We start from the raw sequence: 72,089 nt of genomic DNA on the forward strand, positions 1-72,089 counted from the left end.
CAGTCAAGTATCCCTGTCTATGATGCTATATGTGTTATATTACAAAGTCAGTGGGAGTCTATGCGTTGACTTCAAAGGGCTTTGGATCAGGCTAGAGCTGACTGAAAAATTGTAAGTATTTTCCATGAAACAAAAGAGAAAATTTCCATATAATTTTTGGGTTTTTTGATAAAAAAATTAAAATGAAAAAACCCTCAACATTCATTTTTTGGAGTGGTCTTTACTTCAACACCCTTTTCCTTCATTCCTTTTGGCAACTGGAAATGGAACAGGAAATTAGAAAAAAAAGAGAAAAATGTGAGAAGGGGAGAAAGAGGAAATATTAATACTAAAAATTGTTGGTTTCCTTTTTTCATTACAAAACTGAAGAAATCAATAAAAACAATGTTTTGTCAAAAATCTGTTGTAAAGAAAACATATTGATAAGCTCTGGATCAGCCCCTTAGACCCTGATCCTTCAACATCCTTCATCTGGGTAGACCCCTCATGCTTGCAGGGAGCATTAACTTAGGACTCAACCGAGGCACAGAGATCCAGCTACACAGAGCACCAGTGTGGCCTCCTATGAGCTTGACATTGCTACCTGACTTGAAAACTCAGAGGTTTTTAATTTACTTCCATAACTAAGACATGATTTTGAGTACAAAATAGAATAATAAAATTGGTAAATGAGGGAAAATAGAATGCACAGTGTTAAAGGATGAGGATTTTAAAAGCATCCACTATGTTCAAAATGCTTTACAAAACAGACACACAACACTCATAAGAGGCAGGATATAGGTGTTATTGTCATTGTACCCATTTTAGAGATCCAGAAACTGAGGGTGTCTTCATTACCCGCCGGATCGGCGGGCAGCAATGGGTCCAGCAGGGATCGATTTATCACGTCTAGTCTAGATGTGATAAATCAACCCCCGAGCACTCTCCTGTCGATTCCTGTACTCCTGCACCACGAGGGGCGCAGGCAGAGTTGACGGGGGAGCGGCAGCAGTTGACTCACTGTGGTGGAGACACCACAGTGAGCCGATCTAAGTATGTCATCTTCAGCTACGTTATTCATGTAGCTGAAGTTGCGTAACTTAGATTGATCCCCCCACCCACAGCGTAGACTAGGGCTAAGACAAAGTGAATTGCCCAAAACCATTCAAGAAGTTAATAGTACCTGATCCCCTGACTCCTACTCCAATGTACTAGATAATACAGCCACTCAACTATAATTAGGGCACTACCAAATTCACTGGCATGAAAAAGTGTCACAGACCATGAAATCTGGTCTCCTCCTGTGAAATCTGGTCTTGTGTGTGCTTTTACCCTATACACGAGGGAGGCCAGCATTTCTCAAATTGGTGGATCCTGACCCAAAAGGGAGTTTTGGGGGGGGGATCCACAAGATAATTTTAGGGGGCTTGCAGTATTGCCTCCCTTACTTCTGCGCTGCCTTCAGAGCTGAGCGGCCAGAGAGCAGTGGCCGTTGGCTGGGTGCCTAGCTCTGCAGGCAGCAGCGCAGAAGTAAGGGTGGCAATACTATACCATGTCACCCTTACTTCTGCGCTGCTGCCTTCAGAACTGGGCGGCCAGAGAGTGGCAGCTGCTGACTGAGGGCCCAACTCTGCAGGTAGCAGTGCAGAAGTAAGGGTGGCAATACCCTCCTTACTTCTGCACTGATGCTGGCAGCGGCTCTGCCTTCGGAGCTGGGCTCCCGGCCAGCAGCAATTGCTCTCTAGCTGCCCAGCTCTGAAGGCAGCGCCGCCATCAGCAGCAGTGCAGAAGTAAGGGCAGCAGTACTGCAACACCTCCTACAATAACCTTGGGACCCCCCTACAACTCCTTTTACGGTCAGGACCCCGACAATTACAACACTATGAAATTTCAGATGTTAAGACCTGAAATCATGAAATTTACTATTTTTAACATCCTATGACTGTGAAGTTGACCAAAATGGACTGTGAATTTGGTAGAGCCCTAACTATAATATAATATAATCTATAAGACTATATTTTGTATTTGTGTACATTATATATCAAAATAAACAATGCATGCATCTTACTAGAAATACATTTTCTCTGTCAACCGTAGACAAGCTTATTATTTTTATAAATGTCACAATAATATTTAAGACTCTAATTCTGCAATCACTTATACACATTTAAGTTTCAGCACGACACTCCCATTGAACCACTCACACTAGTTGCATTCTTAAAGGTAAGCACATCCATAACCAAAGCACTTCATCTTTAAAATCCAAGGGCTAGATTCTCTGTTGGTGTAAGTCAGTGTAGCTCCTTTGACTTCAGCAGAGTGATACAGACTAACACTAGCTGAGGATCTGGCCCTAAAATGCATCTATTATCTTCCTGAAATATGTACAATTATTAATTAACATGAGGACCTAATTGCAGTAATGTTCCGTTGCTTGTGTTTTCCATACCTCAGAAGGACCACAGGTTTTCCACCCTACCATAAATAGTCAGTCCTACAAGTATAGATTGTTTAAATAAAAAGGTCAATGAAACAGAAATAGCTCTCTAAGTAGGGTTATAATATTGTCATGAAAGGCTTGATCAAGTGTAGTCACAGCAAGAAGGAAAAACGCAGAAATATTATTTATGTATGTATTTATTTTTAAGTCATAAGCATTGATTTGTATCCAAAAGACCGTTATAATTTTCTGTAGTAGTTGTGAAAAGAACAATGCACAGGCTGTGAGAACAGTTAATGCTTTGGACATGGGGGTTGCCATATTGTAGCCTCTATAAACTCAATTAACCCAGCTCTCCAAATATTTATAAAGACCTTGTAGTCTACGTATGAGGAAGGGGAAAGAGGAGGAAAACACATAAAAGGCCTTGAGGAGTGAAATTCTATCTGGCCTGGTCCTTCACTTTGCGAGTGCTAATAGCACTCAGTATCCATATACCGCAGCACTTTTCATGTTCAAAACACTTAATCTTCACAACATCTCTGTGACTTTGGTAAATTAGCGGTGTTGTCAGATTCCATGTCACTACATTTAGATCAATAATTACACATAGAATGACCCACTTCTACCATTTGACAAATGGGGAAACTGTCAGAGAGGTAAAGTGACTTGGCCAAGGCAATGGAAGGAAATCAGTATCAGAGGTAGGACTAGAACTCAGGAGTTTCTGGTTCCATCTGTTCTTTTTTCTCAGAGTAGCAGCCATGTTAGTCTGTATTCGCAAAAAGAAAAGGAGTACTTGTGGTACCTTAGAGACTAACAAATTTATTTGAGCATAAGCTTTCGTGAGCTACAGCTCATTTCATCTGTAGCTCATGAAAGCTTATGCTCAAATAAATTTGTTAGTCTCTAAGGTGCCACAAGTACTCCTTATCTTTTGTTCTTGTTATTCTCACCATGCTCCTTATCTCTATTTCCTTTTAGTGCACTTTTTGGCAGCTTTCAAAGCATCCCAGTTTCTACCTTAACTGCAATAATACTTAGGACCCGATTGTGCAACCCTTACTCATATGAGCAGCCCTTACTCAAGCAAGTGGCCCTACTGAGTATAGGAGGACTACTTGCATGCATTGCTCTAAATTGTCACAGCACCAATGAAGTCAACCTTTCATGTAATTTTGCTTGAAAAAAGATCCCAACAATAACATGTGTTTAAGTTATGGGGAAAGTGACCATGAACCCCACCAAGTAGTTTGAAGACTTTATGCAAAACTTCTAATTCCATGAGGTTCATGGATATCTAATTTATATTAAGAAGCATGACTATCTTGTGGCTCTACACTTTCTTATAATGTCAGAATCACAGCATTTTCTGTACTGCACAACTCAGAGCTTCTGTTCTATTGTCAAAGAAGGGGTCATAATGTACTGTGAATGGGCCACGGAACTCTTTAAATACTTCAAAAAGGAAAGGAGGACTTGTGGCACCTTAGAGACTAACCAATTTATTTGAGCATGAGCTTTCGTGAGCTACAGCTCACTTCATCGGATGCATACCGTGGAAACTTCAGCAGACTTTATATACACAGAGAGATCATGAAACAATTTGTTTCATGATCTCTCTGTGTATATAAAGTCTGCTGAAGTTTCCACGGTATGCATCCGATGAAGTGAGCTGTAGCTCACGAAAGCTCATGCTCAAATAAATTGGTTAGTCTCTAAGGTGCCACAAGTACTTCTTTTCTTTTTGCGAATACAGACTAACACAGCTGTTACTCTGAAACCTGTCATTTATTTGAGCATAAGCTTTCGTGAGCTACAGCTCACTTCATCGGATGCATTTCCACTGAACGCATCCGACGAAGTGAGCTGTAGCTCACGAAAGCTTATGCTCAAATAAATTGGTTAGTCTCTAAGGTGCCACAAGTCCTCCTTTTTGCAGATACAGACTAACATAGCTGCTACTCTGAAACCTTTAAATACTTCAGTGTATCCATTTCAGTAAAACTGACCTATTTCTGTAAATGAAGAGTGCTCGTTTTCTCCCGGATAGATGTGCAAGAATGCCTCACTAACAATTACTGAGGGTCATGGGCAAATATTTCCTACACCTACTGTACATAATAATTGTCATGAGAAATTATCTTCATATCCTTCTATGCCTCCCATTTGCAAACAATAGTCTGTATGATGATAATATCTTTATAGTTTCCAATGCATACATATTAGTCTGGTATATACACAGATTTCCAAATGAAGTCAGCATTGATAATCAAAAGTTTATTCCATGCTTTTTAAAATCAGTGCTGACTTCATTTGGAAATCTGTCTATACCAGACTAATATAAAATTGTTTCCAATGCCTCTGGCTGTATATTATTCCTGGCTAAAAGTACATGGTAAAAACCTCCTACATTACAGCATAAGGCCTTCTTGTATACTTAAAAAAAAGAAATTAAATAGTCACAAGCATTAATAGTCTCTGTAGTGCTAAACTGAGATGATTTTGGAGTGTGATATCACATAATATGGTTGCTTTAAGAGATGCTTCTTTGCAAACCAGAATTTTACATTGAGAATTATAAACAATTTTATTCCCATTTCTCTGAATCCTAAAATATGACAGATGTGCACCCTGTCATGCTGTTTTCTATAAAGAGTGTGTGTGTGTGTGTGTGTGTTGGTAAGTGTACATGCTTCTTGTATATAAACACCTGTACTGTTTGCCAAACTACTTCTCTTTATAGCTAATATATAGAAAAATAAATAAAATTTAAAATGCATCCCATTTTGTTTTCTGGTACCTAAGAAAGCAAACTTAATTGTGCTTTATATGAAACACTTAAAAACATATTGCATTATTAAAAAACACACCAGAAAGGCAAAGTAGTTATTTCACTTCCTTTGAGTATCCCACAGTCCTTTAATGCTTAAGGCTAAAATGCTAAAATACTGAAAACAGGTGTATCTTGACCCTTTCAAGATCTGATAGGATCTGACTGGATCAAAGGCCAAGGTCACTTGAGTCATAAGATTGGCTGAGTGATATTATTTTTGTCATGGTTCCAAATTGTTGAGTGGTAGGACTCTGAATCTGGCACATGAGAATCAAATGATATGATAGTCTAGTTATTAAATATGACAGATAGAAAAAGCTCTATGTTGCACAGCTACTCTGTGATTAGTACCCTATATTTTACAATGTCACTGTTCTGAATGTTGTAATACTTCCAAGACTCTTTCAAGAACTGATGGGTTTGAATTTAAAAGAAATAATAAAAGAAAATATAGATGAAATATAGCAACATCCCTGTTAGACTTTACAGCTTATTTTCCTAAACAGCACTGTAGTTCAATAATTCAACTGCAAAGCCAGTTCTCTTCCTCCAGGTTTTCTGAGGGATTAAAAAAAGAGAGAGAAAGTAAAGATTAACTGAATTTATGGATAAACTAGTATGAAGTACTAAGGGAAAAACCAAAAAAAGGTTTGATGTATCATCTAATTTTCACTGCCATGTTTAAAGCCTGTCTCCATTTCCCTAAAGGAAACCTATATTAAAACTGAATATTCAAAGGTGGATGAAGCCACCCCTCCCCCCAAAAAGAACAGCCATTTCACCCCAACTCCCCCTAATTTTTATATGTAAACAATTTCAGGGTAGTTTAGTGGTTAGTGTGGAGTAACGGCAAGTCACATAGCATATCGGTTTATGCATCTGTAAAGTGGATATAAAATCACCTTCCTCCCAGGTGTGCTGTGGAGCTTCATAAGTCAATGTGTATAAAGTGCTTTGAGGTCCCTTGATGAAAGATATTATGGCAGCATGAAGTATTCTAAATAGGCAATAAGAATGTCCATTTTTGCTCTCAAAATATGGCTTTTGGTCCCCCTCTTTGAAAGTAGGCTCAAACTCCTAGCCAGAATCAGAAACAACCAAACCTACAGAGCACAACTCAATTATCGGCATTAGATAACAGTACACAAATACCAAACCCATTGAGTAGCCATGCAAAAAATTAGAATGCAATCAGGTATGGTTGCAATGAGTGGAGAAATAGGAAAAGTCTGTGACCATAGTATGTTAGCATAGTTTTAATTTCTAATATGTAGCTGATGCATACAGAAAGCTAAGAAAATTATATTAGAAAAGAATGGAGATATGTTCACAACTTAGTGCTTTGGGTTGTTTCTTTTTAAAAGAAAGAAGAATGGTTTTCACAGAAAACCATAATCATAAAAGGACATGTCTGGACGGGCAATAGCAGCTACTGTACTTCAGACAAGAGCTGGAAGGAATGACGGTTTCTGTTATGAGTAGAAATGGGCCCCCTGGTCTCAAAGAATGTGTGCATGATGTATAATAGATACCTGTCTGATATAATTAATTATATTTTTCCTAAATTTAACATTGCCTGAAGGGTGAAATCATTTTGCTTGGTGAAATCCCTCATGCCACACAAAGTGTGTGAGCAAGCCAGATTTAATTGCTGTGATAAAACCACAAGACCGACCAGGTTTGCATTAAATCTATAACCACATCTAGTGAAGAATAGCTTTAATCACCTTGGAAATGGTGACCACAAGATAATTAAAGGGAAAGTGTTCTCATTAGTAATTATCCTGGAATATCAAATCTCAGTTTATCGTGAAGTCCAATTTAAAATGTCTTGGCATGGTCTTAAACTTTTCCTCTATTTTTGAGGTTATGCATCTACTAGAACTTTTTACAGAAGGCTGGGAAAACTTGTGCAACTTCACAATCTACTATCGTGTTTACCTAGACAAGGGGGTCATTTACTGGGCCATTGACAATATGATCAAAGAAATGCAAGTAGCAACATTTACACTTTGGTTTCTGTTCATTTTAGGACACAATGAAAGCCACTGTCTTTCAGTCCCAGGCTTCCTTCACCAGGAAGAGTAAATGTGATAATACTTTGTTTTAATACACATTATTTCCCCTACTCCCAACACCACTATCTCATTATGACACCAGCATCAGCCTTCTGCCAAGTGGTAGCAGATGTCTGGGGTCTTGCAGGTTGGCTTCCCAGTACAGGAGAAATCATTGATGCAGAGCCTGAATATATTCTAAGCACAGCTTAGAATTTCAACATATACACCAGCTCTGGAACAGAGGTGGTCAAACAGCAGGCAGTGCACTCTCTTCCCTCAGGAATCTCAGTCCAGCACTAAAGCCCAGTTTCCAAGTGGCAACTTTGATTCAATTCTTAAGGCAAAGACCAAGGCAGAGAGCAAATTTTCCTGCTGCTCACATAGCTCCCTCTGCACGGAACCTTGTATAACAAAGCTAACAATATACAGCATGTCTTCCAAGACTTCGCATTTTCTTGCATGTTGAGAATATGAATTTGGAAGATAATGTATACAGTACCAAGTGGTGATTGACAACTGCCATAACAATACATGTGCAATCCTGTAAGATTATTTCCTTTTGCAGCAACCCTCACCCCTCAAACAACTTGGCTAACAGTCTAGAAGGAAAGATTTTACCCTCATGTAAACTGATGCCTTTGAAAATTCAGATGGAGCTGGGGGGGGGGGGGTTAGCTTGGCAAAGTTTGGTGGAGTGGGTAGTCAATATCAGGCTTATAATGAAAGTCTTGTTGAAACCTTATCTACAGTAAATGGTAGCTATCAGCATCACTCAGTAATAAAATAAAAATTGCAGAAGGCTGTTTTTTTTCTTTAAATGCAATTTAGTTTTCTTTTCCTCCCAGTCTCATTGTGGGTTTACTTAACTATGCTCCCCTTCAGGCAGAAATGGAAACCAGAGGAGTTGCATTCTTTCAGTCCATTTCTGACAGCGAGTGTGGCTGCATCAAGCTAAGTAGTTAAAGTTTTGCCCATTACTCTTCGATGCAGCTGTGCAGAACTTAGCTGTTTGGGATCATGGTGGTTAATACAGACCTGGGATAGACAACCTATGGCACGTGTGCCAAAGGCAGCACGCGAGCGGATTTTCAGTGGCACTTAAACTGCTCGGGTCCTGGCCCCGGGTTAGGGGGGCCTCTGCATTTTAATTTAATTTTAAATGAAGCTTCTTAAACATTTTTAAAACCTTATTTACTTTACATACAACAATAGTTTAGTTATATATTATAGACATAGAAAGAGACCTTCTAAAAACGTTAAAATGTATTATTGGCACGCAAAACCTTAGAGTAAATAAATGAAGACTCGGCACACCACTTCTGAAAGGTTGCCGACCCCCGATATAGACCTTTTCCTGCAATTTCAGGGCACACTCACTAGATCTGTAGCTACTGAATTTCCCGCTAAATGTACTACTCACTCAAAAGCACTGTTTCTTCTGGTTGTATGATACTATGCCGTTTGCATGATATATGAGGAAAGGTTCATCCAAAATTGGGCCAAGTTCACTTTGAAATGTTTGTAAACCATAGCAAAACTTTCAACTGATTTAAGATGAGATTTAAGTTCATAAAGACACCAGGCCATTTTACCTCAGTTCAGGTTTTATAATGCATGCCTCTTATAGCTGCAGTCTCAAGGGAACATATTCCCTTCTCCAGATGGGATTTACCTACTCCCCATACAATCAAGCAACTTATCTTTTTTATATTGCCATAAACCCTGGAGCTTTATGTTATGTCCAGGGGAAGGACAATCAGCTCATTAAGGACCAATTCCTTCCCCCTGCACAGGCATGTTAGGGCCCAAGAGGCAGCAGAATGATTGTTCCTTCAGAGGGTATGTAGCAGAGCAGGAGGCACCTGCACCCCTCATCATAGCACGGAGTGGGCTCAGTCCATGCCACTGCATAGGGGATTGAGCAAGGGCACAATGGCCACACAGAGAGCACTGGAGGAAGAAACCATTCCAGAATCCTGTCCCTAGCAGACAGTGGTTGGCACCAGATTTCAGATAGTCGGCAAGGAGACCAAGGATTGACTGACATTGAGCTACTGTTTTATTCCTAGATATGGTCCCTTCAATTCAAGGTTGAAGCACATTAGCAGAATATAGGCACGGCTGTATTTCATTCATTTTAAAGATCTACAAAAAAACCTTCTGCTTCTAGACTCAGATGCCTTTCATACCACTAAAAAACAAACAGCATAAAAATCAGAGAAGTGCACAGTACCTACATTTGACTGCAACTCTGAGCACCCAGATAGGACCGAGAGAGACTTGTATGGGTTTGGTTTCCAGGAACTTTAATGTTGTGATGAAAGGGTATCATGAGTCACATTAGCAACTGAGTTGCCCTTCCAGTTCTGTTCTGATAATTAAATACTGTAATAATACTTTGTGCTTACATAATACCTCCTATTTGGGGAGGGCAGAATGGTTTACAAAAGGTAAGTATTGTCCTCATTTTATGCACAGGAAAACAAACAGAAGTTCCATAATTTGCCCAAGGTTACCCAGAAAATCTCTGGCAGTTGAGAACAGAAACCAGGTTCCCCCACCTTCTCTAGCCGCTAGACCACACTGCATCCTCCAGTTCTCTGTTATCTGTGCACTTCCCTCGTGGACTAAGCTTTCCTTTTGTTTAAGCCTACACTCTATACTCTAGTTCTCCTTCTATCCTTTCAGTCTCTCCTGACCACACAATGGCCTCCTAAAGGGAGAAATACTCTGTAACAGACAAGATGGACTTTCAACGCTTTTGTAACAACTTTCATTCTAAAAAGAAAAGTAGATATAAAAAATAGCCTAATTTAAGATCTAAGGATAAATTCAACAAGTCTCCTTCAGCTACAGCCCTCATAAAGGGACAGCTTGTTTCTACCACAGCTAACTGTTGCTTACGTCACACAAATAACAAACACTGGGAGATCCCTTTAGTTCTCATTTGATCTCTAACCCTTTACCCAATTTCCTTCCTCTCTGACTCTCCCTGCCAAACTGAGCTGCCCCTAATTACACCCCTTTTATACTGTGTGCAGGGGTATGAGTAGGAATTAATTAACTCTCCGCAGCTGGCCCAGCTAATCCCTACAGGCTGTGTAAACCTCTAGTCAGAGAGTAAGGGTTAACCCATTCCCTCCCAGTGCCTAGGTGGGGCCTATACACCTTCTCACATATACATGTATTTATATCAATTTACATATTTCAGCTTTCTGGACCCATAAAATCTTTCAAGCAACAATCTCAAGTGCCACATCAAAAAGACACAGGGATATATGATTTAAAATTAGACATAAATATCTGCAACAACATTAAAAACCAAAGTTTGTGTTTATGACCATTGTTGTAGATCCAGTCCATGCAAAACTGATCTTGTCCTGCAGAAATTACCCAAAGAGAGATCGGAAGGAAAGCAGGGCTGGTGCTTTTCATCATACAGTAAGTTTTGTGTCATTCATGCTTGTACTTTGCAATGAAAATGTTATTGAATGCTAATAGTAATAATAATACACGGCATTTATATAGCACCTTTCATCTGAGGATCTCAGCACTTTGCAAACAGCTACAAACATCAGAGATGCTAACAACATGGTCTAGGTTCTTTTCAGGTTAAACTTTCAAAACTTTACATACCATATGAGCATGTTAAAACTAGGAAATGAACGTGCCTGTGACCCCACAGAATTCAACATGCATTCAGTTTTAAAATCTGGTGCAAATATGTGGCCACACTGTGCAAGTATGGCCTTGGAGCGTCTGGAATTAGAATATTATTGTTACAAGAAAGAGAGTTTGACCAGGGCAGTCAGGAGAATCCCTGAATCACCCTTAATGCAGCCTGCACCATCAGTGCTCATGTTGAGCCCTGCCACACACTAAACCTAGATTCAGAGCTAAATTTCCTCCTACAGTGTTGTTTGTGGATGCACCCCTTGTAAATAGTACTGCACATGTATGCACAATTAGTGACTGTGAGGAGTGATTGCTGAATGATAAGGGGATTTAAAAAAACCCAGTGGATTGAATCCATCTGCTTGGCAGACATATGAAACACTGTGTGGTCATTATATATTGGATTGGGGAATACAACATAATAAAATCCTGGCCAGATCTTTAGCACTCAGTTAAATGAGCCAGACAAAGACCTGCCCACCAATTTCACATACAGAATGAAAATGTTCATGTGTACACACTAGCTAGTGGAAGGTGGTGTTGTCTAGTGGGTAGGGCATTAGGCCAGGAGTCAGGACACCTGAGTTCTGTGCTCTACATGGGTACTGATCTGATGTATGACCTTCATCAAGTCACTTCACCTCTCTGTTTGTTTTTCTATTTAGATTGTATAGCTCTTTCCATCACTGGAAATTGTTAAATCAAGATTGGATTTTTTTTCCCCTAAAGATATGCTCTAGTTCAAACAGAAATTAATTCATGGAAGTTCTTTGGCTTGTGTTATGCAGGAGGTCAGATTAGATGATCACAATGGGCCATTCCAGCCTTACAATCTATGAATCTCTTTGGGGCAGAAACTGTCTCCTAATATGTGTTTGTATAAGGCTGACACTATGGGACTGCAACCTCATCTTGAGCCTCTAGGCATTAGGCATGTAGTAGAAATAATATTAGGAGTAGTTTAGGCTCAGATCCACAAAGGGACTTAGGAGTTACCATGCTAAGTAACCAGTGGACTCTGGGATATTCTGAGGTAGGGCTCTCTCAATCTCTTTTGTTGAAGCTGCCCCACTTGGTATCAATAATTAATACGCATTGACTCAGAAAGAGAGTGAGAATGCCTACATAACCCAGGCTATACACTTACCTGAAGGATGGGAAACACCTGTTCAAATCCCTTCTCCTCATCAGGTAGAGAGGTCCCCCACATCCCAGATGTGTCCCTAACCACTGGGCTAAATGTTACAAGGGAGACCTGCAGCTGGCTACTTGGGGTGGAGTTAGGCAGGCCCAGAGCACACCTACTGGATCAGGGCCTGCAAGATAAACAGGCGTTGCCGACCTGATTTGGAGATTGCACTGGGGTTTAGATGTGCAATAGGGATCTGGGGCCCTGCCTTTGTGCATACCCAGAGGCAGAAAATTAGGTGCCTAAGGAACTTTACTGTGAAAGTTTAGATGTTGAGTGAGTTTAATCACCTATAGAGTAAGGCAGCAGCCCAGCAGGGGGTTTGTGGATTGCAGTAGCACCTAAATCTGGGATTAAGAAACCTAAATCTGTGGTTTAAGGGCCTAAATCCCTATGTGGATCTGGAACCTAGTGTCAATATGATATCAGACAAGGGAGTATAAAGAGCCTGTTAATCAGCCTTTTTAATTCTGGGGTCCAAATGCCTAACTCAACACAATGCTCTTTCTTGTACAAAAGAAGACATAAAATAATTTTGAATATTCACTTTGCCTGATCTCGCCTTCTGTCCCCCTCATATGCGCCTTCCCTCCCTCTGCCTGATTCACCATCTCCCACCTCAAAGATGACTAGTTCATGTTTATAAAAGTCAGGTCACCCAGTCAGGAAATAAAAATGAAACCATGTGACCTAGGTAATGGGTCACACACAAGGAATAATTTCTAACAAGTAACCATAGCATGTGAATTACAAATCATTCATAGGGTGTCATTTGTTCACAAAAATCATTCAAACAATTACAAATAATGAACGAATTTGGAGAAAATCGCAAACAGTTCAGAGACAATTCATTTACAGAAGAATTGAATCTGTCAGATGAATTATTTGCTAAGAATAGTTTCACCAGCTCTACTCATAAAGCAACTAAATCCAGCGAGCACACAGTGAAAACCACTATAGGACAAAAGTATTTACATAATATCCATGTGTGAAAGCCAGAGAGATTGCAAATCTAAAAAGTCATACTAATCATTCCTGGAAAATCATAATGTAAAATTAACATGCAAGAGATTCATAGATTCATAGATATTAAGGTCAGAAGGAACCATTATGATCATCTAGTCCGACCCCCCGCACAACGTAGGCCACAGAATCTCACCCACCCACTCCTGCGAAAAACCTCTCACCTATGTCTGAGCTATTGAAGTCCTCAGATCGTGGTTTAAAGACTTCAAGGAGCAGAGAATCCTCCAGTAAGTGACCCTGCCCCATGCTACAGAGGAAGATGTAAGATAGCAAGCAAATAAATCCAGGCATCAAATTCAGCCAGAATTGTCCAGATTGGTGTTTTGCTTCCTTGTTGATCATGTTTTATCTCATGGATCTGAGAATGTAATTTTTGCAATGCACAGACCAGAGCTCAGAATTCCCTTCAAATACATGCACATCCAAGCTGTAGAGACGGGCTGAGGAGGTGATATGCACGTGTGGGATATGTTTAGGCTAGAATGAGGGGGTTGAATTTTGAAATTAGGATTGGTGTTTGGGATTGATGGTACCAAAAACTTGTGAGGTGTTCTCACAAGACTTTTGGCCCAAATTAGCAGAAATCTTTTAAGATCAGCTGTGCTCATGAGCTCAAACATACAGGAGTTCCTTTTCAGTTTTGGATCTATCCCAGAATCAAACCCGTAAGTGCACGTTCAGATCCAAACACACACAAATCAGATTCAACATTTTGCTCTAGGCCAATTTCCAGCCGTCATAGCTAGGTCACTTTTTTAAAAAAAAACAGTTAAAATCCATTTCTGGTAACTATTGACAAGCAAAGTACCCACCTGTGCCTCAGTATTTCTGTTTTCACTATAGCCATTCACTATGTGAGTGCAGGTTGGGATCATATTTGGAGCCTTCTTAGGAATCTATTTTTTCTTAATTTAATCAGAGAGTTGTTCTTTTCTACTTCCTTTATTTGAAAACAGCTCTGCCATTTTGTCTTCATTTTCAGCCAAGAGTTAGTTCTGACCATGTTTCAGGCCAGGAGGATATTTATTAGATGGAACAGTGGTTCTCAAACATGTTTATATTGGTGAACAGGTTTAAATAGGGAGTCCTTCATGAACCACCTTCACTCTCAACTTCCCAATCCCAATCCCTCACCTTTCTGTCATTGCCAGGGGGTGGGGGGGGAGGGGAGTATTATTAGGACAGTATTAGGGGCAGGAGATTAAAATGCACCTACTTTACTGTGAAGGGTATAGATGCTAGGCCATGCCTCCTATTTTTTACCTGCCCTCTTTTATTTCCTCTTCCTGGGACAAATCCTGAAGTCAGAGAGAATAGGAGCGGGCTTCAAGTAGTCACAAGCATCGCTGTTTGAAGACTGATGGCCGCCTACCACCTCTGACTGAAAAGCCTCCATGGACCAACCCTAAGTGTGCCTTGGACCACAGTTTGACATTGGGTGAGATAGGATAACTCACTCATTTAAAACCTGATGCCTGCTCTTCATTCTCAGGAGCTTTCTTTAAAGGGAGATGATGATAACTGACAACACAATTGCTTTAGGCAATGCAATATTTCCTTTTAATGTATAATCCAGTTTGCTTGGCTGAAACTTCTGTCCTCCTCATTTCCACTGTACTGGGAGCCACCTCGTTGCCACTTTCTACTCTAGAGGCAGCTGCTTTTCAGTGGTGCTTTGAAGGTGTATGTTGCAAAGTGCTTTGGGATTTTCAGGATGGAAGACACTATAGAAATGTGAGATATTGTATTGTGTCCCTGATTAAGATTATTATTAAACCTTCACTTTGTATTAGCCAGTTCTTCTTTTCATGACTCTTAACAATCACTTTACTACTGAAGTCAGCAAAATGTCATCAGTCCTTTCAAATTAGAGATAGGGCCCAACCAGATTCATTTAAACATCATTATCCAACCCTGGGAGATTTTAATGAATGGGACCTGCAACTTACTCATCCCTAAAGTTGTAAAACAAAACTGATTTGACTTTGCAAACCCAAAAATCCCCTTAAAATTGCCTATTTCTATATGCGGGATGGGTTAAAACCAGAACCATTTAACTGAATCACTGCCTTCCCTCAAAATTGTGGGGGTTCAAATACATCCAAATCACCAATGAACTTAGTTTTGTCCATCTGTACTTCAAATCCCAACTTTAGTGTAGCTCTAGAATATGGCATATTGTGAATAAAAAAGGCAGTCTCTTTTACTGTTCAGATCATCTGAAACAAAAACAGTAATTAGAACACACACACACACACACACACAAAGAAAACCTTTATCAGCCTAAGTTAGTCCAAATGGTCCAGTAAGGAAACAAAAAAGAAGGAACAAATGCATTGTGTGAGCAGCCTAGTCATTAACAGCTCTACACAGAGACGGGAGCTTAACTAAAACATTATTGTTGAAATGAAGAAATAAAAAAAAGCAACCCACAATTATAACATTCAATTATTCTATTAAGTGAAATTAACTATTCTTCTTGTTCTTTAAAAAGAGCAAGATAAAGCACAGGAACCAAATAATTAGGTCAGCTGCAATGAATTCTGAAGAAAGGCTGTCTAGACTCCTATTTTCAAATTCAAGTGGTTGGGTTTTGTGTGTGTTCGCGCGTGTTTTTGCTCCTTTGAATTCTCAGGGTGGTCACATTAATAAATTTGCCCCGGCAGGTAGAGCCAAGTCTGAATCAAGGTGTAGCATTCTCGCTTTGATGTCGGCTGTCACACTTGAATGCCTCTGGATCTCTTTGGCTGCCGTCAAGTCTGTTGTCGTGGGAGACCAGGTAAACCAGAGCTGTTCTGCTCTTTGGCACAAGTCAAAGGAGAATTGGTTCAGACTTCTTTGAAGCTGTGAGGTATTCTGGTCTTTACCAACCGTATACATAAAATGAACATATCCAGTAGCAAACTTTCAAATAAAAACACACTGCTTCTCACTGGGCTCTTACCAATTATCAAGCATCTATTTGAAAAAGGTCCTCTAATTAGGAACCACACAATGGACCAAGATAAATAGTGTATTGCAATATGTTTAGCAAACTAAAATGCAAAACACAGAAAAACATATAGAGGAGGAGAGGTGGCGGAATACCTTCTCTGGCTGGGAAGTTGTTGGACATTTAGAGACAGAGAGAATTTCCCAGCTTTTCCTCGTCTACAAACAGTCAAACAAACATAAAGAAATACACAAACAATGCAACACCCAACGGTGGTTATTACTATTAAGGTTTCAGAATAACAGCCATGTTAGTCTGTATTCGCAAAAAGAAAAGGAGTACTTGTGGCACCTTAGAGACTAACCAATTTATTTGAGCATAAGCTTTGTACTCCTTTTCTTATTACTATTAAGGACCTTCTTTTCTGTCCGTAAATCAGCATTCTAAAATGAATAGGCAATGTAAAAATAAGAATCCAACATTGGCTTTTTCTTGGGCATAAGGAGGCTCATTTAAAAGAGGGACTCACTAGATAAAGCCTGTTATTTGTTAGTGTGATGTATGTTAGGAACTCCCATGGATCACATCTCTGTTTAGCTCAATGGCTCACAGCATGAAAACTTTCATACACATTGTTCTAAAATGTCTAAAATGTTTCCATTTTTAAAAAGAGGGCGAAACCATGGTTGAATGTTCTTAGAAACTGGATCATTGCACTATAGTCTAAGGATGATATTGTGGAGTAAACTACAAACTTCTCCCTGGAGCACTAAACCCTGAAGGTGCAGGCATTTTAATAGAAGTCTTCAGTCTTTTGTATGTTAGAGACCCTATCCTCCAACCCATACTCACATAAGTACTCCTTGCTCATGCAAGCAGACACACTGAAGTCACCAGGAAGTTTTGAGTGAGCATTGAATAAAAACTGGGTAAGGGCCTCAAGATTTTCCCAATTTAAGATTAAATGAAATATGGAGTATGCAAGTACAAAAACAGCTATTAATACTTTTAACCTCATTTTTTAAAATCCAACACAAGTGCATAATTTACTGATTTATTCCACTCCCTCATACTTGCCATCTCAATACCAGACCAAAACTAGGGCTAGAAAAATTCTTCCAAAGCCACCTTAAGCTGAACTAGCATAATAGTAAGGTCTATTTAACTTGGGGGTGAGAGGAGGAGGTCATGGAGAAATTTGAGCAAGCATATAAAATCCAATCAAGCCCAATTGCTGGAATTCACCTTGTTACACAGGTCTCCTGACAGAATACTGAGCAATATAGACATAACTACAATATACCACACACTTTGAAATAAAAAAATAAGGTAGAAAACACTACAGGTAAGAGTGTACTTATTTATATCTTCTGGAGCTAAAAAGTGATAAACCGCAGTTGCTATGGGAAAACAGATAGTAAATTATTTCTCAAGGAATTTCTAAAGAAGCCTCCAAAGATATTGAGTGTAGCTTGCATCTAAAAAGCATCTTATGTCAGGAATAGCCTTATGACCATTTCCAATTAGACTTAAATTTACAGAGGATTAATGTCTAAACTGTACTTGGAGGCACTAAAGTGGATCCTGATTTGGGAACTACGTTGCAGTCCAACAACAAAAGCTTGTGGAAAATGATCCAGGCCATTTCATCCTGTGACAAAGAGGCATCACACAGCATTATACAACACCAGCCTAGTCATTTGGAGGACATCCTGTTGTCTGATGCATTATAGTAGACTGACAGAAATTCTTGGGCCAGTTTAGCTTTGACATCTGTGGAGCTATTGCTCTGGTCAACTCAGTTACTTGAGTGTACAAGTTGTCACATTTTCTCTTTATTTGGATTTTTCTGCATGATGTAAATGTTCAGTATCATGTTATTATTTATTATTATTAATTAGCAGTAGTATTACTTTAGTGCCTAAGGGCCCTAGTCATGGACCAGGACCCCATTGTGCTTGGTGCTGTACAAATAACGAATTACTATTATGTCACTGTTAACAATTGTTGGGCACCTAAATAGCTTTAATGATCTAGGTCTAAGTGATTTAGGAGCATAAGACCAATTGGCTTTGGGATTTAGGATTTTAAGTCAATTAGATGTTTGAAAATTTTATCCTATATTTTCATGCTACACTATTAAAATTTACTAATCAATCATTTAGAAAGGAAAGAGTAAGAACAAAATGATCCTCAAAAGTACAAAGTTTATAGCATGATATACAGACAGTTCTGCTCACTCCTCTCACAGATCGCCCAACTATAATTCCCTAATTTAATTCATTAGTTAAAGCCTATGCTAACTGGAAGGATAAATCCAGACAAAAGTCCCTTTTTAGAGCCATACCCAGATTTAAAAAAAAAAAAAACACATCCAAACAGCAAACAAAATTCATGCACACATCGTAGTATCACTGAAAGACAGAAGATGCATTTGGGGTCATTCAGTCTCCCTGCCAATACAGAAGTGTTCCTTGCTGTACATTCAACTCCATCGTAAATGCCCCAAATAACTGGGCTTCCATTGCTTGGCTTTCAAATCTGTTCCCTAGCCCTATACATCTCACTGTCAGCAAGTTTGTTCCAGAGTTTCAGCTTAAAATGTTCCCTTTCTTTATTTCATCCCCTTCACTCCAATTTTTACCTCCTGGTACTATCTTAAATAATTCCTCTCCCTCCTTGCAAAGTCCAAGCCAAATGGACAATAAGCATAAAGGTCTTAAAAAGCATCTCAACAGAGCAGAATTTGTTTGTGTTTCACTGTAGTTCCTTTTTTCCGGACTGCTGACATCTCTGCAGGTAGCGCTTTTGCCTCTGGGCAATAGGATCATAGGTTCATACTACAATAAAGAGGAAAAGGCTGAGGAAACTTCCTTTTCTCCTAGCCTAGCTCTGCATGTGTGCTATGCACTGTATTCCTCCACTGCTTCCATCTGCTACATAAACATTTAATATCCCATGACTGTGTTGAAGAGCTGATAAATTCTGACACTTTGGCCCATTTTCTCTCATAAACCTACAGTAAGTAGTAGTATATCTGGGATGGACTGTTTGGCAGGAGAATGTATTCAGGGTGTGTATGCATTTCTTCAATGCATTTTCAGTATAAACAATTTAAAATTCTGAAGTGAATATCTTTCAGCAATTATTGACCTCACTGTCCTGATAAAATAGAAATCAGTCCATCCCTCCCCCCGTCCCCCATCCCCCCAAGCAGCATGGGAATTATTGAGGTGAATATTTCTGCCTATTTACAGTGGATCAGAATTAGTAAAAGAGATAAAATGGAGGTTTTGTATTGTCAATTTAACATTAATTACCTAAATCTCTTTGAGGACATGTAACAAAAAACCCCGACATTTGTGTCACAAAGATTATGAGAACATATTGCCAAATCATAGTATTGCTGTGCTCTTAGACAGAATTCAAATTCAAATCCAGACTAAAGATGCTACATCTGTCACCCTTGCCCAGCAAAGCCCTCTTAGGTTCAAAAGTTAGCCGTCCTCCTGCCTTCCTGCACCAAATCTTTTCCTCATCCCTAGAGATTACTAATCCGGATTTCTCTGCACACAGTTGACAGGGAGAATAAAGCTATTGTGCCTTCCTAATAAGTCAGACTAATCACACATTTATAAAGAGAAAATTAGGAACACTCTAGTTCAGCCATTGATAGTGAACAGTAAATAAAGAAATGGCTGGAACAGTTTTAAAATGTGTTTATATTTTAAAGCACCATTATAAAATAATTTGTAAATAACTACATTTTGGACTGGCCTGGTTGTCCAGTAATCCTCTCCACTGCCACACAGGAAACCCAAAAAGGAGGCTTAATGGAGACTTTCATTTTGGACACATCTATACAACCAGGAATACCAGATAAAATCGTGACAGGGCCAGCTTAATTGTTCTTCCTTCAGAAGTAGAAGGCAGAATTCAATATCCATTTGATTACTGGGAAATGTAGGTAATGCAATTATCTTCTTTGAAATTGAGCAAATATAATTTTTATTATTTTATTGTAGTAGTGCCCAGCAACCCAGTCATGGACCAGAACCCCACTGTGATAGGTGCTGTACAAATACAGAACAAAAAAGACGGGCTCCTGTCCCAAACAGTTTACAGTCTAAATAAGGACCTGTTTTAAAACTGTGCCCGGGATCTCTAAGAATCACAGGTAGCGAGGGCTTCAGGTTTATGTCTCACCCAAAGCACAGTACAGTCAGCACCATAACAACATGCGGGGACACAGGTTTAGTGTGGGTCCAGGAAAAAGAGTGGTATTGGATCACCAGCACCACTTTCTGTGACATGAGGTGTTCCTTAGCAGTCTCCTACCCAAGTATTGACTTGCTTCTAACCTTTGCAGGCTCCCATTTACTGAAGTCAATGAGAACTGAGGGTGCTCAGCACTGTGCAAGAGATGATCAGCACCTCGGAGGACCTGGCCCTTAATATGTGAGATCTTATAGGAGCTACAGGACTACAGATATAGCCATAGATTAGCAGAAAAATCAGGTGTGGATTCCATCTTCATGTTGTATTATGCACTATTACAAGCAACTTAAAACTGTTCTTATTTGTAGTTACTTCTTTGAAAATAAAATGACTTTTATATTTCAGTTGCTGAAAATCGCTAGTTTTTGCAAGCACCCAAAGGCATGGATATTGTTAAAAACTTGTGACTTTTCTATTTTTATCCATATATTTGCAATCTGTTCAAGCACCCAGAAAAGGAACAGTAAGAGACTGTGCTAATGCTTTTAATATTAACCTTTAAGCTTGGCCTAAAATGAAATGAAAACACAACATTCATATGTAAATCCAGCTACGTTTCAAGTCCTTCCTTCCCTTCGACCCTAGCTCCCTAGTTATTCCAGCCACAGAACTGCAGGTTATTAAGGAGAGAGAGAGAGGGGGAGAGAGAGAAAGAGAGAGAGAGCACATGTAAAGTCCTGTAGAATTTAATAGGAAATTATCGTCTTTCTATGGAATTTTATATCACAGAGAATTATGTGTGTCTGCTTTAGGATTCTAGGGGATGGCATACAAAATTCTAAAGGACAAATTTCTCTATTACATTCCATAGAGTGTCTCAGTAATTTTTGAAGGCCCCTATCTCATTTCTGTAGCTTCAACCCTAATCAGTTGTGTAGCACTTTCCCATAAGGGCTTAAAGGAGGAAGAGTAGGCTGTGATCTGTTTTGACTGAGTCAGATAGGCTGTGCCTTCACTAAGAGAAAAGGATTTTATACATTAAAATAATAGTGGGGACAAGACAGCTATAGTTGTAACTTGTTAGCTAGGTGAGGACCAGGTAAATACAGCATGAAAACCTAGGGTTTACCTCAAAGGATGTTACAAGGAGGAGGGTGAGAAATTGTTCTCCTTAACCTCTGAGGATAGGACAAGAAGCAATGGGCTTAAATTGCAGCAAGGGAGATTTAGGTTTGACATTAGGAAAAACTTCTTAACTGTCAGGGTAGTTAATAGGGTTGCCAACTCTGACTGAAGCTATTCCCAGAGCTTATTTTTCCACAACATGACATAATGTCATTTTCTTAAAATATCCTGTTAAAATCTGGATTGCTTTCAATAGTCACCAGGAGATGGATGCCAATTCCAGGAGACGCCAGTCCAATCCTGGAGGGTTGGCAACCCTAGTAGTTAAGCACTGGAACAAATTGCCAAGAGAGGTTGTAGAATCTCCATCACTGGAGATTTTTAAGAACAGGTTAGACAAACATCTGTTAGGAATGGCCTAATTATTATGTAGTTCTGCCTTGAGTGCCGGGAACTGGACTAGATGATCTCTCGAGGTCCCTTCCAGTCCTACACTTGTATGATTCTATGACTCAATCAGCTAACACATGTTAAAACTAAATAATATCTTTATCTATGGTTCTAAACCTGCTTGGAAACTTTATATCTTTTGCCTATTGCCTTTCAGATGTCACCAGCCTGAGAAAGTGTGAGTATGTAGTGAATGTTTCCTTTCAACCCCTCTCACTGTTCCTTTCTCTAATTTATGCTAAAAGATCATCATCCTTTCCTTGTGATGTTTGATTATAGACTTTTCCAAAGCCAGAAAGATCTTAAAGTTACAGGGTAGCTTGTGATGACCTCTTAGTATGAACGAGCAGGAGAAGGAGATGAGTGTTGAGAGAGAAAAGCTCTTGTTTACAAACATTTCTCTTTAATTATTAACTATTTTATGGAAGAAAATAGCCACAAATACACGATTGGCAAATTGACTTATGTTTAAATAATGTGTCTAAAGTTTGACTGAGCACAGAAGTTCATCTTTAAATAAACAAATAGTCCCATAATGTTATAATCATTAAATATAAACAACGAGCAGTCATGCTACCAACCTGCCACACTAAAGTTATGCAGGCGCATCTGAGTTTCCTTCAGCTATTTCTGTGAACTGTGAAGATGTTCAGATGAGGGGAATTCAGTTAAATGCATTATGCTCACAATCTTTTATTTCATTGTATTCTTTCCTGCTGTAGCTAAACCCACTGGCATAGTGAGGTTGCTAGGAAGGGGAATGGAAGACCATTTTCTAACGTTGTCAACATAAAAAGGTAACGTGTGCTCTCTCTGAACAGAGAGCAGTGGGGATATACTTCAGCTTTTCAACATTTGCTGTCGTGTTTCCTTTAATACCTCTTGGATTAGCTATTCTCTCTGGGGAACAACAGAAACAGGCAGGTAAGCAGGGGTTTGTTTTATGTTCCTCTAGATGAGTTCTTTCTTCTGCCAGTGGGAATGTCCCTCTGTCTCTCCTATGTTCATCACCATAGTGTTTAAGCACCTTAAAGGAAAATAACGAGAGGTTCATTGCCATGTGGTCTCTCTCCTCTCCAATTTGTGGCTGTGAGGAGGTAATAGATTTTCATTCTTGGGGGGAAGGGGGAGTTCTGTTTGCTTTACTGAGGGAAAACTATGGCAGAGAGCTTTTGCATTTGGATCTGAAGATGGTGAGAGGTTCACGGTCACTCTGATTTCTTCAGGAAGAGAGGTCTAGAATCAGAACCTAATCACTGAAAAACAGAATCTTATAGCTGAAAACTCTGGCTTAGATCCCTACTTCAGCTGATGATTTCCCTGTGCTAGGAGAATCCTCAGACATTGCCTTAAGGTACTTTTATGTCTTATTTGCACAACTGGAGATTTAGGACTTAGGAGGGGCCAAAGAGCTGGCCCCATATCTCCAGCTCTCACTATTCTCACTCTTGTTGTGGAAAGCATCTTCCTTCCTGAAGATTGCAGCTGTAGTGGAAGGTCATGGCTAAAGTGCGAGAGGTGTTAGGTTGGTCCTAGCCCATGGAGAACTTTGAACGGCTGTCCTGGGGAAGGTCACTACTCTCTCTGTGCCTCAGTTTCCCATTTTTAAAATGATATTTACTCCTTTTGTAACGCACTTTGAGATCTGCTGCTGAAAAGCCCTACATAAGAGCTAGGTATTATTATTATTATTGAAGATTAGGATCATGATCTTGAACTTGATCCAGTGTTTAATGTAGAACCAAAGTGGAGTCCACAGCACTGTACTCAGAGGCTTCCCCTTGCCAGTCATGCCTAGTAGTTTTGTTTTCTGGACTGGCTGGAGGTTTTCATATATTTTTGATATACAATATAAATTATATTTATAATGGAAAGGCCTAAAGATTCTTTAGAGAAGCATCTTTGGGGGCTGACCCCTTTCAACTCACAATTACAGCACTGAAATTCACATTCACTGCCAAAGGGTAATCCACGTTTTAATGCAAATTTGAGAAAGCAAGAGAAACTCTGTTGATAGTTATATAAACCAGGAGAAAATCTGTAAAACAATCTGGGGTGAGTGCAATACAAAAATAAAAGGAATTCCTGCTCCCAACAATATGATAGTGTAATTCGGACACAGCTATCAGGTTACTTAACTGCCATATTAATTGGGCCTGATTCGCCACTCATTGCACTTTGTACAATTTTTACACCTATACAATATGATCATTCTTCTACTTACTTATGACAATGGTAGCAATTTATACCCACTTTGCACTTTACACAGTGTGAAATGGCTCCACAAGGTGCAAGATCATGGAGAATTAGACCCTATGAGTTTAAAAGACATAAGACAATTTTACAAAGGATGGGAAATGCTATAAAAATCATTGAGGAAGGCAGGGTAGAAACATTGGGATAGAGCAATTAAAAGCCTTGATTTACTCCTCCCCGCCTCCAGCATATGGCAGGGATTTGGACCAGAAACAAGTGATGTCTCCATGGTGGAGTCTGACTTCTGACCTACAGGACAATGGAGTCACAAGCTATCCTGAGACTTGATTGAGATGCCACTTCAACATTTCCATAAGTCATTCTGCCATTGCAGATCTGTCACAATTTTGTCAAAGTTTTGCAGAATTCTGTTGACATGGTGTCATCTCAATAAATGCCAAGTTAAAAAATGAGTTGGGGCAGGTGCGAGCACAGATTTCAAGTCTAATGCGTGGGCTGCTGCATGTCTTCTGACATAATCTAGGCTCTCATACTTGATGTTTTTCTGGAGCCGTGGTGAACTCTTCCATCCTTTAAAATAATGAATCTCGCTTAACTAATTTGAGAAGAAAAAAATTAAAATCAGAATCACTGCTTCCCCTTGCAAAGCATCCTCACCCAAGCTCGGTCTGTGAAAAAAATAACCTAACAGAAATTTGAGGCCTGATTCTCCTTTACCACTTCACACTGACCGGGCTGGTAAGCAGACCTTAAATTACATTTACATCCACTTTAAGGACCCTTTACGCTTGCAGGAGTGGTGTAAAGCGGCCTCAGTATAGATGAGGATTCAGGCCATTCTTTTTAAAGCACCCTTGTAGTTGATGTGTCAGGCATACACGTTATTTTCAATTAGTTGTTTTAAAGGAAGCATGCTGCTTTTGAAAGGCCAGCAACATTGGACATGGACAACACTGGAACTAAAGTCCACAGAACATATCTCTTGTCTCATACTTAGGCTGTAAGCTCCTTGAGGCAGGAACTGTCTTTTTGTTCTGTGTTTGTACAGCACCTAGCACAATGGGGTCCTGGTCCATGACTAGCGCTCCTAGGTGATACAATAAAACCAATAATAAATACTAATAGTTAACTTCATTGTGGGTCCACTGATGTGCAAAACATGAAAAACGAAAGGTCTAATTGTTCCTGTGCCTCCAGAGTATAAGCATTAATATTTCTGAATGTTTATATGAGGGCTCGCTATATAAACAGCTGTCCCTTTAAGACAAGATGTGGAAGATGAGTAACGATCAAGTTTCTGCCACTTATTGTAAACCTCTCTCAATGAAGACCCTCTCTTATTAGGAAATGCTGTACACATAGAAACCACAATGATTCGAGAGATCCAGCAGCCCACTGCAATGGGAAAACAGTAAACTTTGTGGCTCTGATATAATTAAAACAAATGGCAGCACAGACTGAATATTCCCTTCTACGGTACTGATTTCATAGCTTGTTCCACAGCCTTTCTGAAACAGGTTGGTGGTCTCAGTCCAATTCTTACTGGACAGATATCTCTGCCTCCAAACCTTTTGGCACAGTTGTTAATGTTCTCAGCTGTGAGCCTGAAGACTTAGGCCTAACCCTAAGAGATGACATGTGCCTGCTTGTAAACCAGCTTGGAGGTGCTTTGTGCCTCAGCCCCCTTAACAAGTATGCCATCTGTGATAGTGGCTTTGATTATCTGTCTGGTAAGGACTACTCTGAAACTATTTATCTCAAATAGCCTAGAATAACCATAAAATAGTAACAACTTCTGGTCATTATTTAATTGATCAGGATTCATATCAGTGGCATTGTGGTGAATGGCTCTGTATCCAATCCCCTGAGTCATCCAGTCCCTCATATATATTCTATATTCTTCCTATATGTTCCCTTCTTGATCTGGACTCCTTCCCAGGCAACAGCATGAAGGAGATGAGTTAGGAATGAGATGTAAATGACAAGGGAAGGGTTTACAGTGTTGTACAGAGAATTATGCAAATTTCAGTTTTGCTAGATGGAGTTTGGTGGTTTGCACTGAATTTCATCCAAATCTACAACTCAAAGCAGAACTCAAAGGGGTTAGAATCATATAGATCAAAACTGATGGATGTATTTGAATGAACCGCTGAAAAGTGACACACAACTTGAGCCTAAGCAGACTTGTGACTGGATGACGAGAGAAGTTATCATATACTATAAATGGGAAGGGATGCTGATCGGGATTAGTAAAGAATATGTCAGAGGTCTTCTGACCAATCTGAATTAATTCAAATCAGCAGTGCCAGATGCTATTCAGCTGAGGGTATAGAAAGAATTAGCTGAAGAAATCTTGGATCCACTGGCAATAATATTTACAAACTCATAGATGACATGAGAGGTCCCAGAAGACGAGCTAACACAGTGCCCATCTTTAAAAAACAAGGGGGAGGAGGAGCAGGGGAACTATAGACCAGTCACCCTGACTTCAATACCTGGGAAGCTACTAGAGCGATGTGTAAAACATTCAATTTGTGAACACCTGGAGGATGAAGGGGTAATCCCTAGCAGCCAGCATGGATTTACCAAGAACAAATCATGCCAAACCAGCTTGAATCATGCCAAACCAGCTTGATTTCCTTCGTTGACAGGGCAACTGATTTGGTGGATGGGGAAAGGCAGTGGACATAATATACCGGGACTTCAGCAAGGCTTTTGACACAGTCATACATTACATTCTGATAAGTGAGCTGGAGAAATGCAGGCTTGACAGAAGTACCATTAAGTGGATACATATTTCGTTAAACAACTGCAAACAAACTATTTGTGGAATGATGCTGGATTAGAGGGCGGTCTCAAGTGGGGTTCCACAAGGATCTGTTCTGGGTCCAGTGTTGTTTAACACTTTATTAATTACCTGGATGTAGCAATACAGAACATACTGATCAAGTTTGGCAATGACACAAAGCTGGGTGGGTGCCAATACTTTGGAGGACAGAGCTAAAATTCAGAGAGATCTTGATAAATTGGAGAAATGGGCTATAGACAACAAAATGAAATTCAAGAAAGACAAGTGTACAGTGCTCCACTTGGGGAAGAAAAACCAAATGCACAAATACAGAATGGGAGATAACCGGCACTGCTGAGTGGATCACAACCTCAACACAAGTCAACAATGCAATGCTGTTGCAAAAAAAATGCAATTTTAAATTGCATTAAGAGAGGCATAGCATGCAAGTCACTGGAGGTGATAGTACCGCTCTACTCGGTGCTGGTTAGGCCTCAGCTGGAGCACTGTGTCCAGTTTTGGTCACCAGTGCATAGAAAGGATGTAGAGAAACTGGAAAGGACCCAGAGGCGAGTGACAAAGATGATCAAAGGGATGGAATGCAGGCCATACGAGCAAAGGCTGAAGGAAGTGGGTACGTTTAGTTTGGAAAAGAGGAGTTTAAAGGGGGATATGATAGCAGTCTTCAGATATCTGAAAGGCTGCCATAAAAAGGATGGAGAAAAGTTATTCTCTTTTGCCACAGAAGGCAGGACAAGAGGCAAAGGGTTCAAACTGCAGGATAGCAGAGTTAGATTAAATCTCAGGAAAAACTTCCTAATGTAAGAACAGCAGGACAATGGAACACACTGCCTAGGGAGTCTTCTCTACTGGAGACTTTCAAAAAGAGGCTGGACAGCCATCTGTCTTGGATGGTTTAGATACAACAAATCCTGCATCTTGACAGAGGGTTAAACTAGATGACCCTTGTGGTCCCTTCTAACCCTATGGTTCTATGGTCCAGTGACTTCAGTTTTATGGGCCCTATGAGAAGTAACATATGCAGATCCCTCCACCACTTATGCCCCAACTGCCTTCTGCCTTTCCCTGATCTTCCTCAGGCTAAGACAAACCCACTCCTCCTCACCTCTTTGTATAGTACCATAACCTCTGGGAAGTCAGGAGGCAGAGCCAAAGTGCAATTTCCCAAATAAGGAGCAGAGCAAGACAGCTAAGGAATTCAGTCCACATTGGCCCACAGGTATCCAGAAGGGATCATAGATGGAGAATCGGAGATGCTTCTCTGACTGGGGGGTCATGTGTGAGCTGATGGCATTAGGAAGATCAGGACCCTATTCAGCTGCATAGTTTGCACAGACCTAAGATCACCAGTAACTCTAGCCAACAGAAATACATAGACATCTTCATTGATTTGAACAGAAAGCTCCAGTCATTAAGAACCTGGTCAGGATGTCTTTAGAATTAGGACCTTTGATAACTGTCTGAGTGTGCACAAACTGAGGCACATTTTGAAAACCTGGTCATAACTGACACAACGTAATTGTCACAACACCCCGATGAGGCAGGTCTGCATTACTGACCCAGAGTTTATAGGTGGGGAAGGTGATGCAGAGAAATTGAACATATTATTTTCTTGAGCTAAGTTGGCATAGCCCAGAACTACAAGACAAACCGTACAAACCCGGAAGGGAGCGGGACACATCAGAAAGTATTTTGTCAGCTACTTAGGAAGAAAAAATACACTAGTGCTAATGTTTCAGACTTGTCCTGCCAGCCTATTAAACCCAACATTTGATGCCACAATGCCCATGAACTCAACAATCTTTCTACTCAGTAATTATATAAGTTGTAAAATGTCATCTTTTTTTTCCCATAAAGGTTAGCCTAGGTGGACAAAGGTGAGTTACTTCTAATATTGGCAGCTGGGTTACACATGCTACGGGTGCCCGCACACATGCACAAAAATCCTCATTATTAAATCACAGAGCAATTAAAAAATTAAAAATTTCATAAGACCCCACATAAAAGAAATACAAGTGTTTAATGATGGATTATAAAGTGAAAGTGAGAAAAAAGTAAAAGCTCAGCTGTCTCAGGGGCTTCCCTTGTAGCCTGTGATACTGAATTCTGTCTTCACCCTCTCACAAGCCGCAAGAGCTAATAAATTCCTGGCTCCCCTGCCTGGGAGCCAAGGCCGATTAATATCTGCCTACCTTGTTACCTAATTCATTATGGAATAGCAGTTAATTTGATTTGATATTATTTTAATAAAATTCTGTAATATATTAGATTGTTTCAGGCTATCAAAATAATTTTCCAATTATTACGGTTACTCAAGCAAGTCTTTTTTTCCCTTCATGAGCGGCAGTTGGTCTGACTCAGAATACATTAGCTCCTACAGCTTCATCCTGGCCAGAGGAATACGAAGTATATGCATGATTACACCAGAAATGTTATTGCCAGTAATGTGAGCCTGCAGATCAACGCAAAGAGTCCACAGATTGATGTGCAATTACAACCCCCATGACGTCATGACACAGGCGATTGCCCTTCTTCTACAACTGCACTAATGAACAAAAAAATCTTTTTCTTATATCCTGATTCTAGTGGATCAGAGGTAGCAATATGCTGAGCTATAGTGGAATAGATATTGCATCGCAAAGGGAGCTCGCTGTTCTTATTTCTTCGGCCTGTAGTGGTTGGTATGACATAACACAACTGGGCCAGCCTCCAAGGAGTGAGGCTGCTGTCAGCCACTCTCACTTTTGGCCCCCTCACACAGAAGTGACTTGAGTTTCTACTTTGCAAGCAGCTGACTGCTCTTTCTTCTGGATAAAAACAAATGCATGAGAGTCAGTGAAAAGTGGAAACAGGAGTGGAAGTTGATTTAAATAGAAAAAGGCAGCCTAGACAAAAGAGCAGGTGAAAACGGTGGAGTTCCATTTGCAGTTGTACCAGATGTCATAAAATGTCTGCCTTCATACATGAGAGCACCTTGGTCATAAGCTTCTGGGGTTAGGATAGTAGATGAGATAATCAGTTTCAAATGTCTCGGGCTTTTGTTGGGGATGGATGCCAGTCACCCTCAGCTGTACATATCCAGTCACGTACATAAAGAACTTCATTGGTTTAGCTATTTTAAAACATGTTCGTATACAAATAGAAAACAGGAATATAAAACCACATAGCCCAAAAGCCTACTTCTGCTCCCATTGAATACAAGTTTTCCCATCACCTTCAATGAGAGCAGAATGGGATCCTCATTTATCATTTAAGATGTTCACAATATAAACTTAATTTATAAGCTTCAAGTTCAACAGCTGAATTTCATGTTTGCACGGTGCCTCTCCCAAAGGGGTCCTGATCCCAACCTGGGTCTCTGGGTGCTATCCTAATATAAGCTTTGTTACCAATAATATTAATAAATACCAAACTATGATTTAAAGCATCCTTAATTGTGTGTGATAATAAAAGAGGTTGTATGGTAATAGCTTGAATGCCTATGGACATAGGAACTGGTGGAGCCACATGCCGTATCTTAGATGAACACTTAGTGTATATCTTGACACCATCACCTCTCTATTGAACAGTAATCTCTGACCCTGCTGTGGCCCATCCTATGACAATGTTAAAGTTCACCGAGGATTGCTGGACTGTTTCCAGTCTTTCCTTGCATGGATTAAAAAGAGAACTGCCAGTACCTGATTTTCAGGCTGCTAATCGTTTTCTTAAATGATCGTTTTCTGCCTTTTACAGTGCATCGCAGTCCCTTTTTCATATTCTGCCTCCAACATGGTTATTCCTATTCCATTCAGTTATCTTAAAAGAGTGGTGGTTGACCCATGGGATGTATGTCAAATATGATTTACAACCCTTTTCATGCTTCAGCAGAACTCAGTGGAAACATAAATGGATCAGAACATATCCTACATACGTGGAGAAATACAGCTTCTTTTTGTTTTAGTATTTGTAAATTGCCTTATTATTTCCATTGCTTAGCTATCATTAGGTGCATGAAATAGCACTGCTAATAGCAGGGGTGCTACAACTACACTTATTGTACAAAGAGTTTATTATTACAAGTAAATTGTATGCAACCTGCCAAGTGAAAGCACTATCATACCAAACCCAGGGGTTAGTGTAATTTTTTCCTCTGTGCATCAATGTTTTTTAACTTAAATTCCCATTCTAGTGGGTTTAAAGTGTTGAGACAAAAAGGCTATTGTCTATCAGAAGGATATTAGTGAAAGATGACAAAAAGGAAAAAATGTGTGCCTAATATAAGATAACTTGCTGCTGTAATCCTCCAAGATAAGAATATTTTTACGTTTTCATTTTAAAAATCAATGCATCTTTTCTCCAACTTATATTTTTGCAAGTACTTACTAGATAAAAATATAACAAAATTGTTGGCTTGTCACAGAATTCACATACACAAAAGGCTGCCTGAAAGCATTTGCTGTTTTAAATATACAGATTTCCAAAAGGAATCTTCAAATACAATATTTGACAGCTAAATGCTGTGGCTTACAATCTATCTATCTATAGCCTATTGTCAGTTCTGGGATTTTATGTCTTTTTACATTAATAATGAAATTAAAAGAATTTTTAAAGGTAACTATCACATTTTTAAAAAAAAGAAAACAGCCAAAGTTTTACAAAGAATTCTACATTATATCATGAAAAGATCCCAGTGTCATTAATGATAACTGAAGTTCTTCAGACACTCAGCATTGGTGATACTGAAGTGAATTAACCAGAAGACCTCAAGCTTCTTGATCTTAGGTCTCAATCCTGAAACTCACATAAGTTGTCAATGGATCTCAGCACATAAGTAGGGTCTGAATAGTGGGGCCTTTACTATATAAAAGCAAGAAACAGGGTTGGTTCTCATGATTCTTGCATAGAAACTGGTAGGCTTAAATTCTTTTCAACATCACTACTGCATAATCAGCTAAAATTATTGTAGATCCTAGAAATTGCTACAAGATGGTTATAAAGTCTTTGTGTGGACAACTTTTCCATTTGGTGGTAAAACTGGAAGGCCTTATCACTCTTTTATAACTTTCCATATAATTTTTATGAACACAAACATAAAGCATCAAAGACTGCAGGCTGAAAACTTCTCTGTGATCCAAACCAAGTGGCAAAATTAAGTCCTGAAAAAGTTAAGATTCACATCTGGTTTATGGTCTACTTAGACGACTTGGCCTGAGAACATAGCACAGGAGTAGACTGATGCAGAATAAGGCTCAAATTTAATAATCAAGCTTGGTTACTGAATACAGCTATAAAGATGGATGAAATGAAAAGTTTGTATTACATGTCTCCACTCATCACATAACAAAAGAAAAGAAAAGAAAAGAAAAGAAAAGAAAAGAAAAGAAAAGAAAAGAAAAGAATGGTATGTTTTAAATTGAAAGGAATGGACCATGCTGAAGAGACATGAGATATAAACAATATGGAATAAGACATCATTGTAAACAAGGCCATATCAAATACGTTGGAGTGATTTATCAGATAATGGGAGAGAAGAAACTTAGGCCCAAATCCCGCAAACACTTACACGTTTCACTTTGCATACATAAAAAGTTGAAGGTTGCAGAATCTGGCACTTCGACTTTACTACTTTTATGCCAATGGACAGCACTGCCAGAATAGTTACCATCTGTTCCCCACCCTATTTCCTCTTCCCTCTCCCTTTACTCTACCCTTTCCTTCCATGTTCGCCAATCTTCTTTTTTGCCAGGAGAACCACTATGGTACCTATGTATTCTTCTAGACCTGCTCTGATTGCATTTCCCATGACAGAGTCTGTTTCGGATGAGGTACATTAGAAAAGGCCTCTAATGGAAAATTTACATACTGTGCTATTACAAAGCCCTTGAAAGGCTTTCACTAGTCTAGCTTCCTTTACAGCAGCTGGGAAATGGGCTTGACAGAAAGGAAAATCCAGGAAGTGACAGAGAGAAAGGTTCTCATATTAAACTGATGGCAGCCCAGACAGCAAGGACTTCACTCTAGATCTAAAATGCTTTCATTCCATCACTAGATTTTCTGGATTACTTCTTAGATATCTAACTAGATAATCTTCACCCTGGCCACAGTATGCTATTTTAGGTATTTGCAGGGGCCCCATTATCATGTCTGAGTGTCTCACCATCTTTAATTAATTTATCCTCACTATGCCGCTGTGAATAAGGAAGTGTTATTAATCACATTTTACAGATGGGGAACTGAAGCACAGAGAGGCTATATGACTGGCCAAGGACACACAAGGACTCTATGATGGAGCAGGGACTTTAATCTAGACTTCCCAAGTCTTATGCTACTGCCCTAACTTCTGGGCCATGATTCCTCTCCAGATAGAGAAGTCAGTGACTATCAGGCAGAATCAGATGATGTACCCTGTTTATCAGTGTACCTTCATGTTTCTGATGGATTGCACTCTAATTGCTATTATACTTGGAGAAATAAATACATACAATGGGTAATACTACTAAGAAACAACAATCTTTGACACGTGCAGTGACTTTTGGGCATATTTTAGGCACTGTATTAATTGTTACAAATTGTTTTGGTTAAATACATATCATATTATGTCTCTGGCATGCCAATAAAAATATAGTATTTCACTTCAGTAAAATATATTTTATATATATTTTTTTTCTGGGTATTTTTTAAGGAAACTAACAGCATGAACAAAATTCAGGAGGTCAACAGTAAAGTATCTTGCAGAATAGAAACATACATCTGCACTTCCTGTATAACGACAGATATAATCAGCATCCGGATAAATAAAAAAAGGTCAACTAAAGGGCAGATCTGAACTCATCAGCATGGAGGAAAGAGCAGTAGATATGTTAGTCAATGCATTAATGACAACACATTTCTTAAAAATGGAAGTGTTCTGTGGCTTTACAGTCCTCAGATTATTCCATTTGGAAACAGAATGTCTAGTCTTCCACTGAAAAAGTGAGGAAACTTGTCCATGGAAAGAAAGGGGCCTTATTCTTCTTCCTCTTACACTGGAGTAACTACTGGAGTTATGAAACTAGGGTGAGAGCAGAATTAAATTCAAAGCTTTCAAACAAGGTTTTCTCCCAAGTTAACATTTGGATCCTTAGCAGCTGAAGGCAGATTTTTATAACTAAAAATATATAACCACTTCAGTCTGAGATAATCTCGTGTTTTCTAATATGTGCATGATTGGGGTGGTCCAATACTTGGCTGATAGACCTTCAGAGAAACCCGCCAGTACTACCAGCAGCAGTGATGGCTTATTCAGAGATGAAGGATGGTTCATTGGTTTGGACACTACCCTAGAACTTGGGAGACCAGCATTCAAGTCTATGTTCCACCTCAGAATTCATAGTTGACCTTAGCCAAATGATTTAGAGCCAGATTTTCAAAGGTATGTAGCTGTGCTCAGTGTCACAACAACTAACTGATTTAGGAACCTAACTCTCATTTTCCAAAGGGATTTAGGCACCTAGTCTAAATCCCATTGACAGAAGGAAGTATTTCTTCACACCATGCACACTCAACCTGTGGAACTCATTGCCAGGTGATGCTGTGAAGGCCAAAAGTATAACTGGGTTCAAAAAAGAATTAGTCATTGATGGACCCTACCCTCCATGAATTGATCTATTAGCCAAGATGGTCAGGAACACAACCTTATTCTCTGGGCATACCTCACCCTCTGACTGCTGGAAGCTTGAACTGGATGACATGGGATGGATCACTCGATAATTTCCCTGTTCTGTTCTTTCCCTCCGGCCACTGTCCACTGTCAGAAGACAGGATACTGGGCTAGATGGACCGTTGGTCTGACCCAGTATCACCATTCGTGTGTTCTTCTTAGCAATTGTTGTGTAGTGTTGTTGTGCATTGTTAAAAAGTTGCCATGTTTCACCCCAAAAATGGATGGGCAAAGTGATTCTTTAGTATTTAAAGCACTTTGCAGTCCATTAGGGTGAAAGTTACTACAGCATATACAAGTGAAATAAGGCATGCACTGAAAGGTTTTGTTTCTCAGGAGCAGTAACTACAGTCAATCAGACCAAGTTTACTTGGAATTGAGCCTTAGTTTGATCAGAAAGGTTATGAACTTTAACAAGCTCTTTCACCATCTTAGCAAAATCCATATGCACAGCAAAACCTGAAACCAGGAGATACTAACGTAGTTGCTGGTTTCACTGTGTACCTTTCTCACAGTTCTGCCTCAGTGGACAACTTTATGACCTCAAAGATATACTAATTACTTGCACCAAATGTAATACCGCACCTCAAATACTAAACCCAACGAGTGTGCAGAAGTTCCCACATTGAAACTTTCCACTGGGTAAATTAACCTAGCAGGGTGTAAAGAACAGTGTAGCAGAGTGTAAGAGGGAGCCCATTGGAGACCTGGGCCCATCAAATGCGTGGAAGATAGAGCAGCACTGGGGAGGCTCACAGTGAATTGGATGATTATTACTGAACCTTTCTCAAAGCCTTTATAAATCTCTAGGGATTCCTCTTTCTTAAAGCTTCTTAACTTACAATGATCTGTTACTTAATGCACTGGCCTGGTAGTGAGGAAGTTTGCATTGCTACAGGCTGGATATGTGATGTCACTTAAAGTATCTGTGCACTACTTTCTCCATCTTTAAAATGAGAATAAAACCACACATGCACCTTGCCACCAGCCCTTGGGAGGCTGAATTCATCAGTGTTTGCAAAGCACTTTGAGATCCTTAAAGAGATTAGATGATAAATTACAAAGTGTTATTGTAGAGACTGCAGAGACTCAAGGCATGGCTGGGGCAAATACAAAGCACTCCATTTCCTGTTTACACAGTCCTTTACCTCCCTTGCATATGCCCCCTAGCGGCCACCCTGAATAATGGCTCTAAATATTCACAACTAACACCACAGTTGTTATAACAGGATAATGTTACAATACATGAAATATTTTTCAGTGTTCCCTATTTTAAAACTAATGATGGATCATACCTTTGGAAAAGAAGAGCATGGGGAACTGTATGTTTTGAGAGCAGATCATAGGATACACGTAGTCTTTATCTGCTAGGATTCTGAAATGAAACCAGCCTAGATTGCTAGGCAGTGTGACGAAAAGTGTCAATAGATCAATTCCAAAAAAAGTGACAGCAATGTGAATTCCAGCAGATACATCAAGAAGTGAATGAGCATGAAATAATTTGTAGAGGGAAAGTACTGATGGACCTCATATTTAAATCCTCCATCCAATGTGAAGCTGCATAAAGAAGGTTAATGAGATGCTGGCTGGACTCAAAAAAGTAGTATATAACATAAAACCAAGGATATTTTTGCATCCTGCTATTAAGCATTGATTGGACCACATTTAGCACTATAATGCCTGATCCCAGTTACAGCAGTGTAAATCTAGAGTATACCCACTGATATCAAATCAAAGTCAGAGTCACTGGCGTAAATTCTGATTTACAGTGATGTGACTGAGATTAGAATTTGGTCCATATTGTCCATTTAAGGGCACTTTATATAAAGGAAGATAGAAATTCAAGACAGTACAGTGTAGTGCAACTAAGTTGATAAATAGAATAGAAGAGTTTGAGGAAAGAGTGACAAAATTGGGATTATTTAGTCTTGGAAGAATAATAAAGATGCTTAAGAGGTGACATGACTGAAGTATTTAAACTAGTTAATGGTTATTATAAAATTAAATTTAATGCTCTATTTGAGTGTGTCGAAAAGACCAGAACTAGGGGATTTAGGTTTAAGTAAAAGGGATATATGTAAGAAGAGTTTAAGAAAGTATTTTTTTACAGGGAAACTGTCAAATATATGGAATGGACTTCAAATTCAGATATGGAAACAAGCAACATTCATATATTTAAGTTAATACAGTATGATTATTTGAAACCTAATACATTTATGTGATATCAGTCAGCTTTGCGTTCAGGAGTAACAAACCACCCTTCATGAAGAGCTAATTTTTCACTGATTATTTCCACCCACATAGCAAGATCAAATCTGAGGGCCAGATCTTAAATTGGCATAGCTCCACCAAGCTACATCAGTTACACCAGCTGAGGATCTGGCCCTTCGCCATGCTTTCATTCAACAAGACCGACTAACTCTTATACCTTGAGAGGTCAGTTCTGAGACACATTTTCAGGGGAAGCTTACACTGCTGTTGTCAGGCCTGAATCTGTTTTATGAGTAATTAAAGGATTTCAGTCTCCAGTGCAGTCAATCTGGAACCTTTCGCAAGCACAAATTCACATTAGCAGAGGGGAAAAACACAATAAAAGAGAAAAAATAATAATTTCATGAAAAAAAACAAAAATAAGGCTGTATTAACAATCTATCATTGTTCTTATCTCACTGAGTCACTAATGGAAAAGGTAAAGTTATTCCTATTCTATTCTGTATAGGTTTTTATGCCATGCCCATCACCAGAGTTTCAGAGCATCTTCCAGTAGTGCATTAAGCAATGTGACTACATATATCATGTGTTGTTTGTTCTCTTGTCCTCTCCCCAGAGGGAAAATCAGGTACCGTGGAGTGTCTTGTTTTGGTAGGGTTTTTATTGCAGATGGCAAGGTCCAAGAAGTCGGCCTTGCATTTGGAGCAGAAAGAGACAAGGTTTATGACGGTACTTCATTCCTGGAGGAGTTCATTTCACAATCTCAGACCACCCCCAGAGAAGATTCTGTCTCCTGTACAGACAAATTTTACTCTTACTGTTGAGAGATCCATTCCCATGCAACGTGAGAGAGAGATCAATTTGGAAAATGTCTGAAAGGAAAATGCCACAGAATTTTCCTTCCATAGTCCCACATGCAGGTTTTGTCCCTGGGAAGTAGCTAAACCCTTCTATCCCTCCGACCCTTGTAAGGCTTAAAAACAGGATTAGGGTAAGAGAAAATCTGAAATTGCTTACATGGGTGGCAATAAGAGAATGTGTGTTAATATGTTATCTTTTTCACATCCGATTTTATTACAAAACCCAGGTGAAGTATCATGTCAGTGATCCATAAAAATCCCAGAATCACCTTCTAACCTCAGAGGTCACACCATGGCAGTGAGTGTGATATCAAAACTTACACACCTAGAGACATCTGTGCTGGAAATACCTTATCAACAGCAGCATGTGGGTGCCTCTTTTGTGAAACTGTTCCTCAAATTATAGCTTTTGGGGATGGTGAGTAGTAGCAGGCCAGGCATAATTTTAAAGCAAGATCATGGATGGGATTTTGAGATGATCATGCAATAAAAGTGCAACACACAGAAGTGTGGGCAAAGAAATAAGCCAAGACTTTCAAAAATAACTAGTGACTTTGCATATCTCTGTTTCTGAATGCTCAGCCTAAGACACCTTAAAGGGGCCTGATTTTCAGAGAGAAGTTGCCCAGCATTTTCTGAGAATCAGGCCCTTGTAGGGTGTCTGAATTTTGGACCCCCAAAACTGAACCACAGCAAATCACTATTCACTTTCGAAAATCTTTGTCTGCGTCTTTATTTCCTAGCTCTAATCACATGATATGTCAGGGTTATAACACTTCATACCCTTGCCAAATGACACAGTCAGGTTCCACTAACTCCACTGGCTATTGATACAAACCACTCTTGATGGCACTAGTCCATGCATGCATTGGGCTATATGGAATAATAGGGGGTCCTGAGAGCCATGCTTACCAAAACACCAGTGCCTACTGCATGGTGGAACGACTCAATGTAATATGTTGGAGCAAAGCTCTTTTGGAAATGGTTTCTTTCATTCACTTGAACAATTTGAATGTATACTGTCTGAGTACATTGGGAGTCCTTCTACTGATCAATATGTAGACTCAGTGGATGACATTCTAGTTTAATTGAAGTCAATGGGAGTTTTACTGTTTACTTCAGGGGGCTTCACTCAAGAACCGTCATGATTCTCTACAAATGACTACATTGATTTGGGTTTCTCAGTCTTTTAGTTTTCTCTTTGGTATTCATCTTACCCCCATCATTATGGTATCTGAAAGCCTCACAATCTCTAATGCATTCAGCCTTACAACACCTCTGTGAGACAGGAGTCACAGAAAGACTTTCCCAGGGTCATACCAGAAGTCTGTGGCAGAGCATAGACTTGAACAGAGGTCTCCAATGGCCCAGGGTAGTATCCTAACAAGTGGACTATTCTTTCCAATGTTTAGAGCTGGTTAGGAAACAGAATCTCTGTCCCGTGAAAAATGTCAAGATTTTGGAAGAATAATAAGTCAGACCCCAACTGAAATGAAAAGACAAAATTTTGAATTTTTGACAAAAAGGAATTCAATTTTGAAACATTTCATTATGGTAAATTCAAAACATTTAATTTTAATTTCAACCTTTTTTATATTTTAAAACCATTGTGGATATGAAATAAAGTAAATTTTCAAACAAAATGAAAAAAATGCAACTTGCCATTTTGAAAATGTGGAAACATGACATTGACATTTTTCAGACTTTTTTTGATTTTTTTCACAAACTTCTCGTGTTGAAATCGATAAGATTTCACACAAAATTTGGTTTCTTCAAAATGACATTTTCCAACAAAAAACTTTTAAAAAATTGACTAGCTCTAGTTACTATGACAGATATGGCTGTTTCCCTCATAGTTCCTTTATCTGCCATCTCCTAAGAGATGAAACAGAGCTAGTCTCTGCCTATGTCAAAGTATTTACCTTTGTGTGTTGTTCTGTCTTTATTGACATGACAACAAATATGTTTCCTTGAGCCCATCTCTACCCCTGCACACCCATGTGAAAGCCAGGCACAATCGATCTCTTTATGGGTTACCACTTTCTTCTCTGCATAGGTAATAAATAGGAGCCAAGTAGGAGTTTCTGGTTATAGATGTGTCTTCTGATGATAGCAGTTTTCCATATTCAGGTTAAGTACATAAGCATTTTAGCACTATATCCATATGCATCTCACTTCCTATTACGCCATCCCAAATATTGTACTAAGCCTGCTTTACTCCCCAGTGATTACACATAATGGGCAATGTCTGGATGGAACTATGCTGCAGGGCTGTGAGCAAATGAGCAATCTTGAACTTACAATGTGGGACAGCCCTACAGTTAGCAGAATCCACTTGCATTCATAGAATATCAGGGTTGGAAGGGACCTCAGGAGATCATCTAGTCCAACCCCCTGCTCAAAGCAGGACCAATCCCCAATTTTTGCCCCAGATCCCTAAATGGCCCTCTCAAGGATTAAGCTCACAACGCTGGGTTTAGCAGGCCAATGCTCAAACCACTGAGCTATCCCTCCCCCTGTAAAAATACTTCCATTTGTTTGCATTTATAGCTTAAGAAGCCATTCTCAACTGGAAGTATTTCCCCATGTCATAGAATATCAGGGTTGGAAGGGACCTCAGGAGATCATCTAGTCCCTCTCAAGGACTGAGCTCACAAGTGTGGGTTTAGGAAGCCAATGCTCAAACCACTGAGCTATCTCTCCCTCTACTATTATTTCAGACAGTGAGAGTATTAAGTGTCACAGGGCGGTCATTCGATGGAAATATCAGAAACTTAGTCATATTAAAATTTTGTTACCAAATGCTTCTATGTCACCTTAGTCCATCTTTGCCTCTTCTGTGCATGAATCTAGAGAAACTTTAGCTCTAACTGGTATGCTAAATAACAATTTTATTTTTGGCATTGTAAGCCAATGCCACCTCTGGGCATGAGAGTCAGTGGCACAGAAGGATGTTGGGGTTCTTAGCTCGACACAAGAAAGGGGACTGAAAGCATTTTGGTAAAGGAAACAAAAAGAGAGCTGGATAGTTTAAAGGAAACACACATAATGGATATGTACATGTTAAGAACATTTACGTGAAAAGCTGTGTTATGCCATCTTTCTAAACTTCAACAAATGATCTGAAATTAGAGGGTGAATATTTAATGTAAATAATGTATGGAAAACAGAAAACCATAATCCCAAAATATCAAACCATATACCAGATCTCTTCTCCTTGAATTTCAAAGGGGCAACTTCTGCCCCTATTGCAGCTTGATCTTGAGCTTACAAAATGTGCTTTAGATTTTGGGTGGGAGAAGGAGCAATATTTTGTGGATGAATTTAACACCAGCACTCATATGTTGTGTAACAAAACTAATTAAATTAGGGTGTGGACTTTTCATCATCTCAAACTAAGCCCTGGCCTGCACTACAGACTAATGTTGGTATAACTACGTTGGAAAATCTGTACCCCTGAGCAACACAGTTATACTGACCAAGTTCCCAGTGTAGTCAGCCCTGTGTTGACGGAAAGTCTTCTCCCATTGACATAACTAACACCTCTTGGGGAGGTGGAGTACTTAAACCAACAGAAGCTGTGCAGTGGCAGTGTAGCTGCAGTGCCCTAAGTGTAGATAAGCCATCTGTGCTGCAATTTTGGTCACGCCTGCTAATGAAGGACCTGAAAGAAGTAGAAAAAGTTCAGAGAAAAACCTTTGGAAGATGCAGTGTGATCTACTGGATAGAATACTGGACTGGAGCTCAGGGGATCTGGGTCCTATTCCTGCCTCTGTCACTGACTTATATGAGTCACTTTACCTCTGGTTTCTCTCTCATCCCTTGTCTATTTAGCTTACAAGCACTTAGGGGAAAGGAGCTGTCTCTTCCTATGTGCTTGTACAGCCCCTAGCACACTGAGACCTCAATATGCTACTATAATAAAATAGTTAGTGACGTCTTGGGATGATAGCAGCGTGGGTGTGTGCATGTCTGTGGTGGGGAGGGAAATGTTCCATATGAAGAGATTTAAAAGACGAAGACTATTTAATTTAGGAGGGAGAAAAATAAGAAGAGATGTTATAGAGATTTATGAAATGGGCTAGAGAAGGCTATATGGGCACTGTCCCTTAACCTGTCCCATGACATAACAACATTTCATGAGATTAAAAGGTAAGAAATCCAGAAGGCATGAATGCAAATACTTCTCTACAAACATAATCAGCCTGTTGAACACACAGCTGTAGACTGTTACAAGGCAAATAGTTTAATAAGGTTTGTAAAAAGAATTAGAAATATATTGGTCAGTTCTTATGTTCCTATCTATAGCTGTTGTAATTTTGCAATGGTAATGGCAGCATTACATCATATCACCCTATCAAAAGGGTTTATAAATAAAGGGACAACCCATTAAATACCTTGGTAACAAAGCAGGGCCTGATTTCACAGTATTGCAGTGGAAACAGGTGAAAGAAAAGATGGTTTTGTAGCTAAGGAAATGGACAAGGCCAAGGACACAGGAGGTCTGAGATCAATTCCCAAGTCTACCATAGACACCCTGTGTGACACCGAACAATATTTCATTGCTGTATGCAGTGTTGTTGTAGCCATGTTGGTCCCACCATGTCTCTCTGACATTGAGCAAGTGATTTAGTCTCTGTGTCTCACTTCCCCATCTGTAAAATGGAGATACGAATACATCCTCTCCCCCATGCTTTGTCTGTCTTGACTAGTTAGACCATAAAGGTGAAATCCTGGCCCCGCTGAATTCAATGGGAGTTTTGTCATTAATTTCAATTAAGCCAGGATTTCACCCTAAGCTCTTCGGGGCAGGAACTATCCCTTACTATGTTTATGTCCAGCACCTAGTACAATGGAATGCTGAACTCAGTTGGAGCTGCCACGTGCTACTGTACTGCAAATAATAAAGGTTTGGGTATATGGGTATTTTTTTTACCCATTGTATAAAAGTCCCCGCAAACTCATAGGACTTCAGAATATTACATTAAAAATTGCTTTTTATTTTTTGCAGGATCTCCAGCATTTTCTCTGTGCAGACTAAGGGCTAACAGCTCTTCATCGTATTTACAGGAAAAAATGCACAGTGCTAACTAAATGCCACATGCCGTGGGAGGAACTTCTGTTTTTAATAAAACCAATCTGGTCTAGATCAATGATAAGAGGGCATAATTTCTTCAACTGGGAAGCCAGAACTTTGAAAAGAATCATACAGTCAACACTAATCTGAGATCAGGGTCTGCAAGGGAAGCAGAAATCAGTGGGTTTGCCCTTTACATGAATAAAGGGTATTGTTCCCATCAGGGGGAAATGGTAGCAAAGCGCTTCCACCAAGGGAAGGGGTAAGGTTTTGCTGTAGAGAACATGATGCTGCTGGAGGGTGAAATGTCAATGGATTGGACTTCTTCCTGCCCTCTTCTACCATTTCTGCCCCCTCGTTCTGATGTGGATCCCTTTTGGGGGGGTGTATAGATGTTGGCTTCCCTCAACCCCCATAGACTACACTCTACATCTACTGGGTCCTGGCAATTCTTTATATCTTCTCTATCCAAATGATTCCCTGTGGCACCTCTCCTGCAATTCGGTCTATGTGGGTGGCCTCACTGTGTGTGCAGAGGCCCATTCAATGGGGCTTTGCTTGGGTACAGCAGTTCACCCCAGGAAAAAGGGGCAGGATCAGGGCATTGGTTTTCTTTCCCTCTGCTACATACCTATATTTCTCCGCGATCTTCTGTCTATTTCCTTATGTACTGTTGCTGCAGAGACAGCCTCCATATTCTCCACTCTGAATTCCTCCCAGCTATACAATCAATCTAATTTTACTGTCCATTGTTTCTGTATTCATGTATTAGTACATAACAAATTGTTAAACAGAGGGAAAACAGAGTTGTCTTTGGACAGTACGGATCCCAAACGGAAACTGCAGGGAGGAGAAGAAAAAGACAGCAGGTGTCTGAACAAACCAATTGTCATATTTGGACTGAAGGACAGTATTCAAATGCTAGACTAGAGCTCAGTTCATTTTAAGCAGCTGTCCAGTTGGATAGCTACTATAAACAGGGTGGCTTGTAACAAGAATATTTTAGCTTGAAGCATTTCCAAATATTTAGGGTGAACTGAAAAAAACCAAATAGACCATCATCAATACTGTTAACAACAATAATGTCTGAGACTTATATTGTGCTTTTGTTCCGTAGATCTCAAAGCACTTCATAAAGGTGGAGATGGGTTATTATTCTTATTTTACAAATGAGGAAACTGAAGAACAGAGACGTGACATGGTTTACCCAAACTCACATCACAAGTCTGTAACAGAATCAAGAACAGGACCCAAGTCTCCTGACTCCAGACTGATGCTCATTCCACTAGATCAGAATTGCACCTCAAGAAAGAAAGAAACTGAAACAAGACACTGTATAAGCTTAGACTTAAAAAATCAGAGTTAGTTTAATTTTGAAACAAAAAACAAAAATAAAAATCAGAAAATCAGTTTCTCTTGTATTTACCAACCAAGACCTACATTCACAGTTCTGTGCTTCCTCTGAGAAAGTCAAGCACCACACAAGTTCTTTCTTCTACTCCCTGCTACAATTTAGATGTTAGTTGAGATACCAGGTCTTGCAGAGGGAACAGGTCTTTGAACTAAGGTCTTGGCACACACACAAAAAAGTGGGGGGACGGGACTGATTTTCAGATATTTAGTTTTAATTATAAAATCATCTGCAGTTTTAATCTGTGTAACCTGCACCAAGGGCCACCTCCAACAGACAGTCCCTCTCTCCAACTGTAAAATATCCCCAGGGATTCCAGGACAATTTTATTCAACATTTAAAAAGAGATATGCTTTGGCTAAAGCATCTGACCTTAGCTGGTCTCTTGACAGATTTCACGATATACATTCTGTTATAGATCTGAGATTTCAGAAGTTCACTCATTTAGTTACAAAACCTTTCAATTCACCCTTCAACCAGTGCTTAATTTGTGCCAGGGCTTGCCAGGGCTGAGCCCCAGCATCTCTAGGCTTGGCAGTTCATAGCCCCAGCACCTCTGGGCTTGCTGCATCAGTTATGATTGTAAAAAAATTGCTTGAGCCCTAGCACATAATGGCTTGAGCCCTTTCATTATAAATGAAGAACTGCCTTCAATTTCTAAGCAAGATACTTCATCACTGAATGGGCGTGTGCTTTTGAGATCACTGGGAATTTTGGAGGCTCAAGGTCAAATTTTCAAAGGCGAGCACAGTGACTGTGTTTGAAAAAGGGCATGCACCTCCAAGACAGTCATTTCTGAACACAAATGGGAAGCTGCATGTCCATGTACCCAGACACGCTCACACAGAGTGCATGCTGCAAGGGTCTCTCTCACCATACATATTTATACATACATAAAAGCACACATAATATACACCTGTCTTTATTTGAGATAAAAAATATGTGCATATGAATTTACAGCCAAAAGCAAATGTTTTTGCTTTCATTTTCTTTAACGTTTATGGCCAGTTTCTCACAGCTAGTACTAACTCTAGATGCTGTGAAAACTTCCTTAGTGTCTGTGCTTTTATAGGGTTCCAACAGGGGATTGTCTAAAAGAACACCAGATTTTTCCATTTTTGCTACAGATGAAACCACTAGGAGGAGGAATGTGTCCACGGTGTTGGAAAAACAGACAGACAAGACATATAGCCAACCATCAAAGTTACTTTTTGGCAAAGAGTTTAGTGAACAATCAACCGTTGTCATCGCAAAAACAATGCAGGTTCCCCTATGAAATGGTTTCAGAGTGTTTCCTCTTTAACATTTCCTCTTCAAAAAGGTCAAGTAAAATAGCATCTATCAAGAGGAGCATTTAGAAACAACCAGCCTGCTCTTGCCAGCCACCATCCACTCATGGAAATGATGCTGGTGTATCTTGGGGAAAAATAACAGATCGTCTGTCTGCAGAGGAGTTTGACTGACTAAGAGAAGAAAACACTGACTGAAATTCACAATCCATTCCCTTAAACTAGATCTCTAAGAGCCCCCCGAAGTCAGTAAAGATAATGGATTTCTATTTCAATGGGCTTTGGATCAGGCCCCTCAATGAAGAGTAGTGAAAAGATACACAAGTCAGTGAACCAATAGGAGAAATCTTTTCAAATCATACAATCTCTTCCTACTTTTGGAGCATATTTCTGGAATCAAGAGTTATTATAATCAATAGATATTTTGTCTAAAAGAGATGCTATGGTTTAAACACAAGTTATAGGCTTGATGCAGAAATTACTGGATTCAATTTTATGGCCTGAGTTATGCAAAGGATGAATTAAATGATCCCTTTTGGCTTTATATTAACTAATCTATGAATAAGAACACCCCCTGAGAATGAACAAAACATTGTTCTTTCATCCATTTATCAGTGAAGTACATTAAAAAAATCAAAATATCTTCTATGTTACAAGTTCCTCATTCAAATTTGTAATCTTCCCCCACAGCTCTTTATTGAACATCTGTCTAGTTTTCTGACTTGGGAAACACACAAAAATATTTTAATGCATTCTTTGAAGGAGAAGCCTTCGAAGAATCTCCATTCTAAAGATCAGTTAGTTCAGGGTGTTACTGTGTGAGGATATGCAGTGAGCGTCTGATAGTGAAAAGCAGCTGAGTGGTGATAATGTATATGACAAAATGGAAGGGACTACCAAAATCTGGATTCTTACAGCAGAGAAGTTTAATATGCAGGTCAACAAGGAGAAGAGGAAGAATTGGACATCTTGAAGGGCAAATCATGCTACAATTCTATGCAAACCACTGAGCACAAATGACAAGTACACCCAGAGACAACACTCATGTGCACAATAAGTTGTATAATCCCAGACTCTGTAAGAAACATGTAAACATCTGAGCTTTGCATTTGCATGCATTCTAAAAATGATAGAGGACTTTTTTCCTACAAGCTGTCATTTAATTTATTCACAAGGTCGATTTGGAAACAGTGTTCAAATGTTTTGGAAATACGTCAAGAACATCGTTTTATTTCATGGTATTGTAGTAGCATCTCATTATATTAGTCTAATATGAATGCAATACAATGAAAAAGCTATTGTGATGACATTGTACTAGGCTAAATAGATAGAATGTTATTACAGTACTGTAAAAAGAAAGATTTATAGGTTAGCATTTGCATTGATGAGTAAGAACAGCACATGCAGCCACATATTTGGTTATTTGGACTCCCAAGGAAACTAAGCCTTTTGTTATATTCAGAGTAATCAGGCATTTGATAGTGAACAACGCTGCTTTTGCTAGGGAAAGCAGCAGCAAGGGAGAACAGACGTGTTGACTCAGCTTCTGGACCACTTCTTCTGTCATACTCCCCAGAGGTTTTATCCCCTTTCAACAAGAGTGTCAGCATCCCTGACAGAATAGGATCCTATTGCACATCAAAAGAGCCTTTTTTTTTCAGGTTGCACAAGAAAGGGGCACAATTTTAATTGCCACAGAAATGCAGCCAAGTAGGAAACAAACCTACCTTGTGTGAACTGAAGAATGTTTTTGCCTTCTCCAAGATATTTCCTGCCATCACTACAGGCATCAAGTGACGGTGGAGAGGACTTTTGGTTTTGTTTTCCCTCGGTTTCCCAGCTATATACATTTGCCAACTCTAAGCAGCCATCAGTAGGGCACTCCCCAAAAAATAATATTTAAAAACAACCTCAGATTTCCCTTCCTGGGTATGTATGAATCAAGTCTGTCAGGATGCTATTTAAAGGAAAATAGCACTGAGTGGTTGCAACATAGTTAAGTAAACAAATATTTACTAGATAAGAAAAAACTCTGAGTGCCAGATCCTCCTCTGGCTGTGCAGTCTTAAATGGAGCTATGTTGATTTACACCAGTTAATCTGGCCCTTTTTCATTAATGTAAATATTAATGCCATTTGTTGTTAAATATCAGGAACTCTTTTGCTCTCGCAATCCCCATGATTATAGCTGGGGTCTCTCAGAAAGAGCCAACCAACATGATAGTGATACCCGTTTCCAGCAGGAATTCAAGTCTGCTAATGATGTAGTTTAAACCTCAAGAACTAGTGCTGCGCTATGGGGAAAGGGCCTGATCCAAAGCCCATGGAGGTTAATGAGGGTCTTTCCATCGACTTCCAGAAGATTCAGAACATTCCTAAAAGAGAAACATTCAAAAATGCCTGAGATTAGGTCCCCAGTTCCCACCAAATGTGACTAGAAGTTAGGTACATAGCTCCCTTAGGCACCTGAAAATCCCCCACAACATGACAAATTTCAAATGTTCTGTAAGATAAATTCTAGAGTGGAATTTTCAAATGTGGGACTAACTGCACCCACTGAAGTCACTGGGAGTTTTAACCTTGACTTCAGTTGGAGCAGAGAGAAGCCAATTCTAGGGGCTTTTGAAACTCTCACCCTAATGTTTATTTGGTAGATGTGTTTGATAACTGGATAGGTCAGTCTGAAAGGTTGATGTTTAGATAACATTATACTGAACAGACCTCCTAGTCTGACCAAAAAAGAAAAAGGAGTACTTGTGGCACCTTAGAGACTAACAAATTTATTTGAGCATAAGCTTTCGTGAGCTACAGCTCACTTCATCGGAAGTGAGCTGTAGCTCACGAAAGCTTATGCTCAAATAAATTTGTTAGTCTCTAAGGTGCCACAAGTACTCCTTTTCTTTTTGTGGATACAGACTAACATGGCTGCTACTCTGAAACCTAGCCTGACCAAGGGTCCAATCCTGTGAGGTGCAAAGCATTTCCTGTGAGGTACTGACTGGTGACTTCAAGGAAGTTGAAGGCACACAGCAGCTTGCAGAGGTGCTCCAGACTAAAAAGCAAGTCCAGTCTTCAATAGGCATGGCTAAGTATTACTGTCATTTTGTAAATGGTTTCACTGACATTGTATCTGTTATCACAGACTTACACAAAAAACACAAATCCCAAGAAAATAGTGTGGATGGAAGCCCGTCAGAAAGGTTTTGATGAGTTAAAGAAAATTCTGGCAGGGAAGCCTGTTTTGGCCAGTTCAGATTTTGACAAAATGTTTGAACTGTGTACTGATGCATCGGTCACAGGTCTAAAAGCAGTACTGATTCAAACAGGGGAAAGTAAAAAGAAGCATCCCCTAGATTTCTTAAGCAAAACACTGACACCCACTGAACAGAACTATTCTGTCATAGAAAAAGAATGTTACACAATTGTGTGGGCAATCAAGCTGTTACCTTATCTATTAAACAGAAAATGTAGGGTCCTGACAGACCACTTGGCATGTGTATGGCTGCACAGGACAAAAGGTAATAATTTCAAACTGCTACCGTGGAACATTATTCTCCAAGAATACGACTTAGAAAATTTACTTGTTAATGGCAGAGAAAATATAGTGGCAGATGCATTGTCCAGGTAAGAGGGTTCTGAACCAACGCCTACAGGTTAGAATAGTGGCTGACCCTAAAGCATCAATGTAAGAAGGGAGGAGTGTTCTTCAATAATAAACTTGTTCTTGTTTTCAGTATAAATGTATCTACTTGCTGTGATGTTAAACAAAGTGGCAATCCTGAGTTGAATGTTACAAGCTGGTGTGTCCTGTTCCTTTGGGAACATCAGACCTGGTAATTCTATGAGTGTTTACTGGACTAGGGTCTGGACACTTCAGGAAAAGCTTTGAGACTTGGGGTTGGTGAGTGCCTATTGCTACCTGTACAGAAAGAAAGCATGGCCTGCAGAAGTCTAGAAGATGGTGTATGTTCTGCCAGAGGCTGGTGGTTTCAGGGTGTTGATCCACAGCAGGCACAGACAGGCTCTGCTTCACGCTAAGGGCAGGTAGTGGTGAGGTGCCTCACAACTCTGGGTACCCCTGGGGAGTGTCACAATGTTTGGTGATTGGATAGAGGTTGGTCTGAAAGGTCAATGTTTAGACAACATTATACCGAACAGACCTCCTAGCCTGGCCAAGGGTCCAATCCTGCAAGGTACAGAGCACTTACTGCAAGGTACTGACTAGTGCCCTTGTGGAAGTCGAAGGCACTGAGCAGCCTGCAGGAGGTATTCAGCACCTCACAAGAGCAGATGGTTCAAGAAGGCATTCTCCCATCTACAGGGACTGTAGGTACAGCCCACACCACACCAGTTTTAGCCATTAACATAATGCTTGCCTTCCTCACCGGGGGTAGTGAAGCCCAATTCATTATTACTCATAGGAATCACAATTCCTTCCCTGTTTCTGCCTAGCTCTTGCAAGGGGAAGTAACTCATTCCAGCCTTGTTTACTGTGTGCAGGTTACTTCCTCCACTCGCAGCCACAGGCTGCTCTAGCTATAGGCAAACAAGGGCATGTCTACACGTACAGTGCAGAGGCACATCGATATAGCTGAGCCGCGGCGGCATGTACGGTGAAGAAGCTCTACACCGACGGCAGAGGGCTTTCCTGTCAGCATAGCACTGTCCACACCAGTGCTTATGTCAGTGTAATTTATGTCACTCAGGGGAGGTGGTTCATTCACACACATGAGCTACGTAAGTCATTCCAACATAAACTGTAGTGTAGACATAGCCCAAGGCAGCTGCCTTGGGCGCAGATTTCTGGAAAGATTGATTTTACATGGTACCACAGATCAGTCTATGGGGGTGTGAACTGCAGAGCACTTGAACGTGTAGTTCTGAAACTGCCCTGTGGAGACCTTGCTGGCACAAATAGCATTGATGTAATCTGCTCAGGTCAGGCAGGCCGCAGGACAGCCTCATTCAGAGGCACCCCTGTACACATGCACTGCATGGGTGCCTGATTTGATGGCAGGAAGCAACAGTGGAGAGGACTCTCCCATCTTGCTGGGCTTGGCAGGTAAGAAGTGGGAGTGGGGGGGAAGGGGGTTGGGCACTTGGTACTACCCACTCCCAACAGGGGTTTGCCTGGGGGAGGTGATGAGGGTGAACCAGGAGCATCCCTGCCTTCCCACCTCCCATAAGCAACCAACTCCCTCTCCACTGCCTCCCACACAATCACCCTTCCTCCACAGGTACCCAGCCTACCCCAGCTCGCCCAGAGATCCCAAAAACACCCCTGCCTCCCACACAACCCTCACTGCCTCCCACAGGCACCCAGCCCCTGCCTCCCACACAACCACTCTGCTTCCTGTGGGCACCCACTACCCACAAGCCCCCTGCATCATCCAAGTCACCACCAACCCCCTGCTTCCCACTTTCCCCAGCATTGCCATTCAGCTGGCTGGGCTATCCCACTCCTGCGGTGGGAGGAAGATGAGAACATAAGAATGGTCCTACTGGGTCAGACCAAAGGTCCATCTTGCCCAGTATTCTGTCTTCTGACAGTGGCCAATGCCAGGTGCCCCAGAGGGAATGAACAGGTAATCATCAAGTGATCCATTCCCTCTCACTCATTCCCAGCTTCTGGCAAACAGAGGCTAGGGACACTATCCCTGCCCATCCTGGCTAATAGCCATTGATGGACCTATCCTCCATGAATTTATCTAGTTCTTTTTTTGAACCCTGTTATAGTCTGGGCCTTCACAATATCCTCTGGCAAGGAGTTCCACAGGTGGACTGTGCATTATATGAAGAAATACTTCCTTTTGTTTGTTTTAAACCTGCTACCTATTAATTTCATTTGGTGCCCCCTAGTTCTTGTGTTATGAGGAGTAAATAATACTTCCTGATTTACTTTCTCCATACCAGCCATGATTTTATAGACCTCTATCATATCCCCCCTTAGTCATCTCTTTTCCCAGCTGAAAAGTCCCAGTCTTATTAATCTCTCCTCATATGGAAGCTGGTCCATACCCCTAATAATTTTTGTTGCCCTTTTCTGAACCTTTTCCAATTCCAATATATCTTTTTTGAGATGGGGTGACCACATCTGCACACAGTATTCAAGATGTATTCAGGAAGGCAGCGTTCAGCTCTGCTTCCCTGGTCTGCCCTCCCTTTTCACAGTCTCTGGACCTCAGCAGCTCAGAGGAGCCCCCTGCCCCACAGTAGCTTAAGCCACAACTAGAGAGCAGCTCCCCTCTTACCCCTGCAGTCTCCTCTTCCTCTGCCTCCTCTTCCTGCCTCTCCCCCACAGGAGGAAGCTGACCCCTCCCCAACCCCCAGCTCTCCTGCCTCCCAAACCAAAGCCCCGCACCGCAGGTCCCCGAGAAAGGGATTCTCCAGCTCTGCTGGTAAGAGCCATGGCTGCTGCCCCCTCCGTCCCACAATACTGGCTTTCTGGACTGGAGGCAAGCAAACTGAAGTTTTGTCTAGGGTGGCAGATCCTCTTCAATGTCCTCTACTTGCACCAGCTCAACTCCACTCTCTTCTTCTCCCCATCCACTCCTGTCCACCTGCCCATGAACAGTAGCAAGTAGGCAGCTGCTGTTCTTTCCCTAGTGTCTGAGCTGTGACGCAGGGGGCACTGATGTGGGAGACACACAGGGATTGGGCTTTATTCCCCTTCATGGATGCCTAGTCCAGCCTTATTTATTTATTACAGGAGCAAGTGCAAAGGCGTAAACAGAAACACTGTCACTAGCTCTCCAGTGGTTTTTATTGGCAGAACCATTGGTACACCATGCTCTGAAGAGCCTATTGCTATTGCCAGCAGCCAAGGATCAAAATCCTGGCCCCATTGATGTTAATGGCAAAACTCCCATGGACTTCAACAGGGTAAGGATTTCACCCTAGGTACCTTAAAAATGCCAGCCAAGCTTGTTACAAGTAAAACATGCTAAGGGAGCCATGATACTGAGATAATATAATAATAAAATCTAAAGAAATAAAAATTAATGCCCTTCCCCAAGAAGCATTTTTACCCCCAAAAGAGAGAAGAGCAGAGACCCTAGGAAGTCCACTACGGACTTTATTATAACTGTTGATTTTATGTGGAATGCGTGCACTCAGATATTATGGTGATAGGCAACAGTATAAACCCAATGAGAGAGAGAAAGGAGTCCTGTCTAACACTAAAACTCAGAGAGCTTCATATCTCAGAACAAGGACCTTCCCCTTCTCCAAGAAAATTACAGCTATCCTGTGGGATACTGCTACATGATTCCACCCCCCACCCCCACTCCGTGGATGATATTATTACTTCAACAAGCAAGTTAGTTGTTTCAGTCTCTCTGCAATAAGACTTCTAAGACACCAGCTTCTAAGACACTACTTCTAAGACACCACCCCAAGGAACCTTCAGATATATCAACAATAATACTATTCTATATTTATTAATAAACCACGTTTATTTAATCATTAGCTTTTATCAATCTCTTAAGTGTTCACTTTAGACAGGTTTCATCACATTTCAAGTAACCCAAAGAGACAAGTTTAAAACAAGTTAAAGAGACTCCACCTCCCCACCCCACCTTCTGATTGCACTACACAAGTCTTATTCATCTCATACCTTTACCTTGCCCCTGGATTACACATTGCTCCAAGGTCAATGATTCACTGAAGTCTAAACCAAAGAATTATTAAGAAATAGATGGCTGCTAAAACAGAGAGCAGATCAGAGTTTCCTTGTAGTGTGTTGGGAGTTTAAACACACAGCTCTTGTGAGTGTTCATGAGAGAAGTGCAGATATTTACCTGCACTCAGCAACAAAAATATACCTATTTAGATACTAATTTCTGTTTATTCAGTATAAATTAAACAAATTCATAGTAAATCCATATATTTCAATTAACTCGATAGCAGGAGTCTATGGTATATACTAAAATGCCTAGATCTTGGTGTTTGCTAATACAGATAAACTTTAAGGTAGTGAGTGTTGCCTGACGTTGAGCAAATGACATTGAGAGTTAGGATTCATGTATCCTGTTCCCAGTTTTGCCACTGATTCATTATGTGATCTTGGTCAAGTCACATGAGGGCAATTTCTGGTACTATTACAATGAAAAGCATCCTACTCCACAAATAGTACCATTCATACTAATGGGACTTCTTGCAGGGTAAGATGCTATTTAGTGTGAGGTAAGAGAATTACACTCTGGCCCTAAATCTCCGTAGGACAAATTTGTAGGTGATTTTTGTGCAAATTGGTATAAATATACATATTTTTCCAGGCCGTTCTTTGTGTAAGTCACACTAGCTTAGAGTCTCTTAGGGCTAGATTCTAGGGCTGTCGATTAATCGCAGGTAACTCATGCAATTAACTCAAAAAATTAATCAAGATTAATTGCAGTTTTAATCACACTGTTTAAAACAATAGAATACCTATTGAAATTTATTACATGTTTGTGGATGTTTTTCTACATTTTCAAATATATTGATTTCAATTATAACACAGAATACAAAGTCTACAGTGCTCACTTTATATTATGTTTATGACAAAAATTTGCACTGTAAAAATGATAAACAAAAGAAATGGTATTTTTCAATTCACCTCATACAAGTACTGTAGTGCAATCTCTTTATCATGAAAGTGCAATTTACAATAGTAGACTTTTTTATTACATTGTAACTGCACTCAAAAACAAAATAATGTAAAACTTTAAAGCCTACAAGTCCACTCAGTCCTACTTCTTGTTCAACCAATCACTTAGACAAACAAGTTTGTTTACATTTGCAGGAGATAATGCTGCCCACTTCTTATTTACAATGTCAGCTGAAAGTGAGAACAAGGGTTCGCATGGCATTTTTTGTAGCCAGCATTGCAAGGTATTTACATGCCAGATATGCTAAACATTGCCCTTCATGCTTTGGCCACCATTCCAGAGGACATGATTCCATGCTGATGATGCTCATTAAAAAAAAGCACTACAGTACTTGTATTTGGTGAATTGAAAAATAATATTTCTTTTGTTCTTTACAGTGCAAATATTTGTAATAAAAATAAATATAAAGTGAGCACTCTACACTTTGTATTCTAGGTTATAATTTAAATCAATATATTTGAAAATGTAGAATACATCCAAAAATATTTAAATAAATGGTATTCTATTATTGTTTAACAGCCTGATTAATCGCACGATTAATTGTGATTAATTTTTTTAATCGCTTGACAGCCCTCCTAGATTCTAATATCAATACTCCCAGGTAAATATGAGGCAAATCTATTAGTTTCATATTTACATTAGTGAAAATGAGAGCAGAAGTCTTACTCTTATGTCTACTTCCTAACTTCTACCACTTTACACTTTCCTCTGCCTTGTCCCTGTATGTCTTGGTTCAGTCATCTGCAAAACTTATGTAAGAATCCATACTGTACTTACAGGTATACAGTATAATAATTAACAGGTTGTGAATATGGTTTGAGACACTCAAACAAAAAGTTCTTTCTGGGCCCAATCTAGAAAATAACTTCACTACATGGTTAACTTTAAGCATGTGCACAAGTGCTTCATTGGACCAGAGTCTAAGATCTCAGTTTCAGAGTAAGAGCTGTGTTACTCTTTCGCAAAAAGAAAAGGAGTACTTGTGGCACCTTAGAGACTAACCAATTTATTTGAGCATAAGCTTTCGTGAGCTACAAAAGCTTATGCTCAAATAAATTGGTTAGTCTCTAAGGTGCCACAAGTACTCCTTTTCTTTTTAAGATCTCAGTGTCATTATTATTGTATCTTCCGAACCAATTGATTTATGTATTCAGTCATTTCTGGTCTAAATAGTTAGTAATCTTTTAAGATTTCACTGAGATTTCCTGGAATGAATTTATGATTTAAAGTGAAACTCACAGATTCAATCCAAACATGTTAACAGAAAAAAAAAATCATGGGAAATAAAATCATGAAGAAATGGCTCTCTTTTTAAGTGTATTGACTAGGTGGCTAAGAATGCATCAGTTGAGTTCCCAACATCTGTGTTGGTTCTGCTCATTTCTGTTGGTTGTGATGTGACCAAAAAAAAAGAATTATTGGATTGTATGGCAATGCGTACACACAAATATACACCCCTGCAGATCAAGGTCATAAGAAAGAAAATGAGAGCAAGTATCTAGTGGGTGAGTTTCGAAGAACAGTCCTATTGGAAATAATTACAGTACTCTAAAAAAAGGGAAGATAATTTAGTGCCATTTCAGCTGACTAAAGTGATTGGATTAACTGCTGACATGAAGTAAAGTGGGAGATTTTTGCAGAGAAAAAGATAAAGTTCTAGTAGCATATAAACTTTTTTATTACCAATACAAAACCTTTTTGTGCTGGTAAGTTCAAATAAAGGCAGTTACAACAGCAAGCATTTGAGTCTTGAAGCAACCACCTGCTCAGAATAAACTAGTTTATTACTGACCAATTAGCATTATTTTTCCTGTGCAGACCAGAGTGTTGTTATACTATTCTGTAAAATGAAAAATTAAATCAAAAGAGGTGTATTACTTTACAAGTGCTACACACACGTACTCTCCCTTCAGTTTTCCTCCATACAAAGCTATGATCAGAAAAAATAGATATCTGACTATATAAAATAATCCAAGAAAGAGATACGGTCTAGTGGATTGAACACAGGAATGGGGACCAGGAATTCCTGGGCTCCAACTTTCCAACTACACATACGAAAAAATATAATAAATAATAATCTTTGATTGGAGAAACAGATTTGGGAAGCAATGTGGTCTAGATAGGTTACAGGACTGGGAATCAGAAAACCTGGGCTCTATCCAGTCTCACCTACTGACTGACACACTGTGAGATATTGGGCAAATTATTTCATCTCTCTGTGCTTCTCTTTTCCCTCCCACCTTTTGCCTGCCTTATCTATTTAGCATATACGCTCTTTGGGACAGGGATTGTTCTTAACTGTGTGTGTGTAATGCTTTGTGCAATGGATCCCTGTTAACTCTCTCTAATGCTGTTCTCTTTATTTATGATGTCCTGAAACCCATACTTTTCATAATTCAGAGACTTAGTCTGCCCTCATTCAGAACATGGTATGACATCACCTCCTTTCCACTTCCTTCATCACCTTCACAGGCTTCTTATCCATCGCCAAATGTAACTTAAAATTGTCCCCCAGCCATCCAAATCTCTGGATGAATTTGCTCTATTCTGTCTCTGATTCCATACCTATGAGTTCACTCACTCACTGAATTTCTCCATTGTTGGACTCCTCTCTGGCCCCTGGCTGTAATGCGACATAATTGAGCCGTGCTATTTCACTTACGCTACCATATGCTGGAAATTCCCTCTTCCTCTGAGTTACTGAACCACTTTCCCTCTTCATCTCCCTTTAGAAACTTACTTTGCTCTGTACTCCCAATTTTTTTGTGAAAATGGGAGGTTCATATATATGTATAAAAATGTTTAGCATTACTTTATAAAATTGAGTTCATATTTTTACTAGGGATTGTGATGTGCACTATACACATGATTTTTTGTCCATGTATTGGTAGCTGTGATCAGGTTAACAAATTTTAAAGCTATCATATTTTAAAATATATGGTTGGCGGAGGAAATATTTCTCCATTTAAAGGCAAAGCCAATCTCCACATATGATTTGGACACTGCTTTACACACCATATGTCATTGCATACGTCCCTGGAAAATCTGGGCAGTACCAAAGATATAAAAAGTTGCCATTTTACTCAAGGATATTAACATCCAGGTTGATTTACTAAATTTGAAATGCCCTCTGGGAGAGGAATGCAGAGAAACCAACCGTTCTAGTTAGTCTTAATGGCATACACTGAGAAGATACAGATGATCAGTTCTTGGATAGCTACAATGTATCAAAGCTATACAGTTTCCCCTCAGTTTTCCTATCCAAGAAAGCTATTTGAAGCATGGATTGAAGACAGTTTGGCACAAGCAGTCAATGATTGGCCAGACTTCAGGTCTACTCTCTCCAACCCCCCAGTATTTTTAATTGGAAAGAAACATTAGAAAGCCACAGTCTGACAGTTAGATGGCTCCAGCTTTCAGTTTCTGAGTTAACAACTCTTGATCAAGGTAACTAGTATCATCCTCACAAATGGGCTTTCTTGTTCAGCTGCATATACAGCTGAAGAAGATGCTGAGATGTTTGAGGAGGTCCTTTAAACAATAAAGTCTGGAGATTTGATTGGATTATGGGTGTAAAATGTTAGAGCTTCTTTCCTCAGAGGAGCTAACAAACAATAAAGGAACCCTGAACTGGGTCATATTTTTTTCCTCTTTTTTTTTCTTCACCAACAGAAAGCTTGGCCCTTCAAGGTGCTGAGCAACCTCAACTCAAATGGAAAGTCACTGAGTGTTCAGGGTGCTCAAAATCTCATAAGAGACTCTTGGCACTTCACTGGTTTGGGTCCAGTCCAGGAAGAAGATTAAAAGAAGATCATCTACCAGGATGTGAAGAAACAGCACCTCTTGTGGTGCAGTACTAATTTAAGAGAAAGATTCTGGCTAAAGGAAGAAGATCATGAATAAAATAATAGTAGAACCAGTGCATAATATAGGTTAGAGGCCTTAAAAGAGGACAGCTACTTGTGGAGAGTCTTTCAAATTTACTTCTCAGGTGCCTGCATCCTGCCTGTACTGCCATCTATGAACCATCTGTTCAAGATCTGAGATGTCTATTCTATCCAGAAGTTCTGAATAATTTGTTCCTTCTCTGCCATAGTGATTTGGAGACTAATGAGCCATAATCTTTCATTTCAAGTCCTCATTGTAGGGAAGGTTCTTGTGCCTTGTTCTTTAATTTTATTAATTTAATTTTCCTCTTTGCCTTTGGGTTAAAGCTGAAAGGAGTTGGGCACTTCAGAGAGATTTTAGTAGAGATTTACAGCACCGTATCATCTTCCTATTGTTGGTCATTGCTCAATGGATGAGAAATACAGAAGCAACCCTAGCCTCTCTGAAAGGGGGTGGGAAAGGGTCTGAAAAAAGCTGTATCAGGAATATCCATTGAGGCACCTTGCTACTACCTGCCTTTAGCGAGAGGGAGCCTTGTCTATACCTGCCAGGGGTCAGCTCACTGACTACCTCAGCCAAAGGCAGCACAAGTACTCCCCTCTCAGCCTGCACAGGCTCTGCTAGCCCTCATGTAGGTTAGAGACAGATACACTCCATCCATGAGTCCTCCAAGCATCCCCCTGCAATGTCTAGCCCCTTATCCACCGGACATTCACAGAATTACCAGACCTGCTCTTCCCAAAGGAACAATACACCACAACTTATTGATTACACCTTAGATCCCAGCTCTGCTTAACTCACAGTACTTAGTTTCCATAAAATAAAATCATAACACACATTCTAGAGCTTAAACTTAACTAACAAAATGCCCCCTTGTCTAATTATGTACTTCTTACCCAAAGTCCATCTCATTGCATTTTTCAACCAGGAGGGCTGAGGTCCTCCTTTCATGAGACCAAGACCACTGCCAGTTTGTCTTCCCCCACCCAACCAATGAAAGATGTCAGTGTGTCTTTCTGCATTCCTAGATATATTAGACTAGTCCTTTGTTCTTTATCTGTAAACAGGGTTCCCTCCCCTGCTGTTCACCTCCTCCTGTTAGTTTCTTCCCTTGAAACCCCACAATCTCTTCATTAGCATTTGTCTGAGTATGTAAACTGATTTCCATTGTAGGACTCACAGTACACAATGATCCATTAGGGAGATAAGTGTCTCCCATCTCCTGTCTGGTGGAACCAGTCTTAAGGCATGCTACCTCTGGATGGTCTGTATGTAATTACAACGTCTGATGAACATAATTTCCAGGTTACATACATATCTCTTTACATATTAACCACACAGACATTTTGCAAAGATGATAATGATCAGTATGACACAGGCTTGCAGTAGAAACCTCACATGACACTCTTTGGTGAACTAGAATGTCAATACCAGACCCACGGGATCCCTGTAGCCCTTATACAGCCCTGTGACTCTGCCAGTTGGCATCACGTGGTCCTTGGGTCATACTTCCCTCGTAACAGCAGATAAAAGTAATTTGAGGTATCATACAAGATAACTGGAGGGGGAGGGAGAGGTTGTGTTCAAAATTACCTCTGTTTTAGTTTTTACAATTCAGTCTAGCCTAAAATTATTCTTACACCCATCTTAATGAGAGAAAAATTATGTATGTGGCAGGGGGAGGGAGGGGAATCAGAAATGAAAAGAATAGGATAACTATGGGGATCTTGAAGTTGTAGTGTGCTCAAATAATCAGTCTTCAGTTGTAAAAAACAAACAAAATGAAAAAACACCACTCTGTGCACATATTTTAAAACTGCTAATGAAATATCACTACTGTATCCTATGGAGTCTCTTTGAGATGCTCAATGAAATACTTCAGTTACAATGTAACAATTTCTATTGTTAGGAGTTGCCACTATTCTCTTTTTATTGATGTCATAAAGAAAGTATTTATGAGATGAGGTTATTAAGATCAATAGTATAAATGGAACACCAAATTCTATCTTTTTTAGGCCAGCACAAAGAATTCCTCCAGTGGAATCTGTGGGAATAAAAGGTGACTGGATACTGTCATTTAACCCTAATCCAAATGCAAAGAGCTCTCCCTATTAACAATGAGTCATTTTTTTCCTGTTTCTTAGATCTAAAACTATCGTGTCCCTAAGTAGCCTTTATGAAATGTACAGATTTTAATTCATTGCGGGACTGGATTTTCCACATTTATGTGTAGTACTGAAACTCTATTTTAAAATAAGAAATAAAGAAGAGGGTACAGCTCTTTTTTGTTTCAAAATTCATTTAGTGAAGTGTTTTTAAACTTCACTAGTTTTGTGCTATGAAAAATTTCTACATGCAAGGAAAAGAAATTATGGACTTTATGGATGATACTTTAAGACAACCCTGTGCTTCCACTGAATAGTCTCAGTTCCTAAGAAGCTACCTCCTGGACTGTATTAACCAATCTGATAATGAATACAAGGATTTTTGTTTTCATTTTCATTTCCCCTTCCCCCCACCACACATACAACAATAGAGAATGCTCTTGGGCCAAGCACTCACAAATAGCTCCCGTGATTTGGCCCTTGCTTGTCTTTTGCAATTGTAATAAATAGCTCCATCAATCATTATTAATCTAGCTCATGTTTAAATAATATCACAGTCTATCTTAATGGTCACCATTAAAAAGATAATAGCTAACAGCAGTTTACCACACTATAGTATCTGACGTACTGCATTTAGGGCAATCCAGAGTGTTCTAAATCAGTAAAAGTGGGGAAGTTAAAAAAAATCCCTATAATAATGGCGTCTTGCTTCACTGTTGGTGCAGAAGGATTCAGCAAACAAACACATATGTGTGAGATCAGACCAATGAAAGAACCACAAACATGGTTACATGTGAGACAGGCAAGATTGTCCATGACCATTGCAGGCTGTTGTATCCTTGCTTTGCACTGTTCATGTTTTTCACAGAAGATGTTAATGTGCTTTGCTTCAAAGTGGTTAACGATGACACAACAAAGCAGCTGCTTGCAGCTGACAGGATGGTTTGGGTTAAGTAATAAGTAAAGTTAAGTTGGGGCCTAAGTTAGCCCAAGTGTACAGGAGTGTGGGAAATTGAAGTTTCTAGTGTGAGAAAAGTTCAAGATAAGTTGGAGACAGACTGTTATGGGAAAGGAAGAGTTAGCAAGGAGAAGATCCAGGGTTATATTTTGATTATAATTGGTTTGAGCAAGGTTTTAGTGAATGTTTTTTGAAAATTGTCAGTCTTTTATTAAAATGCTATATTGATAGTATGGTAAGGACATTGGTGCAGATGTTAATCTAAATAATGTGTAATGTAAAGAGCCAATAAGAAGGTGGCAGAAATATAATTATGGTAAAGGGCAGTTTAATGTTAATTAGTATTATAATGGAGTATAAAAGGAGTAGTTTTGTTAAATTGCAGGGGAGCTCCAATTAACATCCAAAGGGTACCATTATATTCCAGGATTATTAGGCCATACTTCATTCTGTTTTCACTGGACTGATCATCCATTTATATACCATTTAATCTTTGAGTGTGAGTATGAATGTAGTATTGTATAAGTAGTCAATGCATACCAGTTTCCTTAATTAATCATATTTTTCCCTCTTAATAAAGTTTGGTTGTATCATTCAAAGTGTTGCCTAGTGGTCCTCTACTAAAGAAATTTTCTGTAACTGACCTAGAGACTCAAACCTGAAAACTAAGTTGGGTTTTATTGCACCCTTATCTCTCACAACTTAATATTAACTGTGAATATATCCACATAAAGGTCACAAAAGGTTACGCGCTACCTTGCTCTGTCATAGACTGTTGCTTCCCAATCACTGGAGTCAACCTGACACACTTTCAAGTTTGACTTCAGTGTGTCTTTACGTAGTTTGTACTGGCCACCATGAGAACAGGTGCCTTGCTTTAGCTGACCATAAAATATGGATTTTGCTATTCTTGAGTTGACCATATGAACAAGATCCCCAGGCCTGCTCACCTGAGCTTTTATGAGTAGGTTTTGAATGCCAGACATCCAACAACTATGAAGGGTTTCAATATTGGAAATCTTGTTTCAGCATTTGACTCTGCAAACAACAGACCAAAGACAGCACATATGGAACTGATCAAGTTTCCTAATGTGGCAGCGATGTGTTGTCCATGTCTCACAACCATATAGAAGCATTGTAAGTATGACTGCCCAATAGACATTTAGCTTAGCACTTATTTTGGCACTCCTATCATTCCATAGGTAGTGTGACAACATTCCAAATGCAGAGAGGGTCTTGGCTATACAATAGATAGCCTCATCTGGCAATCTGTGAAAACATACTTGTTAGGTACCAAAACTTCTCCACAGACTTTAAAGGAGCATTGTTGATTTGAATAACCAGGTAGACATGTGCACCTCCAAGCTCAGGTTGGTATACTACCTCACTGTTCTTTAGGCTAACTGTGAAACCACAACAACTGAGAGCATGAGTGAAGTGATCAGTTATAAATTGAAAGTCATTGAGTGAGCAACCCGTATGTAATCATCAGCAGATAAAAGCTCCTTAGTGAGTAAATCTGCTGCTTTTGAGCAAGCACAGAAGCATTGCAGATTAAATAGCTTCCCAATCAACATAATCAATGTTCTATTTCAACTTTACATGCAGTGTTGATCACAGTGAGCTCAGTTTTTAAGTCAAAAAAGGAGTACGTCAGGGGTGTGTCATGTCTCCAATCCTCTTCAGCGTTGCCATTGACCGGGTAACATGGAGTACAACAGAAGACATGCCAACATGCATTAAATGGACACTATTCTCATCCCTTGAAGACGTGGCCTTCGCAGACGATGTCGCTCTCCTATCACATACCCAACACCATATACAGAAAATATATATATATAGAAAAAAAACTCGACTCAGTGCATTCAGCCAGTAAACTGGACTGAAAATCAACTGCAATAAGACAGATATTATGACCTTTAAAATTGCCTCACCATCACCAATATGGATAGAGGATTATGTTCTCATCAATGCAGAAACATTCACATACTTGGGCAGCACCATCAGCCAGGATGGTGGAACAAGCCAGGACATCCAGAACAAATCAGTAAAGCCAGGAACACCTTCAGGAGCTTAAATACAGTCTGGAATTCATCAAAATACAACACCAAAACCAAACTCGAGATTTATCAGTGTGGCGTACTTTCAACACTACTTTACAGTGCAGAATGCTGGGGAATGAGAAAGTATGACATGTCCAAACTGTTTTCATTCCACACAACTTGCCTTAGAAAAATCCTCCATATCTTTTGGCCCAGAACAATCTCAAACCAAGATCCATTGATACAGTGCAGCTAAGAGGATCTGAGCACCATCATTGCCAGGAGGCAGTGGAGATCGATCGGTAATGTGCTTCGGATGGAAATTGATTCCATCACCAAAGTAGCAATAAGACGGACACCTGAAGCCAAGTGAAAACGAGGCCATCTGAAAACAACATGGCGAAGAGCTGTGGAAACCAAGCTGAAAACCCTGGGGCATAGCTGGAAAACCATTGAAAGACTTGCCAGAAATGGACAGAAGTGGAGGAGCTTCGTCACTGCTCTAAACGCCAGAGGTGTAATAGGAACATGATGATGAAAATGAGGATGATGAACAGTGCAGAACTGGATAAATACTATTTTATTTTTAAAGTACCCTACACCACCTGTGAGTTTCTTGTCTAGACACACAAAGGTAAGGGGTGCTATGAGCCCTCTTCAAACTTCACCCCATCCTCAATGCAGGTCAACAGAAAGGGGAGTGAAGTGCACAGGGCTTTGGCTCCCTCTATACAATGTGCCTGCCAGAAGAGAGGATTCAGAGTATGAGGTAGTAATTTCCTACTGGTATAGGCCACCAACAAATTATGTCCTGGTACAAGGGTGAACAGGAAAGGAAATGTGCCTCTTTCTCTAGATGCCCCTGGAGGCATGTAGTAGTGCACCACCCCAGAGTCTGAGCTGTATTGCTGTGGCCAATCTAATACATGATAAACAGAGCTGGTGGGTTTCAGAGTAGCAGCCATGTTAGTCTGTATTTTCTTTCTCCCCAACTGACAAGTTGTCATTTTTAATAAAAAAAACTGAAACCTCAAAACTCAATAACATTTTTAGTTTTCCAACGAAAAAACAAACCAAGTATCATCAAGGAAAAGATACTATTCACACACAAAAATATCAATTTAATCAAAAACTCCATTTTACATAGAAAGTTTCAGAGGATTTTTTTTTGACCAGCCCTGTTAATAAAAAATGAGAGAAAATGCAGCTGAGTTTAATAGAAAGTGCTATCCCTTCTAGGTATTTTAAGCCATCCTAAAGGACTCTACAGCTGGGTATAATTTTCAATAAAATTCTATAGGACTTTTCCATAAGGGATACCACTACCTTGGTTTAAGAACCACTGATTTAGCTTAAAAGGATTTAGCTATAAAGTTATCAGGATCCAGGATATAATGAGGACTTTGTCCCTTTCTTCAGGACTGATCCCAAAGGATGCTCTGGCTGGATTATCCTCTATAAAGTGCTCGGTCACAAACACCCTGGGGAGAGTTCCTTTCTAAAAGGACAGCATCATAATTTAATAAAAATCTAATCTATGGAGATCCATTACTATACAAGTGGGAATACCAAACCTAAATGGGCTACTAATATGGAAACCTTTGTGAATTTCTTGCTGCACTCCTTGTAGTACCACATTTATAAATGACCACACAGATTGTGCAATATCACATATAGCAGTGAGGTTCTTTTATATGTCCCTGTTACTCTGAAACCTGTTCTTTTATATGTCCCTGTGGGCTGCAGTCTTTAGATACAACAGAGATGAGTGGAGGGGCTGGTTGCAGATTTTACTGGGAATTCCTACATTTTATGGGCTTGTATCTCAACCATATCATTGTTTTAAAAATTGTTTTTCTGTTTAATAGTAGGAAAGCTCAACCTCAAAATAGTAAGAACACATGCTTCCCTTTATTCAGTGCTGGATCAGTCTTGAATTGTAATGTGAAGAGATATTAGCTATCTGAGTTAAGATGCCATTAGCTAAACTATCCAGGAAGGGTAGCTTTGTCAATTGTCATTAACACATTTTTTATCCTGGTACTTTAGAGATCAGGAGTGTTAACCTGGAAATGGCGTTCTGATTTAAATCTCTTTAATGCTTTGATGGCTTGGTCATTCCTTCATGATATCCCATTGCTCATTTCAGGGAGCAGAGTCCTGCCTTCCTTCAACATCTGTAAATTGCCAGTATTTGGAACTCACTTAAGAAAGGGGGGAAAGATCCTTTCAATTGTTTCATGAGTTAGTCAGATGTGTCATAAAACTGTCATCTTGGTTTATTGCTTAAATGTTGGCTGCAGGCTGGAAACGGTATATCCATGCAGCCCTCACCCGGTTCAGGTGAGGTTTATAAAAGGGAAATTGTTGCTCTGCAGGGAGATAGATACCTGTTAACCATATTCATTTGTAAAACTGGTTACATATTTTGGCACCAGCTTGTATAGTTTGACACTGGCAAAGCTTTCAACAAGATGAAGTGGATACACTGTGTTTATGTAAGGTTCTCATAAAGTGCAGATTCAGAGCAAACTTTATTAACTAGATCTGAGCTCCATCTGTGTCAACCAGTAGCTATTCCTGTAGGAAAGACCTCAGAGCTGCTGCTCTTTACCCTTTAACAAGATACAAAGCAGGGATGTTGGTGACACAGGACTCACAATTAGCAGAGAGTCATTCCAGCTTCACATTCATTGTTCTGCTTTGTTATTCAGATGCCCTTCACCAAGCTACAAGGTTGTATAGGCCAGGTCCTGGTTAGTGCTGAGCTCCTCCTGAGAGATGCTTAACACCCTCCACCTCCAGGAATAGCAATGGGAGCTCAGCGTGTCCAGAGCAATGTAGGAGGTGCTGAGCATCTCACCGAATCAGGCTCTGGGGGTGTGGGTGTGTGTGTGCACACATGCACAAACGTGCAGGTGTGCACATGTACTTGTTAACATGCTAATCTAGTTTTGAGTGTCTAATCCCAAAACAAAAATGTAATAGCCCAATTATATATTTTATCATATATTCAAAGACTAATCATTGCTAATCGTAAAGCAGCATTGAATATAGTTATGGTATATGTTTTAAAGTACAACATTGCCTACTTTTTTTAAAACTGCCATTAAAACCTAACTCATCTATCTAGGTATTTATACCATATTCATCACTGCAGTCTTCATCACCTTAGGAAATTTGGTAAGAGAGAAAAAAAGTAGGAGAAAATAGGACACTAGAGTCATCCCTCTGCAATTCAGATTGTTTGCTTCTTACGGGGTGCTGGATGTAGACTATCCCAGAATGTCACATAATTATTTGTGTGTGGGGCTAGTCACAAGGGTCCACCAACACAGAGTTCATTGTAGGATTCTGGCCCAAGTTCGTAAGAAAAGAATAAGAAACAGGTGAGAGTGCAATTAACTTGCTGGCTCATTACTGGACATTGCGCGAACACCCAGTCCAACATCCAGCCAGAGTTCCTCCAGCACAAGAAAGGGCAGTTTTGCCTCATGTCATCAGGGACCTGGCTCAGGTGGGAGGCAGAGGCAGTGTGTAGAGCCCTGCGTGGATACAAAAAGGTGTATCTGCATCTGATCCATGATCTTCAAAAATTGTCTGAGGATATCCACATCCACAGATATCTGCGGATTTGCAGGGCTCTAAACAACTCCATAGGTCACTGCACAGGAGTGACGTAGGGCTGGGTCAAGCCAACAACCGCCCCTCCAGCCCCACTTCTTCCCAGAGATCTCCTGCCCTGCTGCCTGTGCCACCCCTGCCGTACCTCCTTCCCTGCTCGGGGCAGGGAGGCTATAATTCTGGGCCTTTCTATGCAGCACCACCCTCCCCGTGGGGGGCTCAGACACTCCTACACAGTTGCAGTGGCTTCAATGCATGCAGCCATTGCTCCCTGCTCATTTAAAGAATAACCACACCTTCAAAATGGAGCTTAGTCACTCCTTTCTGGGAGTTGTCGTTTATGTCCTCTCTCCAAGCAAGCTGGGGATTACAACTCCCAGAATGCCCAGCATGCTGTTGCATGACTCAGAAAGCTGAGCTGGAGTCTGCTGCAGAGCCAGGTACAAATTTTGCATCTGCATCCGAGCTGCGATCCACAAAAATGATCTGCGGATATCCACATTGTCAGATGCGGATATCTGCGGATACAAAGTGGATACCCATGGATTTGTAGGGCTCTAGCAGTGTATGATCAGGAGCAACAAGCTGAAGGCAGCAACCTGGGATCCAGACATGGAGGGAAGGCCTGAGAGCTGGGCTGAGACAAATGCTGTTGCTGCCGGGGGCCAGCAGTAGCCACAGCAGGGTGATGTATCCTAGAGATAAGAGGGCAGTGCAGAAGGGTTACCCTGGACTTTTACACCCCTGGACTGGAGAGCCTCCAAAGCTGGCCTAGCTTCTGCTGTTGTTATCATTTTAGTTTATTATCGTTAAAATCACTATGCCAAGGGTACATGCAACTTTGTTCTGACAGCCCTAATAAAGGAATCTTATTTGAATTGTGCAAATGTTCTTGGAAACCTACTGATGGCTGAAGCCTAGTGCATGGATCACTTACAGCGCTTGCCTTCAAGCATGCAGTATACCCAGCACACTATCATTCATGTGGCGGACAATTGTACCATAATACATGCAGTTGAGACCCTTTTCTTATCCCTCCGCCAATAAATTCAGGCACAGATCATCCCATGGCACAGATCATCCCCTCCTATGGTAAAGCCTATGGAAGGGGACACAGGAGGAAATCTTCATAAAGATCCCCTCACAGTGTTCCTCCCTATCATTCCAATGAGGAACAAGGTATGCCTCTTGCTTTAATGGTCCTCAGGGCCCACCCACATATCTGGCAGATCTCTAATGCCCTGCACAGGTTCCAAGGGATCCCCTGGAGGCCAGAGTGATCTGCATGGAGGCTTTATGGTCCTTACAATCATCCACCATTCTATATCAGTGTGGTGGAGCCATGCTACCAGTGACTTTCTCCAGCTGCAGCTGTTCCTTGAATGGTCACCTGAGGCAAAGGGGGCTCTACAGAAAATATAATGTAGCCCCAAGCTTTAGGGCCAGAGGTAAAAACATCTGTGTCCCCGACCGGCCTCAGCCTTGGCTCCCCTTCTCCTCCTTCTAGCCCACCCAGTCTCAGTCCCATTCTCCACCCCATCCAGGCCATGACAACCCAATTGTGTTTTCTGCTGATTATGTGTAAGATACTTATTACAACCACTGTATTCTAGGCTGGGATTTTATATTTTATAATTCATTATGATTATTTTATAGCATGTGCTAGGTGCTTCATAAAAGACAAAGAATGACAGGGTCCCTGCTCACTTTCTTATGTAAATACTGGACATGACACAACAAGTATGAGTGACATGTGGTGCTTTCTGATTATTAGGAAGATAACACAATTCTGTTGCCAAGGCCTGGGAAAAGTGTGGGTTTTTCTAGACTGTTGCCATAGTGGAAATAAAGGTTTCTAACAAGAATGGGGACAGGGTGGACAAAGGCAAAGGTTACAGCAATAAGATTGTGCAGTTATTCAGATGAAGCACATGTATGACTGAGGAAAGGTGGTCCACTTAATCTTTATAAAAGTACAAATTAAAAAAGAAAGAAGAAATAAGAGAGAGAGAGAGAGAGAGAGAGAGAGAGAGAGTTGTAGTAAGAGGAGGCCCTGAAACATAAATTCTTGTATCAGCGGCCCAGTCTGAGGCCTGAAGCCTGAACCAAAGTAAAGCCTGAACCAAAGTACTTCCAGGCAGTAATAAGCAAAGCTGAGTTGTGAGTCAGAGGCAGGTCCCACTCACAGAAGTTGGCAAGAAATGGTTGTTAGAAGCACATGCATACACACACGTATGTGCTAATGAGAGGAACTTGCGCCAAGATGGCAGCAGAACACTCCACAGACATAACAAGGAACAAGCAGGTGCATCTTAAAGACAGGGTCAAAAGGACAACATGATGGACAGATTTGTTTTGAACTATGATGAGTAATCTGTCCTGCAACGGTATAAAAGTAGGTCCTGGAGCGCATATCTTTGGTCCCGGGGCACTGAAGTGTCCTGCCACTGCCTGAGCTGTGTCCATTGCCAGGGAGCACTATTACTGTGCTTCGTTTTACAATAAACCTGGCTCAGGTTCCTTCGTACCTTACTAGAGTTTGTGGTTTTGGGGGGTTCTCTCGGGGTCTGCTGTGTTAGCTATCTGCGCAGAGCTGGGGCAGCACACAGAGGGAACAAGCATGCAGCCGACTGTTATCATCATCGAACAAGAGCGGAGCACCACACAGGTGTACCGACAGCAATAGTGAATACTCTTGACTTACTATTGTGAGCAATGCAGAACAGGTGAGTTTTAAGGAAGAATTTAAATGTTGTAAGGGTTTTAAATATTATATAGATCTTAAGGCTCTTAAGATCCTTTACTCTCACCTCCTGATAATCCGGATGGTGTTTATCCTACACAACTTGAAAGCTAAATCTGCAACAAGTTTTAACAAATGAAAAGAATCTATTTTCTAAAGTCACTGAGGGTCTGATCCCAATGTCCACTGAAGTCAGCAGGACTTTTCCAGTGAGTTCAATGGGCTTTGGATCAGTCCATAGAGACATAACTCTAAACTGCAAGTGTGATACGTAAAAATGCCTTTTAAGCACTCCTTGCAATCAGATAAAACCCTCTCATAAATGGCATCATTCAATGTTCAGACTGTAGCAGATCATTGTAATTGTAAATGATTGCAGCAGGCTTAGAATCAACTATTAAAGTATTCATGTGGCAAAGCTGCAATAACTAAAGATTTTTCTGACTTTCCAGTATATATTTCATTTTTCATGGCTCCTTAACTCAGATATTAAAGTGGGCAATTTGGATTGAAACTTGGCATAGAAGTTTTCCACCTATGAGCAAATATTTGTCATTTGGAAATTATGCAGCTGTTGAGTAAAACTTGGCAACCCCTTTCAAAACTATATATAAGCCATGCATACTAGTAAAGTATCTATGCAGAGAGTGTGGGCACTAGAAAGTTTTCAAGAAGCCCACCCATGCACCCACGCCCTCCCTGTGGATAGGTACTTTTCAGAATGCCAGTCTGATGACTGTGTATGTCTCAGATTTGAATAAGAATGTCACTTTAAAAGTTCCTTCCATAACAGGCAATGCCTGATGTTTTCTGTGCATTGACACAATGCAGTATAATGCTTCCAATAGAGTCTTTATGAATAATAAACACACAGGCACACACATTTTTAAAGAGCACGTGTGCTTTCGAAACGTGGGCCATTGTGTTTATGCCAAGTGAAAAAATAGTGAAAAATACAGCAAAAGCTTAGCAGACTCCATATTACTTGATATGACTACCCACATATGGTTTGATCCTGAAAGTTGCTGAGCAACTTCTGGGAGCAAAAAGCACCGTCAATTTGTATTGAATGTATTGGGAGTTGGGGGTGCTCTACACGTTAGGGCTGCTCAGCACACCATGTAGGACCGAGTCCTTTGAAGACAGAATATTGGTGCTTAAAAATCAATAAATAACACCCCACAATGGAGCAGGAGAATTTTCAGCAAGAATACTGCTCAAAACCCAGTTAAAAGTTCAAAACCATAATTTTCAGTGGAAGTCTTCATTCACCTCATACCACAACCATATCAAAAGGAGTGAAGGGAGCCTTGACAGTAGGACCTCATTGGCCCATGGATGTAATGTACTGTCAGTGCAAGGATGTTTTGTTAACCCCATCGTTCATTAGTGACTGCAAGTGTCTAAGGGCAGCATATTAGCTCACATGGCAGACAGACTGCAATAAAATAACCACGTAAATTGGTGGCAGAGTAGCAGCCTTAACTTAAACTGCCCATACTCGTCAGTTCAATTCCATGAGAGTTTATTGACAGGACAAACTGGACATTTGTTGCCAAAATTAAGAATATCACAGACTCCTCAGCTATCTGTTTGAGGCAGGTATAACCTACCCACGACACAGTTTCATTCCCTGTATCCATATGTCACTATTGACCAGTCCTGATTCAGTGGCATCTTTGCCATCTCTCTCCGTATACTCAGTGTCAGGCAGGGTTTTTTTTGTTTTCCTTCCTTATTATGATGGTAAGATGAGGTGAAGTGTTCATGTCAGTCTCAATATATCCAGGTACTTTTATGACCTTCGGCACCATGTTTTCTGAGGGACTAGACTGCAACAAATTCAACAGGTAAAGACAGCTGAACAGTAAATACTGAAGGGGACTCTGCAATATGCATATGGCAAGTAGCATTGATTTTGGAAGCTCTATACATTAAAAATGAGCTTTAATTATGTGGTATACACCTAATTAAAATGTACTATAATTGTTGAAATATTTTACTGAAGTCATATTTTTTCAAGCGACAGGTTTACCAGATGATAAAACTTGTCTTGTGGTTCCCATGTGCTTGCCAAGAAGCTCTGAGCTAAGTACAGTGGGTGGGGTCAGTCGTGGACATTAAACTCCCTGTGAATGCCAGCATTCTTCACTAAGCTCTTGTTCTGAAGGCTTAAGTCAGGCTTCTTGCCAAACACTCAAGTCCAAGACAAATTGCCTATGTGGGCGTTTTGTTCACAAAGATGACTGAGGTTCAGTTTAGCTAGATGGATAAACCTTTTGAAATGTTGCTTGTTAGAACTGACTATATTATAGATCACAGTTAGTTGCTTATTGAAAAGAACTGTGAGAAGAATATAAGTTACCCTCAAATCAGAGGCACCTAGGTAGAAGTACTCACAGCATTTTGCAAATGTACCCTCACCTATGCTCACACAGAATGCAACCATTTATTAATGATGGACTTGTTTTAAAAAATAAGCATACTGCAGTTATGTGGTTTTCAGACTTTACCTTGTTTCTTTTACTTACAATACTAGTGCATAATATACAAGGAATTTGTAAGGAAGAATTCCTGACCCCTATACACCATGTTTT

Source organism: Eretmochelys imbricata, chromosome 6, assembly GCF_965152235.1.
Source record: "Eretmochelys imbricata isolate rEreImb1 chromosome 6, rEreImb1.hap1, whole genome shotgun sequence".
NCBI lineage: Eukaryota > Metazoa > Chordata > Testudines > Cheloniidae > Eretmochelys > Eretmochelys imbricata.